General features: G+C 50.6%; 3 protein-coding genes across 7 annotated transcripts; 1 reads left to right on the plus strand and 2 right to left on the minus strand.

The window, feature by feature from the left end:
* The first annotated feature begins 2,063 nt into the window (after positions 1-2,063).
* CACNB3 (calcium voltage-gated channel auxiliary subunit beta 3) lies at positions 2,064-15,163 on the plus strand. 4 transcript variants are annotated; one of them, XM_042992200.1, is made up of 13 exons: positions 2,064-2,105; positions 9,147-9,269; positions 9,486-9,608; positions 10,056-10,171; positions 10,399-10,463; positions 10,684-10,703; positions 10,902-10,982; positions 11,185-11,243; positions 11,414-11,523; positions 11,826-11,977; positions 12,180-12,275; positions 12,410-12,559; positions 13,018-15,163. In XM_042992200.1, exons 1-13 carry the CDS (start codon positions 2,064-2,066, stop codon positions 13,330-13,332), a joined length of 1,452 nt encoding a protein of 483 aa, XP_042848134.1. In that variant the 3' UTR covers positions 13,333-15,163. The 4 variants fall into 4 exon arrangements, 3 of the variants coding, with proteins under 3 accessions (XP_042848134.1, XP_007073024.1, XP_042848135.1); XR_006219928.1 differs by lacking the exon at positions 2,064-2,105 and adding an exon at positions 5,053-5,515 and having other exon boundaries at positions 12,410-12,746; positions 13,018-13,099; XM_007072962.2 differs by lacking the exon at positions 2,064-2,105 and adding an exon at positions 5,053-5,515.
* Positions 15,164-15,232: 69 nt separating this feature from the next.
* Positions 15,233-28,314, minus strand: DDX23 (DEAD-box helicase 23). Of its 2 annotated transcripts, XM_015540232.2 has the most exons (18): positions 28,228-28,294; positions 27,685-27,761; positions 24,587-24,795; positions 23,845-23,955; positions 22,853-22,946; positions 22,674-22,739; positions 21,729-21,867; positions 21,322-21,455; positions 21,072-21,184; positions 20,702-20,845; positions 20,375-20,600; positions 19,932-20,077; positions 19,392-19,569; positions 18,402-18,644; positions 17,832-17,983; positions 17,508-17,616; positions 16,545-16,719; positions 15,233-16,139 (listed from the first exon to the last, which is right to left on the minus strand). In XM_015540232.2, the coding sequence occupies exons 3-18, from the start codon at positions 24,793-24,795 to the stop codon at positions 15,916-15,918; spliced, it is 2,463 nt and encodes an 820-aa protein (XP_015395718.1). In that variant the 5' UTR covers positions 27,685-27,761; positions 28,228-28,294; the 3' UTR covers positions 15,233-15,915. The 2 variants fall into 2 exon arrangements, with proteins under 2 accessions (XP_015395718.1, XP_007073025.1); XM_007072963.3 differs by lacking the exon at positions 27,685-27,761 and having other exon boundaries at positions 28,228-28,314.
* A 3,773-nt stretch (positions 28,315-32,087) lies between these two features.
* Positions 32,088-39,527, minus strand: RND1 (Rho family GTPase 1). The gene is made up of 5 exons (XM_015540308.2): positions 39,319-39,527; positions 38,456-38,543; positions 35,717-35,826; positions 34,720-34,854; positions 32,088-33,182 (listed from the first exon to the last, which is right to left on the minus strand). Exons 1-5 carry the CDS (start codon positions 39,436-39,438, stop codon positions 32,937-32,939), a joined length of 699 nt encoding a protein of 232 aa, XP_015395794.1. The 5' UTR covers positions 39,439-39,527; the 3' UTR covers positions 32,088-32,936.
* Between the last annotated feature and the right edge of the window lie 28,929 nt (positions 39,528-68,456).

Genomic DNA, 68,456 nt, shown 5'->3' on the forward strand with positions numbered 1-68,456 from the left:
GGGGGGGGGGACACACGACTTTCTCCCTTCAGGTCTTATTGCCAAATGTAAAGCAAAGCTCTGCTCATCTATTAAAGCCAAAAAACAAAACCTATAAAAACCTCCATGCACATTTTAATAACACACACACAATCTCTTTATCTCCTCTGAATAGTTGAAGCTGAGTGACTTGGGGGTAGGTGGGTGGTAGGAGATCCTTGGACCCATTGGACTAGACCACAGAGGGAGGGGAGAAGGTGCCCTCCCAAAGCACTTTCCAGGTTAAGTCCAGCCTGAGGAGGAGCTAGGGGTGGAAAGAAGAGAATTGGTTCTCCCCAATTTAGCTCCCTCTGAAATGGGGACAAGTAGAGGGTCAGCTGAACAGAGAGAGAGAGAGAGAGAGAGAGAGAGAAGTCTTCCAAGATCCCCAGGGGATGGGAGGATTGGGGGAGGGGCTCCAGGACCCCTCCCCCCCCCCCCCCCCCCCGCCCCAGGGGAAGGGATGTAAAAGAAGGGCTGAGAAGGACGGTGGAGCCCCCTTGATCTTAAGGGTTCTGCTGAGGGGAAGTTAGGGACTCCTGTCACTCAGCATCAGCGTGGGTCTGTCTCGGAGAAGGGGGTCGGCCTCCCCCTCCCCTTTAGCTGCAGTCTTTGGTGTGGAGAAGAGTCCAGCCTGGGGGTGTTGGGGGTGTGGAGGGACCAATGAGAGACCGATCCGCTTACAAGGGTGCAAGAAGAGAGCTGACTGGGGCTACACCCCTGCTCCCCCCTACCCCGCCAGAACTTGGGCTTGTCCTGTTTGACGTGCCCGCCGAAGGGGGTGGAGGGGGTACTGACCCGAGCAGCAGTCCCGCGACTCTGTACTCCCAGCTGCCCAGGCCTGGCCGGATAGCTGCTGGGCTCAGCGGGGGCGCCCCTGGAGACCAACATGGAGGTAGGAGCTGGGTAGGGCCCCAGAGAAGCCAAGTGTCTCAAAGGAATCCTACGGGGTGAAGATAGAGTGCAGCCTGGAGTCCCATAGTGGGGGGTGGGGGGCGGAGGTGGGACAGCAGTTCTTGGAAAGAGGAGAAGGAGAGGGATTCGTCCTAGGCTTCGGGGGTGGGGGGTCTGGCTCTGAGCTGCGCCCCCCCCCCGCCCCCCCCCCCCCCCCGGCTCGGACCTGGACAGCGCCTCCTGCTGGGAGGGCCGGAAGGCAGCCGGTCGACAGACAGGACCCCCGGCGGGTGCCGCCACCTGGAGGGCGTGTGCGGCCACCCTGCGAGCGAGCCTAGGGGGCGCTGCAGCCGGGCGGGGAGGACCCGCGTCGTCTAGCCCTGCGCCTTCGCGGGCTGAGTTCCGCGGCGCCGGAACCCAGGAGAGAGGAGAGACCTTAGAGACTCCCGGGCGCGCTGGAGACCCAGGGTCTGGGCCGGGGACGGGTGGCTGGACGTGGCTTTCCCGGACCCCGGGGTAGGGGGGCGCCTTGCCGCGGGGGCTAGCGAGTCGCACACGAGCATTTCTCCCTTGGATCCTGTCCCCTGCTCAGGTCGGGGTGGACGACGCCGCCGGGAGCGCCGGCGCCTGGTTTCCTACGGCGCACGGAGCAGGGGCCGGGAGGGACTAGAACCTTCCGCCTAGAGCTCCGGGGTCCGGGCAGCCCCTTCTGCCTACGGCGGTGGGGGCTCCAGAGTCCCTATCTTTTCTGGGGGGCCGGGTTGAGGAGGAAGGAGGAGGCGGAGGAGGCGGAGAAGGGAGGCGAGAAGTGGGGATGGAAGGACAGTGGGAGGCACCCAGATAAACAGAGAACAGAGACCGTAGAGAGGAGGAAGAAGAGACGGAAATGGAGAGAGCAGGACTGAAAGGTGACTGGAGAGGGAGAGTGACAGAGGCGGCGAGAAAGGAAGGGAGAGGGAGGGAGAGGGAGGGAAGGAGGAGGAAAGGGGGAGGGAACCCGGAGAGAGGGACACGAGCCGGCAGCGAGCCCGGCGGGCGTGGGGCGAGGCCAGGCGTGCAGGCGGGAGCCAGTGTGCAGAGCAGCGCCCGGGTCCTGCTCCCGCCTCGGAGCCCCTGGCCCGGGGGAGGGGGAAAGACCGCTAGCCCGGTCTATGTCTTTTTCTGACTCCAGTGCAACCTTCCTGCTGAATGAGGTAAACGCGGGCCCCCTCCCCAGTGGGTGGGAGGAGAGCCCCACTCCAAGCTAGGAGGAGGGCCCTCATTTGGGGGAGACTGCAGTGATGGGGAGGGAGGAAGATCGAGGAGGTGAGGCTGAGGGTGGAAGAGGCGGGCAAGAAAGGAGGGAGCAGTCAGAGCTGGCAGCTTCTAAGCACTGGGATTGGGACGGGAGGGGAAGACTGCCTGGGGAGCCAAAAAAGGAGCTAGATGAAAGGACGGAGATAAGAGGGATTCACCAAGCTCCCCTGGTGCCCCTCTCCAGGCTCCCTGAGGGCGGCCTAGCAGCTAGAATGCTGGGGGTTTGGGCTTGGTCCATCTTAAAGACTGCTGAGGAGAAGGACTTCCCAGAGATGCTGGCTCCTGCCTCAGTTTCCCCATTCAATGCAGAGGGATTAGGATCTGCCACCTTCCTGGTGCACTTACAGGAGAAGCTGGAATGTATTCCGGAGGCTCCCAAGTACTCCCACTCCCAAACTTGGTTATTCAGGCTTCTCCCCGGTGCCCTGCTTCCATACCTTGGGTGCCAGGCAGCTACCAGCCTAACAGCTCTCTCCTACAAGGGAGGAGAGCAGAAATCCTCTTCTCCAATCCTCGAAACCGTTTTTTGTTTGTTTGTTTTGGTTTGGGTTGGGTTGGGGTTTTTTTTTGCCCTCAGCTCTCCTCTTGTGCTCACCCCTGGAAAAGACAAGAGGTTAGGGGCCACGTAGATACTGACAGGCACATGTCTTATTTCAGGACAGGAAGTTGGCATGAGAACTGGAGCAGGCAGGTGTGGGTGAGATAAGAGATGCAAGGGGGCATTGAGTAACGACTCAGAGATAAGGGAAAGAGTGCGGCTCTGAAGCTCCTGTAAGACCCAAGGGATGGGCCCAGGTATGAAAGCTTGAAACCGTCTCCTGGGGGGGTTGGTTGGCACGGCAACTCATGCTTCAGAAGCAGACTTGGACACCACTGTCCCAGATGGGGATGAAAACAACAAGGTGTGTGAGGAAGGAGTGACACTGATGGCAGGTCTGCTGTGTAACTACAATCCCCAGGACCCCCTGGTGGCGGAGAGAGTCACAAAAGGAGAGATCAGGAGAGTAGATCCAGGGATGGGAAGAGAAGCAGATGCCCCAGCAGCTGTCGTCATTGGAATTATCACCCAGGAGAGAGCGCCTTGAGAGTCTTATTCTTTCACACCTCATGGCTCCTTTCTGCCCTTCTGGAAAAAACAGAAGGAACTGAAGAGGCAGAGAATAAAAGAGGAGGAGACAAGGAGTTCTGAGGAACTAGAAAGAGGGGGCACAGAAGTGAAAAGACAGTGTCTGGGAACTGGCACTACCAGAGAATCCAACGTATAACCAATCCCCAAATGGTGCTGGACTCAGGAGAGAACTGTGAAAGCCAACGGCCTCCCCCAGCAGTGCCTGGCCAGCTTGTAGGGCTCCAACAAAGTTGTCTGCCAAATCCAGCCGCAGGAAGATGCTAAGCAGGGCTGGGCTGCACCACTCACAGGGGCAGGCAGACTAAAGATAGTCTTAAGATGAGGCCCCTTCTCTCCTTCTTTCTTGTCAGTGGAACATGAAAAATTGACATAAATGGGGAAGCCAGTGGGGTTAGGTGGACTTCTTCTCTCCCATGTGCAATGCTTCTCCCATAGATCTCGTCAAACTGGGTCAGCTTTGGTTTTCTGACTCCCCTGTAGCTCAGGAAGGTAAAGCAACGAACAGATTTCCTGATTCACCCTCCTGGGTGTGAGAAACAGGGACTGGAGAAGGAATGAGCCCAGAAAGGCTCCAAGTGTAAACCCTCTTTCTAAATCTCACATCCCCCTCTTGGTGGAGTTAGGGCAGGTAGACCATCAAAATTCAAAGGAATAATGTTGCTCAGGAGATGGAAGAAAGGAGGGAGCTCCAATGGGTGGATCTTTGGGGAAGTTTATCCAAGATAAGGGTTGCTGCTCTGTCTCTAACCTCACATCTCAGTTCTCCTTGGAAGGAAACTGGTACAGCGTGGTACTGTGGCTCCAACCAGGATCCCGGCCACCCCACCCCCATCCTTTCTCTAAGGAGGGAATCTGGCCTTACACTAGTGACTCCGGTAGTCTTGCCCTTAACCCTCCCAACCCCAGTGTGGCCGGTATCCCACCTTCTGTTCCAGCCCCGCCAATCCCCGTACCTCCACCCTCCGGTTTCTCTCCCCCTCCCTTTAGGCTCACCTAAAACAGCCCCTCCCTCCCCCAGTTCCCACGGATGCCTTGGCAATGCATGGCACAGTCCTTGGCAAGGAAGCGAGCAAGGGAACCCCCCCCCCCCCCAGTCCTGGCCAGACTAGGATGGAATCTAATCGCGCAACAGGTGTGGGGCGGTCGGACCCAAAACCCCAGTTGCATGGGTTGGGCGACGTGGCCCTTTGCTCCAGGGTCCCAGCACGGGGGGCCGGGGGGGGGGGGGGGGGGGAGGAGCCCGAGCACCTGCTGGGGTAGGGGCTACTTTCACGCATTGGCTTGGGCTCGCCAAACCCATTCCTCCCCGTACCACTGCGGGGGTTTCTTTCGGAGTCTCTGGGCCGCCAGGGCCTGGACACGCGGCCCTCTCACCTGGGGCCCCTCCCCCTTCTGCCGCCCGTCCCCAGCCCCCGCCCCGCCTCTCCGATCTCCCCCAGTCTCTCCAATTTCCTGTCTCCCCCTTTCCTCTCTCTCTGCCTCGATCCCTCCTTTCTCTGTCTCCGGCCTCTAAGCCACCTGCGCCCTCGGCTTTCACGGCTTGGGTCCCATCTCCGCGCCCCCTCCCCTCCCCCGCTCCAGCCCTTTGTTTCCCGGCGGAGTATTTCCTGGGTTGCTGAGCGTCTCTGTCTCCGCATCTCTCCTCGCCCCGCCTCCTCCCAGCCTAGATCCGCCCCGCCCGCAGTCTCTCCTCCCCTTCCTCCCCGCGGCCCCTCTGCCCCATAGGTGCTTGGGGACCCACCTTCTCCCCGGCTGCGGCCGGCCACCCTCTCCAGGCCCGGTCTCGGGCTCCCCGGGTGGCCGGCGCCCCCCGCCGCCGCCCCCGCCTGCTCCCGGGGAGGGGGTCAGGTGGGCGGGCACTATTGTTGTAGGAGCCGGCGCCAGATTCCTCAGCCGCGCTCGGGGTGGGACCGGCAGGGTTTGGGGGGGTGGGGTGGGGGGAGCGGTGATTTGAGCTCCGAGCAGCTGGTCTTCGCGGCTCGCTCTCTCCTTCGCGCTCTCTCGCTCTCCGCCGCCGCCCGCAGGGCTGCGGGGCTCGGTGGCATCTCTCGGGCGCGGCCCGCTGTCCTCGCCCCTGCCTCCGGGCTGCTCCCGCCCCCGGCGCCGCGCGCTCCCCCCAGCCCGGACTCCCCCATGTATGACGACTCCTACGTGCCCGGGTTTGAGGACTCGGAGGCGGTGAGTGCCCACGGTGAGGGTGGGGGTGGGGAAGTTGGGGTGACTCCTCTTCTCCCTTGGACCCTTCCCCCGTTCATTACTTTGAAAAACGCCTCAGTGGAGGGGCAGGGCCAGTAGGGGGGGCGCTCCTGAAAAGTGGGGAGATGAATTTCCATGCCCAAAGCTCCCCAGGACTCCAGTCCTAGACCGAGGGGTATCGGGTGTGCGCATGGCGGGGGGTAGTGTGGGGGAAAGGCTCGAGCAGGTGGCCCCGAAGCCCAGGACTAAAGGGTAGAGGGAGGAAGGGCTGGAGACTGAGGGCATAGAGGCTGTAGAGAGGGCACGCGCAGTGTCTGGAGTTCCCAAAGGAGGATTGACTGGGTCTGAACACAACAGCTACTGGAGAAGCTGAGGCTTTGGGGGAGGAGGACAATTCAGACCTATGCTTCAAGTAAAGGACGAATTTAGAGAGCCTGGGATAACAGAGAATCAGGTACCAGCCTCAAAAGGATCATAAACTTGAGGACCTCCATTATTCCCCTCTGCTGCCCATCCCTGAGCATTGCCTTATTCCCTCACCCTGCCTGCAGCACAGTTTCTCTCCCAGGCTGGAAACTAGGCACCTGGCACATGGGTGGGCCAGCTGACTGAGCCCCATCCATTCCACGCCTCCTGCTGGGGCGTCCTCAGAGCAGTGGGCTTCCTGAGCGCCTGCTCAGCATGGAGGGCCTAGAGGTGAGGCCAGAGGGGCTGAGGGCCTGGGGATGGAGAGGAAGCTCTTTGCTCAGAGAACCAGGCAACTGATAAATATTTAATTCTCCTCTTTGCTTTTATCTCCTGACCCACTGAGACAAATCAGCTCATTAGGCAGTGATTCCCGGAGCTCAGAGCAGGGAGAGTGCCTGGAAAGATGGGGCAAAGATGGGCAGCAGCTTCTCTGTCCCTTCTCCGAAACACGCTGCATGAAGGTCTCCTTAGGAGAGGACCACTAGATGGCTTGGAAGGGGTCCCCGGTAGGTGCGGAGGGCAGAGCACTCTGGTCAAAAGGGGAGTATTTGGGTTTTCTCCCATCTCTTGCTGCCAGGCCCATGATACATGAGTTCTAGGGCTCAGGATAGGCAGCTCTCAGTCCTTTTCTGGGACTGGGCTCCTGCTGGGCCCAGTTCCCCATTGGGCCTCTGGGGCTAATTACATTGCAGCTAGAGCAGATGATTTTCAAGGCTCTGGTGGACACCTCTTTCTGACAGTTGAAGGGACAGCTGGCATGGCCCAGGGTGCCAAGGTGAGCTTGAGAATGAACCTCTCGGAGGGGCTGAGGGCCCTAGAAGGTTCTTCCCGTCCCTGGCAAGAAGGCAAGGGCTGTTGCAAGGTGAAGACTGACATGTGGATGTGTTGGGGGCAGCCTGCTACCCCCTTGCTGGCTCCCCACCCCTCTCTGGTTCCTGGATCACCCTCCCCCCGCTTCCCTTTCTCTTGCCTGGCTCCTTGCTCTCCCTGAGGCCCCCTCTGAAGCAGTAGGAGGGAGATCAGGCTCTAAATAAATCCACCGGCTCATCTCCCTCCTCTTCTTCCCCCGTGCCAGGCAAGAGTGGAGCTGCAGCCTGCCCACACACTCACCAGGCAAGGGGGGCACCACCAGGGCACTGTGCCAACTCCTGGCAGCTCCAAAGTACTGGGCCTCTGGCTGTTTTGGCATAACAGGGGGTGGGGGAGGCAAGACCCCAGAGCACCCTTGGCAGGGCAGCCCTGGCCTCCCAAGTGATACCAGGGCACGAAGGATGCACCCATCCTTGGGTCCTGCTCTGAGGACTTGGGAATAATGGAGAGGGGGTTCCGTCGTGAGCACAACTCCTTAAACATTTAGGGGAAGATCCTATGATTCCCATTCTGAGGTGAGAGGCCAGGTGACCCAGATGTTCCAGGCGGGGACATTAAGATTACTAAATTAGGCCGAGAGCCTGTGGAACAAAGGTCAGAATCCTCTTCCTGCACAGGCCTGGACATCTAGAAGGCATCTGATACCTACTCATCAAAGTGAGTTGTCATCCCACCTTGCCTCTTGCCTCCTTTCCCATTGGTGCCTGCTCGCATTAGACAGCTGTCTCCTGTGCCTAAGACCCCTGAAAGGAGGTCCCCCCCACTCTGTTGACAGCACAAAGGTTCTTCCCGAGGCTCAGCCGCTCTTTCTCCTGCTGCCAAGCCAGCCTTATTTTGTTCTCAAGAGAGATGGGGAACAGCAGGCAGACTCTACTCCTCTGTAAAATGAAAGACTTTTTCCCTTTGTGCTCTCTTCATGCCTTCCATCTACCACAGACATTGTGTTTCCTTAGGCTCAAGGCTCCGGGCTGATATCAAGCTGACCAGCCCTCTTGCCGATGCTGGGGCTGGGGCCGAGGGGCAGGGTGGTACGTGAGTTTGTCTTCCCCACTGAGACTCTGGCTTCTGCTGCCTTCTGTAAGTGCTCATGCACAGTGAGCTTGAAGGAATGTTCCTCAGCCTGAGAACATTCTAAAACCTACACGCACACACACTCCCACATGGACCCCTTAGCCAGACTCCTACCTTATCTGTGCCACCTGCACTTCAGAACTGATGGAAATACCGCTTCAAGCCTCTGATCATAAAGAGTGGAGACTGAGACAGAAAACAAAAGATTCCCTTTCCCCTAGTCTGACAGGGAAACACAGACATCCTGACGTCTATCCTCCTGTCCTAAGGTCAGCTTTCCTTCCTCACTTGCGTGTCTCCCTCTTGGTGACCTCTACAACCCTCCAAACGTACCCCCTTCCTATTCGCAGGACTCAGAGACTCTCCCGGCTCTGGTTACTAGAGACCCTGTCCCTACATCCCCAGGGTCCTCGGCTGGGTTGCCTGGCACTGACAGCGCCTTCCTTCAGGGCTGATATCCCCTTGGGGAAGGGCTGGGGAGATACAGGCCAGATGGTGTGGCTGAGCCTCACTGGGGCCCAGGGACACAGCTTTGTGTTGCCTTCTCAGTCTGTCTTGTTTGCTGCCCACACCTGGCCAGTTGCCCCAGCAGGTGTAAGGGGAAAGAAAGTGGGGGTGGGGAGAGAGGAAGTGACTTCCAGGAGTTGGCAGCACCGTGTCTTCCTCTTCACCCTGGAAGGGTAGGCACCTGGGGAGAGGAGATCGAAGGGGGTAGATGGCTCTGTCCTGACACCCAGGAGAGAGTGCCACGCCAACCAGTGTCTCTTGACTGTTCCCAGCTGACTGTACTGCTGCCACGCATTTTAAAGGGATAAGGCCCAGGATGCTTTGCAGGCTGATATGAACAAGAGGGCTGGGTCTCCTAGATCCAGAATCATCTCCAATATATCATCTGCAGTACGTTTCCCTTCACTCTGCCCCAGAGGCCAGGGTAGAGGAGAGGAAAGGGAGGAAGGAGGAAAGTGAAGGCTCTGTTCAGAGCCGCAGTATTAATGGGCTTGTGGGGAGGGGCCCCAATCTTAGCACGTATGGATTGGGCTGGCTTTCCTGCAGCCCCAGAGGCACTGGGGCCCTTCTCAGGGAGATGAGAGGGACCACCGGGGTCCAGCACGGACATGGACAGGCTGGGGTCAGTGGAGCCTCTGCTGTAGGGTTTAGAGGATGCCTGTAGTGCCCAGCGGTCACAACCTCTCCCCCATGCCAGGGTTCAGCCGACTCCTATACCAGCCGCCCATCTCTGGACTCAGACGTCTCCCTGGAGGAGGACCGGGAGAGTGCCCGGCGGGAAGTGGAGAGCCAGGCTCAGCAGCAGCTTGAAAGGGCCAAGGTATCAACTTGGGCTGGCAGGCTAGGCTGGGCTGGGTGGAAACTTGTGCTGGGTCCTAAGTCCCCAGGGGTCAGTGGGCAGGATGCTCATGAGTGTGAAAGAGTGTGTGTGTCATGGGCGTCCTGTTGGGGCCTCCGCCCTCTACTGATGGGGCATTGAAACTAAAAGGGGTGCTGTGAGGCTCCCCTCATTTGCACTGATGGCCAAATTCCCTAGCACAAACCTGTGGCATTTGCTGTGAGGACCAATGTCAGCTACTGTGGCGTACTGGACGAGGAGTGCCCAGTCCAGGGCTCTGGAGTCAACTTTGAGGCCAAAGATTTTCTGCATATTAAAGAGGTGACCAACCCCAACCCCCAAAGAGGAGCCACCTAATCCCCCTGCTCGTGCCCTAGCTCCCCTGCCTCCTACTTCAGTCTTAGTCTATAAACAGGTCCCCAGACTCCTCAGCTCTTATCCAGAACACATACCCATACGCCCCTCATATCTACAACCCAGTCCCCAGGGCCTCCATCCTTCTGAGACCTGGCTTGGGCCTCAGTCTCCATATGTGTAAAGTGAGCAGTTAGATGAGTTGCCTCTTAGGTTACCTGTGACATCGGTGATGCCTTGCACTGAAATCTTGGGTGGCTCAAACCTGGCTGCCCTTCCCTCTGGCACCTTCTCCTGCCCTCCTCCTTTTGTGCTGCCTTCCTCAGACCGCTCTCTGAATGCCTCCTTGGCTCCTTCACATTGAAGAGCCAGGACTGAGGCCTGGGCGCCTCCTCTCACCGCCCCTTCCCCCAGAAGTACAGCAATGACTGGTGGATCGGGAGGCTAGTGAAAGAGGGTGGGGACATTGCCTTCATCCCCAGCCCCCAGCGCCTGGAGAGCATCCGGCTCAAGCAGGAGCAGAAGGCCAGGTGAGAGCAGGGTTTGTGACTCAATAAACGTACCCCCAGACACATGTACTTTACCCGCAGCACACATTAACACCGCACAAATATGAAAGCCAACACGCATTAATACACCTGTCACACACGTGCGCCTCCCTCGCTAGTTAAGATGTAAGGAAATGTATACGACAGTGAAATAATGTGTAGAAAATGCATTCACACAGAAGCTTATTGACCTCCCTTTCTGCTCTCAGGAGATCTGGGAACCCCTCCAGCCTGAGTGACATTGGCAACCGACGCTCCCCTCCGCCATCTCTAGGTAGCCTCCCCCCAACCCACCCATCTTGGGTAGGTGGGTAACTAAGACACAGGGAGAAAGGGAGCTTGTTCCCAGGTGAGCTGTGTGGGAGGGGGTTGGTGGAGGGACCAAAAGAGCTCGGAGAAACCCAGTGTCTCCCTTGGGGAAGGGAATAAATACCATGCCCCCAGGGCTTTTCCCCCTTCACCAACTTTAATCTTTTATTTCCTTTTCCAAAAAGCCAAGCAGAAGCAAAAGCAGGTGAGTCAAGGAAGGGACCTGGGCTGGGGGGGCTCATGGCTTATGGCTGTGGGACAGGTTTCTGGGCAGTCCTTATTGGAAGGGCAAGAGAACAGAGAGAGGGAGGGAGCCCAGAACTTCTGGATCTGCTCTGCACCAGTCAGGCATAGGGCAGGCGACAGGGCCATGGCTTTGCCTGACCTCGGGTCCATTCTGCAGGCAGAACATGTTCCCCCATATGATGTGGTGCCCTCCATGCGGCCTGTGGTGTTGGTGGGACCCTCTCTGAAAGGTTATGAGGTGAGAGAAGGCCCCTAACCCCAAAGGGTTGCCTCTACCCAGCCTGCCGTGGGAAGACCACAGGGACAGTGGGAGGGGTGTTCTGCCCCCACCAGGTCTGTGTGTGGAGGGGGCGGGCTCCAGGGCCATGCCTAGGGAAGCTGCCCCTGCGCAAGAGGGCCCCAGTCAATCCCATGCCTTTCCCCTCACCCCTGCCACCCAGGTCACGGACATGATGCAGAAGGCTCTGTTCGACTTCCTCAAACATAGATTTGATGGCAGGTAAGTTGTTCTGGCCTCAGGTGGCATGAGAACCAGGGGGAAGATCATTATCTCCTTCCAGGTGCCTGTAGCAAGGTCTTTTCTAAAGAGAAACTCAGCGGGAACTGGGTAAGGAGAAGCCTAAGGCTTGGAATTTAGAGGTGGGCTGTGATTCTCCACCGCCACCCCAGGATCTCCATCACCCGCGTCACAGCTGACCTCTCACTGGCAAAGCGATCTGTGCTCAACAATCCTGGCAAGAGGACCATCATTGAGCGTTCCTCCGCCCGCTCCAGCATTGGTGAGAAGTCCCGGTCTCCTGCTTCTCCACCCACTCAAGCCTTAGTGAGACCCTTTCTCCTACCTCTCCCTTCCCCGGCACCTGCAGTCTTGCCCAGCTTCTCTACCCGCCCCAGGACTGGCAAGAACCGCCCCAGTCTCCCCGGTTCCCCGTTTCACTGCCTGCCTGCACCTTGATGAATATACCCTCTCCCTCCAATTCCTTCCCGTCCACCACCGCGGAGCGCTCCCACGGCCCCACGGGACTAAGAAGTAGGTGGAGCCCCGCGGTGAGCGTCATGGCCCACTTGCCCCCTCCCGCAGCGGAAGTACAGAGTGAGATCGAGCGCATATTCGAGCTGGCAAAATCGCTGCAGCTGGTAGTGCTGGATGCCGACACCATCAACCACCCGGCACAGCTGGCCAAGACCTCCTTGGCCCCCATCATCGTTTTTGTCAAAGTATCCTCACCAAAGGTACCTCACCGCCGATGGAGGAGGCCCACGGGGCTGCCCTCCCAGAACGCGGTACACCTCTGCCTGATCCCTGCCCGAGGGCTCCTGAGTTCCCTTTTCCTGCTGCCCCCTTCCGAATCATCCTCACCTGCTGCTGATGCTGTAGCACAAGTGGGGGACACGCCGGGTTCTCTCTAGGCCCAGCCCTGCCCTTCCTCCTCAGGTCCTCCAGCGTCTCATCCGCTCCCGGGGGAAGTCACAGATGAAGCACCTGACTGTACAGATGATGGCATATGACAAGCTGGTTCAGTGCCCACCAGTGAGTGCCTGGGTCAGCTACTCCTGTGCCCACTCTAGCTTTTCCAGGGCAGGGGAGTGAGGGAGACGGGGGGGCGGGGTGGGGGGCTGCTACCAAGAGGCAGCCAACATTCCCCCTTTCCCTCTCTTCCCCAGGAGTCATTTGATGTGATTCTGGATGAGAACCAGCTGGAGGATGCGTGTGAGCACCTGGCTGAATACCTAGAGGTTTACTGGAGGGCCACCCACCACCCGGCCCCCGGCCCTGGACTTTTGGGCCCTCCCAGTGCCATCCCCGGACTTCAGGTACCCGTTTGCAGTGGGCACAGGTGCTCAGGCTGAACCCGCCAAAGTACTGCCTGCTCCTGGCCCAGGCGATTGTCCTTGGCCTCCAGCTTGAAGGCCAAAGGATCGGAGAACTCAGCTGTGCTATACAGAGCCAGGGCAGATGGGGGAAGGAACTTCCTGATGAGAGAGGGAATAAATCAGTGAGGTGGGTAATCAGAGGTTACTTTTCTGGGTTCAAAAGAAACACTCTCTTTACCTTAGTCTGTCTTGACAGCAGAGCCTGAATTTTGCAGGAGTCAAAAGCTCCCGTTTTCCATGTCTCACGTGGAAGATGCCTCTCCCTCCCTCCTTGCACTGTTTCCTGTATCCAGGAACTGAGAGTCGAGGGGGCAGAACGGCTCCCACCCAGTTAGAGGTGGGAGGGAGGCCAAGGCGAGGTCTGCCCTGCCTACTTAGAGCTGTCCTGTTGCCCCCAGAACCAGCAGCTGCTGGGGGAGCGCGGCGAGGAGCACTCGCCGCTGGAGCGGGACAGCTTGATGCCCTCAGACGAGGCCAGCGAGAGCTCCCGCCAAGCCTGGACAGGGTCTTCGCAGCGTAGCTCCCGCCACCTGGAGGAGGACTATGCGGACGCCTACCAGGACCTGTACCAGCCTCACCGCCAACACACCTCGGGGCTGCCTAGTGCTAACGGGCACGACCCCCAAGACCGGCTCCTAGCCCAGGACTCGGAGCACAACCACAATGACCGGAACTGGCAGCGCAACCGGCCCTGGCCCAAGGACAGCTACTGACAGCCTCCTGCCGCCCTACCCTGGCAGGCACAGGCACAGCTGGCTGGGGTGCCCACTCCAGGCAGGTTGGAGTTAGACTGGCGTTAGGCTGGCACTAGGCTCAGCCCCCACAACCCCCTGCCCGGCCCCAGCTCCAGGGCTGCCTGTGGTCCCAAGGTTCTGGGAGAAGCAGGGAGCCAGCCCCCTTACCTCCTGGGCACAGTGACCCCCGTAGGCTCCCATTCCAGGTACTAGCTGCGTGTGCTGCACCCCCGGCACCTTCCTCTCCTGCACAAGAAGCTGCCCCACCGGCAGTGCCCTCAGGCCAGGATCCCCTTAGCAGGGGCCTTCCCACCAGACTCAGGGAAGGGATGCCCCCTCAGAGTGACAAGAGGGTGGGTGTGGGCAGCATGGCATGAGGAAGAAACGAGGCCCCTGAGCAGGCCCAAGTCCCGACAGTCGAGGCACTCAGGGGTTGTGCTTGGGGTCCGAGGTCCTCCACTCGCCTCACTGCCACACAGCAGAAGTGAGACAATCAGAGCCCGACAGGGTGGCACTCCCGTCCATCAGCTGGAGTGGGGCATCCAGACACAAGGCTGGAGCAGCAGGCAGGCTAGGCCGGGGCCAGAGGCCTCACAGCCGAAGCTCCTGCAGGGAAGGGTTCTCCTCGCCTGTCGGGAAAGCTTCTCAACATGTGACGGGACCAGAGACCAGGAACACGGTCACCCCGAACGGCAGACAGGAGCCAACCTGGACTGGGGGGTTGGGAAGGGAGAGTGTGTATAGCAGAGGATGTATGGAACAGCTACAGGGGCCTCCTCGCCCCGCTCATTTTTTGCTCTTGCCTCCTGTCATTTCTGTTCTTGGCCCTCATGCCTCCTGGGGAACGTGGCCCCGACTTTATTCACTGATTCATAGCTGCTGCTTGTTAAGTTAGGGTTAGGTGGGGAGAGATAGGACACAGTGGACAGCCCCCAGCAGCCCTGTCTACCCGACTACCCTTGCCTTATGGCTCTAACGTGTGACCTACAGAGCATGTTCCACAAGACCCCCACCTCACTGTCATCTCTAATAAATACCATGCACAGTCCTTCAGGCTCCTGTTCTGTGTCCGCCGGTTCAGGTGGCCAGGTTCCTCACGGCGCAGGCCAAGTCTAGAAGAGAGAAGTATCCCGGCCTCCTTTCTCTCACAAAGGACCCGCTGAGTGGGAAGGGCACAAGGACAGAGCTGCGGGAAAGACTGCACTCCCGGGCAGCCCCCTCATGCCCAGGTACCAGGAGGAAAACATTCAGCAGCACAGAAGGGACCTATTCCGGGAGGTGAGGAAGAAAAGGCTTAGTCACAGCCTTACACCGTCCCTGCCTCGGGTCGAAAAGACCCAAGAGTATTTGTAATTTGAACTCCAGGCGCTTGCCCAGCTCTGCAGCCCTCTCCCCACAGCCTTCCTCCGTGGGCCCCAGCTCATCGCTCTTTAATGCCCCTAGTTCCCGTCTCCACCCCTCTCGTGAGCAGCGGGCTCAGCCACCAGGGAGCCACCAGCAAAGCTGCTGAAGACTGAGTGCCATCCAGCCGCTGGCACACCACAACAGGCCACAACTGGGCCCCACCTGCCGGTGTGGCACAACTGCTCTCCATTGTCACCCTTGTGCAAAGCTCCCCAGAGGGCGTGCGGGCAGGCAGGACTACAAGTTAAGGGAGGCTACAGCAGGCAGCAAGATGCACTCCGACCCTGCGGCCCTTCCATCTCCCCTCAACTGGCCGCCTGTAGATTCAGGCTCTCAGCTGAGGCCCCAGGAGCGTCTCTGGATGCGATTTTCTTTCATCTCCCAAGTCAGCCCACCGCGCCCAATGCCGTCCTCCTATCTCCCGTGGCAGCAGGGAAAACCCAGGAGATGCTTGTAGCTGGAATCAGACACAGCCTTCATCTTCATGTGTTTATTCTCAGAACATACAAACTCATCTTCTCAGAGAATAAAAAACAGAAATTTCACTCAGTGACTTCAAGATGGACACAGCCAGCTCACCCTGTCCCCACAGCTACTAAAAAAATTCCCTGGGTGAGGGATGCCCAGAGTGCACAGCACCCCTTGGCACAGGGGCCGTGCACAGCTCTAAACAAGGCTCTCAACTGGTTTTATAATCCAAAAGGGCAAACGGCTGTCAAAATGACAGAGTCCAAGGTCCATAATCCTCACAGTGCCAGATCCCCTGGGGTCACCTAGGGCAATGACACTGCTGCAGCTTCTGCAGTCAAGTCGGAGCCGAAGAGGTACCGTCGTGGCGGCCAGGTTTTTGTTCAGTCTGTGAGGCAGTGCCAACCGGCTGCCCCCACGACTGGCAAGAGCTGATGGCCCAGTGCAATCCCAAAGCCCTCCAGAGGGGCAGAGCCAGGCCAGAATCTGTGTCCTTTGTTCTCCCTGCCGCCTACAGCAGTTTCCTCTCCTTCTGCAGCCCCACGCTCGGGCCTTCAGACCTGAGGGTTTGGGCCGAGGAGTCTGATTGTTTCCTAAGGCCCCATAAGAGTGAGGACCTGGAAAGAGACGTAAGGATCCCGAAGAAAAGGCTTCAGAACATGCCCTTAAACTGACGGCAAGAGTGCCGTGTCAGGCAAAGATGGTCTCTTCCCGGCGCTTCTTGGTGAGGATGGTGCCTGGCTTGTGCTGGGCATCTGGGTGGTTGGCTAGCTCTGGGGGGCAGGAGGACACCGGACTCTCCAGGATGGCTTGCTTCAGCTCATAGAACACAGCGGAGTCCTCTTTGGTGAGGAAGGTGATGGCCACACCGCTCTTGCCAGCTCGTCCCGTGCGACCAATGCGGTGGATGTAATCTGGGGAAGGAGAGGAGTGCCAATGAGGGTACCGGGCCTCACTTGTAAAGGCGCCCCCCCACCCCAACACACCTCCGAGGGCAGTCAATACCCCGCCGCCCCCCCCCCCCGCCCCCCCGCCCCACGCGGCCTGACCCCTGCGGCGCCCACAGTGCCCTCTCCACCACTAAGGATGGGGATCAACCTGCCACACCCAGACTGAAAGCGGCCCACACTCCGGAGACAGAGCTGTCCCGGGTGCTGGGACAAAACCCATGGGAGATAAAAAGCAGAGCTCTTCCCACCGGGACAAGCAATCCCAGACTTGGAGCTGTGAGGAATGGCAGCAAGAGCCTCCGGCTTCGAGTGGAATGAGACAAGGAGGCCCCCTTTACCTGGATGGAAGCTGCTTCCACCCGCACTTACCTTCAATGTTTTTGGCCATATCATAGTTGACAACCATAGACACATCTTGGATGTCGATACCACGACCCGCCACATCTGTAGCCACCAAAATATCCTTGGCCCCAGCCTTGAGGTTGGACAGTGCAAACTCTCGCTGCTCCTGGCCTTTTCCACCATGCAGCGTGCAAGCATTGTACTGTTGGAACAACGGCAAGGTGAGAAGAGAGCAGTGGGGTCATGGAAAGACACAGAAGGGAGTGGAGACCGTGAGGGAGGGCTGCAGAGCAGCAGGGCAGACGCGGAAGGAGGAGGGGGAGAGAACAAGTGCTACTGGAAGCAAGCAGAGAACAGGTGAGCTGGAGAAAGGGACGGGAGAGAACAGGGTGTGGTGTGGCAGGGGCAGACAGAGTGAGGTCAAAGGTAAAGCCCAGGGGTGAGAGGGGAAAGAGAGTAAAAATAAAGTGATAGTAATAACGGTAAAGCGACTGGGGGGCAGGTGGCGCGGAGCCAGATAGACGGGAAGTCATCAAAGAGAGAATGAGGCTGAGATGAGAGCGGCAAGCAGGGACCAAGACATTTAAGGACGCTTGAAACACCAGTAGCAGGAGTAAAGGACACCAATCCCCCATGTCCCTCGTGATGCACCACCCACTTTCCCATACATCTATAAACACAAAGAACTCTGATCTACTATTCTACAGCCTCCCGTCCGGCCAGGATGCGTGTCTCAAAACCTGTCCCTGGCCCGGCCCCCTTGGAGGAAGACCCAAGGCAGCTCTGGCTGCCCTTGCAGGACTAGACAGGGGATCACACAACAGACCCAGTTCCCTCATCCCTGTCACACCACCCTTTTCCCTCCGGCCCTGACTTGAACCCTAGGTTAAAGAATGGGACAGGACTGAAAGGAGGAGCCTCAGAGGGGCCCTCTATTTTCAGAAAGTCCCACCAAAGAGAGCGGACTTGGCTCTCTCTCGCCAGACGTACCCCCATCTTCTCCAGAGATTTGGCCAAAACATCGCAGCCCTTCTTCTGGTTGACAAAAATGATAATGGGTGGATCAAAGCCTTGTTCCAAGATCGCCAGCAGCTTTTTCCTGGGGAGAAGAGGTAGAGGAGAAAAATGAGAGGCAGACCTTTGAGACGCACACTCTGATCTACCAACACCAATTCCAGGACCTTCGATCCCATGGCGTCCCGAACAAGCAAACCGCAGCTCTTTAGAACAGCAGAACATTCACCCTCCATCATCCCTCATACAGAAAAAAGCGCCTTCTCCATCATGTTTTGCCAGGCCCAGCCGCCCCCATACCTCTTTTCTGACTCTGACATGAGGAAGACCTTCTGTTCCACACGTTCATGAGGCTTGCCTGCAGAGCCAATGTACACCACAGCGGGTCGCCGCAGATAGCTCCGGGCCAGACGCTCCACCGCTGGGGGCATGGTGGCCGTGAACATGACTGTCTGTGAAAACAGGAAGCTCAGCCCTGGGCCCAGGCAGGCACCGCCATATCCTCCATCACCACAGGAAGTGTAGCCTGGGCTAAAGAACCTAAAACGAGCCGTGGAGTAGGCTTTAACAGCCACTGCCATAGGAAATCGTGTCCTTTGCTTTCCCACTTCTTTCCTCACTACCTGCTCACCAAGGTATTTTCCATCTTATGATGACACGAAGGGCTGAGAGCATTTGCTGGCACCCATAGTGGGGAGTAGCATGATGCCTTGGAACCATTTTCGAGGGCAAAGCCAATAATGGCTCCGCTGCCAGGACTGTCAGAGGACATGCTGGTAAATGTACCGTGGGCCCCCCCCAGGGCAAGATGGGCCTCAGAGCAGGTTTGGCAACTTGCCCCCTTTTCCCGGCTTAGGGAAGCGGCCTTACTTGGCGGTACTTATGTTTTCCTGACTCAAAGTTGGCCAACATCTTCTCAGGGTCCTCAGCTTCATCCGTGTCCGGCTTCTGGTTGCTGACAGGCATGTGCTCCAGGATCTTCTGGACATCTGGCTCAAAGCCCATGTCAATCATCCTATCTGCCTCATCCAGAACCACATAGGTACAGCGGCTCAGCACAAGGTAACGGTTCTCCAGCACATCAATCAGACGTCCTGGGGTAGCTATCACAATCTGGAGGGCACAGTGGAAACATATGCAGCCGCAGCACGTACCCCTTTCTTCTCCCTCCTGTGAACTATCCACCCGCTCAGACAACAGACCTCCAATGCTAAGGAACTTGGACCCCAACCTGCAGTTATGACTGCCGGCAAAGGTTCCTAAGAACCGGCACAGAATCGCTTGTTGCCACCTTGGATTTTTTTAAGGAGTGAACAGGGTCTCTGAGTAAGGCTCAGGAGTTAAACAGAAGAGGCAAAATCAGAAGGAGCTTTCTTAGATGGAAGAGAGACTAAGGGAAACCATGGAGAGAATTATACAAAGGGATTATGCCAGAAAGTTGCAAAAGACTCAATTCCTCCATCAAATTTCTTATCGAAAGCTCTCTTCCTCTACCTTGAGGAGCCAATACGTGAAGTCACTGACATGGTCTGGCAGAGTGAGTGACAACAAAGGCTGTGTGTGGTATGAATCTCAGCTCTGCTCATTGCCAGCTGTGACTTTGGGCAAGTTACTGACCTGAGCCTCAGCTTCACCTGCACAATGGAGGTCCACCACCTCTCTCTCTCATTTGGTTGTTGGTAAAATTAATGATGCGCACAGTACGATACCTGGTTCTTAAGTTCTCGACAAGTAACAGCACATATATATAAACCAGTCCTTTTCTTCACTTTACTGTACGTCTATGGCAGAAACCAGAAACACGGCCCCCAAACTGAGAACCCTCAAACAGTGGGCTGGCTGCCCGCTAGGTGAACGAACCTCACAGCCCATGCGCAGCCTGAAGCCCTGGTCCTCTCTGGAGATGCCGCCAATGACAGCCACAGTGCGGATGCCCAGTGGCTTCCCAAACTTGATGGTCTCTTCCTCAATCTGCTGAGCCAACTCACGAGTGGGGGCCAGGATGATGGCATAAGGGCCTTGGTCTGACTCTTCGATCCTGTGGTAAACGGGGCATCCCACAGTTCCGTGAGCTTTCGTTCTTATCCAACCACAAACAGGAGCAAGACAAAGTCACTCTTAAGGGCAGCTATGGAGATGGGGAGGGTGGTGGGAAAAGGATGCAAAGATCTCATTTAAAAATCAGAGACTCCAGGGCAGCCAAGTTCTTCAGGGAGTGGTCCTTACCAACAAAATCATACACCTCTTTGATACCATGATCCAATTATTCCCTAGTATCTGACCCAGACTAAAGAAGGGGGCTTCTGACTGTAGACTTAAAAAGAAAACCAAACGCTCAGTTGCCACTGTGACCTTTCCCACCCAGCCAAACCCACCCCAACTGGGACCTGCCGACCCCACCTGTCAATTTTGGGGAGAGTGGTGATCCAGACGAGCAATGGGATGAGGAAGGCTGCTGTCTTGCCACTGCCGGTCTCAGCCACACCAATGATGTCACGATTCTGTAGCCCAATGGGAATTGCTTGACGCTGGATAGGTGTTGGTTCCTGCAGTGACCCAGAGACAATAATGGGTACAGATGGAGTCCGGCTACCCAAGCCACTGCTGACAGAGTGGGCACATGGGCCAGCACAAGAGGAGGACAGCAGTTCACAGTGAGGAAACACAGTCACCAAAGGCCAATACTTCCACCAGAAAGTGAGAGCATCACCTTAGTGCTCCCTGGCAGAAGAGGAACAAAACAGAGGAACAAAGGAACAAAGCTCTCTGTTCCCAAATTAAGTGTGTATCCCCTAGAACATGGGAACACATCAGGTCTTCTGGGCCAAGCTGTCCCTCCTTACCTTGTACCCACACTTATCGATGACCTCCAAGATGTGTGGCGGCAGAGAAGAGTCTTTCCAGGACCGGATGGGATTGGGGATCTTGCCGCCTTTGGTGGTGATGCTGTAGTCCTCTCGGAAGATCCGCCAGTCCCGGTCCGTCATCTCATCTAACTTCTTCTGGGACCAGTGCCGATCATCCCAGCGCTGCTTGGCTTCCTTCTTACGGAGCTTGCGGAGTCTGGCCCTGGAGCGGGACGTGAGGAACAAGTGGGATCAGTATCCTTCCTCCAGCTCCTTTCTGTAGGTTCTGGGCTCTGCCCAACCACCCCCAGCCCTGCCACTCACTCCTCCTGTTCCTTTTCTTCCAGTGTCCGCCTCTTCTCCATCAGGTCTCCGTAGAAACGTGACTGCTCTCGTTTCTGCTGCTTCAGGTCAATGCCTGCAATGAAGCCTCGCCCCAACAACTGCACCTGGTGCCGTTCCTTGTATCTGAGGTGGAGACAGGGGTTTGTTATAGCAGCAGGAGGGAAGGGCGGACTACTGACATGAACCAATATGTACACCTTCGTAACTGGGGTCTCTCCTCACCCAGAGAGCTGGCTGACTATGCGCTTACCGATTTCCCCACCCCAGAATCTTACTGCTCTTTCTGTAGCACCAGTTCTTTCCAGGAACTGCCTTAAAAGACCTAGCACACAGGCCTGAAGCCACTCACAGGGGGTTGTAGTCGATGGACGTGTCCTCCGATGCGTCCCACTCAAAGACAAACTTGCGGTCATTGAGATGCCTTGTTCGGCGCCGCTTCTTGATACCACCCAGATAACGCTCCTGCCCAGGGACGGAATGCAAAGCCCATGAAGCTCCAGGCCCACCCAGATCTCACATGCAGAGATCGGAATGGCCAAATAACTAAATCTCATTCTTGTGTGTGGCGGGGGAAATGAGCACAGAACCAAGGCCTGCACCTTAATGGCATGCAGTTCCTTGCTCTTATCCTTCTCTTCCCGGATCTTCTGTCGCCCTTCCTCATCCTCATTTCCATTGGTCTCCCGCTCCATCCTCTCCCTGCGTTCCCGACGTTCCCGTTCCTGAGGGTCTTCTGCAGACCAAGGAAAGCAAAGCTGCAGAAGAACTCAGTGCAAGACAAAGAGGGCACGGACAGGATCTGGACGACAGACATCAAATGAGAAGGGGGAGATTTGCAACACAAGGGAAATGGAGACGTAACCCAGAGATATGCTCATCAACTCCCCCAGCCCTCCCTCTTCCAAACTCCAGAGCAAACAGGTTTCTGGCTCTCCTGAGTGACACTACAATTCCAACCCATCCTCTCCTGCTCCTTCTAAGGGCTACACAGGGGAGGAAAACGAACCCAACATTTTCCTGCCCAAGTCTTGGAACTGTTTCCTTTTCTTGCGCTCTTCTTCGAGCATCCTCTGTCGCTCCTCCACCTCCTGCTGTCGTCGCTTTAGGGCTTCAGCCTCTCGTTCCGCTTTGGAGAGGAACTTGGGCTACAAAATAGATTGGAACTGTAAACAAAGGATCTAGGAGCAGGGTATGATCACATCATTGATAAGGAGACAGCAGACGACCCAACAATATTTGCTCAGGCATTACACCTCTTCAGGAAAATACAGATAGGTCTAGGATCCCGCTATGGCCCGAACTATGTCCCCCTCAAAATTTATATGTCGAAGCCCTAACTCCCAGTACCTCAGAATATGACTGTATTTGGATAGAACCTTTAAAGAGGTGATTAAGGTAGGGGCGCCTGGGTGGCTCAGTCAGTTAAGCGTCCGACTTCGGCTCAGGTCATGATCTTGCGGTTTGTGGGTTCGAGCTCTGGGTCAGGCTCTATGCTGACAGATCAGAGCCTGGAGCCTGCTTCCGATTCTGTGTCTCCCTCTCTCTCTGCCCCTCCCCTGCTTATGCTCTGTCTCTCAATAATAAATAAACATTAAAAAATTTTTTATAATAAATAAATAAATAAATAAATAAATAAATAAAAGAGGTGATAAGGTAAAATGAAGTTCTTTGAGTGGACCCTAAACCATTCCTCTCTTGTAAGAGAAAACCTGGGCACAGAGAGACACCAGGGGCATGTCCACACAGAGGGAAGATCATGTGAGGACAGAGAAGACATCCACCCACGAGCCAAGGAGAGAGGCCTCAGAAGAAAACCACCCTACTGACACCTTGATCCCAGCTTCTAGCCTCAAGAACTGTGACAAAATTAATTTCTGTTGTTTATGTCGCTCAGCCTGCAACGTTCTATTATAGCAGCCTGGCCAGCTAACACAGACCCTCGAGTTCTCACCTTAGCCTCAGCTTCTTCCTCAGCCTTCTTCTTGGCCAGAAGTTCCTCCAGGGATAATGGCTGAGCCTAAAGATAAAAAAAATAGGACTTCAGTCCATAAAGGCTCTCTCCCTTTGAAGATTTATAACGTAGAACTTGAACTGAAGAGGAAGATGAGAGAAATCCTTCCTCTCCTTTACCTTAGGTTTCTTATCACCATGTTCATCGTCTTCATCCTTCTTAGAGTCTCTGTCTTTCCGAGATTTAAAATCTTTTCCTCGGCCAGGAGATAAACTTTAAGGAAAAGAAACGGGAAAGATCCATATCGCTATCTTGCCCTCATCCAGGCTGAGCCACAGAGAGGATAGAAGCTTTCCCATGACTCAACAAGACTGGCTTATGGCCATCCATCACGCCCTGAAGCTCCCTTTGCAGGCCTGGTCACTCTGCCTGCTCTGAAACCTAATGATGGGCCTGTCTTGGCCCCATTCTACCTGAATCTCCCTTTCCAAGACTAATCTCTTCTCACAAGATTGCCTTCACTACTGAGGGCAAAAATCTCTCTTCCAAATAGCAGGTGCGCATCAGAAAAAAAGAATCCTGCTTCATTTATAATACACAATGAATTTCGTCGACAAGGTCCCCCACCATCCACCCTTTCCGGGTACTGTTCTGTGTGTTCCCTCCCCATGCTTCCTTCCTACCTGTGCAGAGATTCTTTCCCCACAACTATTACAAGCCCAATCTACAAGAGGTCTCAAACACCCCCACCCCCGTATTTGCTATGGGAATTGTGTTCTTTGCCCTGAATCCTAACCTGCATACTCAGAGCCTAATAAAAACTTTGCATACAGAGTTTCCAGAGGAAAGAGGTCAAGATACTGGGGCATTAAGCTATCCCAACAAATACACGTTGTTTATCTTGGGTGGACACCTGAATGGTCCAATGGAACTAAGGGACTGTTTTGTAGGCTGGTAACCCTCTCCAACTAATTTCTAACTTTTAAGAACAAACTGACCCTCAAACTGTTGCAGCTTCAGTAACTGGCTATAGTTTCTAAGGATACGTGCTTTCTAAAAATGACAGCTCTGCAGTAACTACCACAACAACTGACTTCCCTATGGGCCTGCGCCAGCTCAGAGGCAGAGAGGAAGGCTTTCTCCTAAGGCCCGCTCCCATTCCCTCAGGTACCTGGATCGTTTACGGTCCTTGTCCCGTCGGTGCCCATCCTTATCCCGGTCTCGGTCCTTCTTATTCCGATCACGCTCCTTATCCCGTTCTCGTTCTTTGTGCCTTCGCTCTCTAAAGACGGCAAATTTAAGAAATCGTGTGAGATTTCCAGAGTATCCAGGTTCACTGCAGTCATAAGAAGGTTCTCATGATCTTTTTTTTTTTTTTTTTAATGTTTATTTACTTATTTTTGAGAGAGAGCAAGCAGAAGAGGAGGAGGGGCAGAGTGAAAGACACAATCTGAAGCAGGCTCCAAGCTGTCAGCAGAGCCCAATGCGGGGCTTGAACCCACGAACCATGAGATCATGACCTGAGCCAAAGTCAAATGCTTGACCGACTGAGCCACCCAGGTGTCCCTCTTACGCTCTTTTCTCCACAAAGCAGCATCTTTATAAATTGGGGAATGTGTCTCTAGGAGAAGCTATGAGGGAATTCTAAGAAAGTCGTCTAGATCTGAGTTGTACTGCTAAGCATTAATGGAATGATAGGCCGTAGTCTATGTGAACAGAGAAACTATCTTCCTCGATCACTTGGACCTTCATCCTACAAGTTCCCTCTTAACTTTTAAGAGCTGCTGGGTCACTAGGTGTAGAGAAATATGTGAAAGACTAGTGGCCTAATAGTGCAGGCATCAGAGGAACCAAGAATGAAGAAGTGTGAAATGTACTCTCCCTTCCCATATAGACATACAAAGTTACTTTACCGTTCTGTAGACTTGGAACGGGACCGGGAGCGAGAACGGCTACCTCCTCGACGCCTATCCCTTGAACGATGCCGCTTCCTGTCTTTGGATGGGGAAGACTTCCGGTCCCGGTCTCTATCCCGTTCTCTGTCAGGAGTCCGAGATCGCTTTCTTTCCTCCTTGGAAGGTGATGCATCACGGTCCTTTTTGTCAGCCAGCTCTCCTGCCATCTGTCATGGATAAGAGAAATCCTTATTATGTGCTATGTACTACTCTAAACCGTTTATATAATCACAAAACCCTATGAGGTAGATATACTGGAATGCCTACTTTATAGATGAGAGAATGGAAGCTCAGGTATATAAAGTAACTTGCCTGAGGACACACAGGTGGTAGGTGACAGAGTGCCAGGCACTCTGGCTCCAGAGACCCATTCTTATTTGTTATACTATACCATCCCTCTGTGATCCCTTTTTGTATACATATACGTTCACTTCTAAAAGTATATAACGGATGTATCTTATTTTTATAATTAGACTGTAAGAGTATGAAAAGAAATGTTAGCGAATGCATAGTATACTAGCTACCTCTAGAAACATCCTGTATTGCTTATCTTAGCAGTCTGCCAGCCCACTGGGATCAGTCAACGCATAAATGGCTAAGGGAGGTAAGTTCCCTTGAGCTCATAAAGAAAACTCAAAAGAGGAAAAAGAGTTACCTTTGAGATTTGGGATTACAATCTTAAATTGTAAGTGGAGAAAAGAGAACTTAAATTTAAATGGAGAACTTAAATTTAAATGGAGAAACAAACTCACTTTCACTCAGATTAAAAGAAATGTACTTCTCATTATACAATGGGAAAAACTTTGGTAAAGGGTACACAGAACCTCTATGTATTTTTTTTTTTTTTTGCAACTTACTGTGAATCTATAATTATTTCAGAAAAGAAAGACAGGTACCAAAAAATAAAGGTCACAGACTGCTGACTGACATTCCCTACTCAGATTCTCAGAGAGCCTTGACCGCTACCCAGTCCTATGAAAGGTTTGAGCAGGAATTTGTTCCATTCCCCTCCTGCCTGGGGGGACACTGAACACCATGTCACACTGTCAACTGTCCTTCTAACTACAAAATCCACTTCAGCCAGGAGCTAAAATGACAGTAAGTCTGAATCCACCTCTACCCCATCACTATCATCATCATCCATTCCTAACACTCAGGATACATTTCTCAGAACTTATTTTACCCCCAATGGTTCCGTTGGAATATCAGTGCCCCAGACTTTCACGTACAATCTCCCTTCCATGTAATTTCCTGCCATATACCTTTAAGAAAGGAGGATGTGTAAAGAAAAGAAAAATGAACAAGTAGCACTCTCATCTTACCTCACAATTGTCTGAGAAATGACTAAATGTTCTATATCAGTACATAATGCAATTATACTTATGTCTCTTCTACTCCGAACCCTAAGAAAACAACCCAGAAGAGAGGTATCTTCTCTGAACATCACTCATTCTCTCAGCAAATATTCACTAAGCACCAGAAACTGTTCTACCTGCTAGAGATATAGCAGTAAACAAAACAAAGTCTCTGATCTCATAACACTGAAATTCCAATGAAGCGCATAATGGGCAGAATAAGAGAATTTCAAATAGTAATGAGAAGTAATAGAATAAAACAGGGTGGAAATGATGGGGAGAGGTAGGAACAAGTGAGAGAGGGCTCAGGAAAGAGTGTTTTAGGTAACATGTAAGCTGAGACTTGAATGATGGGAAAGAGAGAGACTGCAAAGATCAGGGAAAAGATCTTATGGGGTAGAAAGTTCAACAAGTACTAAGGCATTGGGGTAAGAACTAGCGCAGCATATTTGCCAATTAAAAACAGACTTGTGTGGCTGAGTGACAGTGACCCAGGGGAAAGACTGATTTAAGGTGAGTTCAGAGAGATAGGCTGGAGTCAGACCATGGAAATGTGTTTTGGGCCCAGGTAAAGGAACCTGGATTTCAACCTAACAACAACAGGAACCTTAAAGGGTGTTAAACAGAGAGTGATGTGATCTAATTTTACATTTTTAAAGAATTTGGTGACTTGAAAGAAAATAATAGGGAGGCAAGAGTAGAAACAGAACCAGCAGTCTAGGCAACAGATGACAGTCGCTTGTTCTAGGAAAGTGGCAATGGAGATGGAAAGTAGTGAGCTTCAGGATATACTTGGAGGCAAAGCAGACAGGACTTACTGATGAAGGGAGAAAGGAAAAGAGGAGACACAAAGATAGCTCCTAAATTTATGGTGTGACTGACCTAATGGTTCACGATGCCATTAGTGACCAGCAGTGACTGGGGAAGGAAGAGATTTAAGAGAAAATCAAAAGTTTCATTTTGAAAATGCAATTCTGGAACTCAGAAGAACCTGGAGACAAAAATTTGAGTCATCACTGTATACATGGCTTTTAAAGCTATGGGACACTAAATAGTATTACCTAAATAGGCACTATAGTTAAAGAAAGAAATAAAAGAGAACCAGGATTGAGCTCTGGAACACTGTAACATTTAGAGGTCAGGCAAAGGAGCCAGAGAAGAAGACTGGAAAAAAGCAACAGCATTAAGAAAGAGGAAAAAAAGTTAAGGATGACATCACAGAAGCCAAAAGTGTGTTTCACGGAGGGAGTGATGAACTGTGCCGGTGGAAAAAGGCTAGGAGATAGAGTGACCCTTGTGTTTGGAAAAATGGAGATGATTGGTGACCTTGACAAGAGCTGTTCTGATGGCAAGGAGGAAGTAGAAGCCTGAGTGGAGTGAGTTTAGAAGAGAATAAGAAGTGAGGATAAGGAAACAATATAGACAACTTTTATTACAGGTTCTACTTATCACAATGGCCAGATAACCAGGCCCACCCTACTCATCGCTTCTCAACAGCCTTCCTTGCAAACCTCCAGGTCTTTGAGTTCCTCAGTTCTTGTAGGGTAGGGGCAGATTTTCTTTTTCATCCAATTAAGTATTTATCAAGTATCTACTATATGCAAAGCACCATGCTAGACTCCGTATTGAATTACAAAAGGAAATTAGGAAGATCCTGTCCAAAAAAAGGTTACAGAACAATAGAGGGTATGTGGCACTTACCAAGATGAAGGCTCAGATGAAGTATTATAGGAATTCAAAGAAGTTTCCTTTCATTTGCAAAGAAGATTTGGAAAGATCTGTAGAGGAAGTGGCTCTTGAGCATTTAAGTATAGGTAGAATTTGAAGATGTGTAATTGAGGGTGCGGAAAAGTCATTCCTAGCAAAAGAAATAATACAGGAGGCGCAGAGGCGGGAAAGCATGACTGGTTCTGGGAGAAAAGCCAGAGTTCCAGTTTGGCTGGAGCAAGGCTTACTCAAAACATGAAGGAATAAAGTCGGATGGAGGGTATCACAGGTGCTATGCTCATGGGCAAAGGTCTGGCCCGTAAGATCGTCCAGGGACCTGGCCTGTGTCTCCAGGAGTCAACACTCCGCCCTGGGGCCCGCGCCCCTTCACTCCAGCCCGCCAGAGCTCTCTGGGCTCATGCCCCTACCCTGAGGCATTCTTCCCCGCCTCGTCCCGGGGACAGGGGCCATCGCCGTGCCCCCACTCTTGCCCTCTCTGCAAGCTCCTGGGAACCGCCTCCATCGTTCGGGACTCACCACTCTGAGTCTGAACCGCCCAACGCGGCCTCAACGTCGCCGAACAGTCGCCATCTTTCCCGTTTCCTGGTCGCCGAGATGCATCCGCGGCCGCGCGGCATGCTGGGAAGGTGAGTTCCTGGTACCTGGCGGCGCGGGCAGACATTAAAAGCCTGGGAACTACTAATCCCACAACGCACCGCGCGAAGGCCAACCCCGGCCGCGGGGTCTGCTGGGCAATGTGGTTCGCCAAACATCTGAGTTTGTGGGAGAGTTTTCCGTGGGTTTGCTTCCAGTAAAAGGTTCTCTCGCCACGCAGTCTTCCTGGAATATGTTGGTTTTACTAAACTATCGTGGCTTACGACGAAGGAATTTAAGGGCTTCCTTAGATATCAATAACGCTTAATTATCACAAGCAACTGCAGTAGCAAATACTGGACCGTTTGTGGAAAAGCGTTTTTACAAAAAAAATAAAAATCTGTGAGATAGATTAGCCCAACTTTACAGGCAGACAAACTAAAGGTTAGGTTACAGGAGTAGCCTAGTATTTCAGATTGAGGGTAGGACAATTCATTGTGTGGGACTATCCGGAATTTAGAAGGACATTTTAGCAACCTTGTCCGGGCAGCACAATACCCAGTTGTTGTGGCAACTCAAAATGAGTCCATACTTGGATTACAGAGCCCTCCCGGAAGGATAGTATTGCCTGGGCTATGGCATCTGTTTTCTCAACATTCTTAATAGGACCCTGGCTTCCTCCTTTTCTTGCCCTTTAGAATCTGGCCAGCGGGGCTAGCTTCACATTTTTGCTTCTTTCTTCCACCTAGCGCCCCCACCCCCGCCCTGACTCAGATCCACAGAGTTTTCTTTACCCCAAATTGTATGTTTACTTCGTTTCTCTTTGCTCTTGTGGTTCTTAATTCACCAGCCCCACTTTTCCCCCACCCCCAAAAGAAACCCCAAACCTTGCCACTTATATAGAGGATGGTTTAGATAGGTATCAGTGTCTAATGACCTCTTCCTTCCCACTTTCCCATCATCAGCCTTTTGGTTTCAGTACCACGTGGCTGTAGGTCTGGCTTTTCCCTCCGAATGTATGTTCAGTTCTCTTCAAACAGAGCCTCAGGATAGACTCAAACAATTCTAAAACCTGAACATCACCCACAGTGGCTCAAAGTAACCCTGGAAGAAAAGCGTTTCTGCTCTTAGAACTCTGCAGCTTTGCACTTAACCACTTTTACCCTAAAGAAAGATCCGAAGGGAAAGGCGGTCTGAGATCTAGTAGATGTAATGCATGCAGTGAACACTGGAGGGCTCTCCACTCCCAGAATGGAACTTAAACTAACAGACCAAAGGTGTAGACTTTTAAGAGCAGCAGCTACTAGTGTTTACTGAGAATATTTCAATAGAGTGCCCAGCTCTGTGCTGGTCACTTAACTTGTATTACTTATTTTACTTATTTCTCATAACAGTATGAGGCGGGTATTACCATCATTTTACTGATTAATTATGCCTTCAATGGCAACACAGTTAAAAGAATGAACACAGCGTTCAACTCCAGGTTCATTTAACTTCAGAATCCATGGTCTTCCCCTAATTTCTAGGCTACTGCTCTTCTTTAAAGATGAGTAAATTGAGACCCAGAAAGATGATGAAGTTTGTTCAAGTTCATAGTGCCAGAGTTCCCCTAGTGCTTGTGCACAACTTTCTCATGACACATGTAAGACATTGCACTTAGGGGTGTGCCTGGGTGGCTCAGTTGGTTAAGTGTCTGGAGTCTTCATTTCGTCACAGGTCGTGATCTCACAGTTCATAAGATCGAGCCCCATGTTGGACTCTGTATTGACAGCGCAGAACCTGCTTGGGATTCTCTCTCTCCCTCTCTCTCTCTCAAAATAAATAAATAAACATTAAAAAAAAAAAGACATTCGCTTAAAGGATACTCATATGCTTTGTCCTGCCCTGCTAGTTCTTTCACAAACATGTATCTTTGGAGATAGGGACAGAGGGACTACGTTGTAGTAAGGACCACAGGTAGAGTCTCCTATTTAGGTACAACATGGCTAGCAATAAGGAGCCCATGGGATTATAGTTGACATTGAGACCCAGTTTGAATACTGACTCCATTACATACTAGCCGTATGGTCTTGTGCAAGTTATATAACACTCTGACTTTTCTATTTCCTCGTTTACAAAATAGGGATCATGATATTTCTTGCCTCAAAGGATAGGATAGCAGTTAAAAAAAAAAAAGTGCATGTTCTGGAGTCTGGCTGCCTGGATTTGTTTCCAGATTCTATTGCTTTCTAGCTGTGTGACCTTGGGCACGTTAACTAACTTCTCTGAACTCAGTTTCCTTGTCTGTAAAATGAGGTAGATAATATCCCATAGGGTTGGCACAGGAATAAGTAACATAGAAAGAACTCATAAGTGGGCGCCTGGGTGGCTAAGTCGGTTAAGCGACTGACTTTGGCTCAGAGCTTGGAGCCTGCTTCGGTTTCTGTGTCTCCCACTCTCTGCCCCTCCCCGCCCTCAAAAATAAATAAACATTAAAAAAAAAAAAAAAAGAGCTCATAAGTGCCCCTGACCCATAGTAAACATTTAACAAATGTTAGCTATTATCATTTATCAGGTTAAATGTGATAATGCAGGTAAGCTCTCAGCACAGTCCTGAGTACATAGTAAGTACTCAATACATAGTTACTTCTTATTTCCAGCACACTATGAAACTTGGAAAAACGTGTCTGAGAGGGATGTTAAGGCTCCTGAGCTGTCGACAGGCAAATGGAACCGGGAGGTGAAGAAAGCAGAAGACATTACCTCTCCTTGAACTAGGAGACCACAACCCCAGGAACCTCCCCTCAACCTGGGCTTCAGTCTGTCCCACCTTCTGCAGGGGTTGGAATTTCAGCAGCTTGGATCCTCTACTGATGATTTCACCAAACCTTGTCTTTGTTCTCTAGACTTTCTAGGGCAATGGTTCTCAACCAGGAGTGATTTTGCCTCAAGGGCCACTTAGCAATATCTGGAGACACTTTTGGTTGTGAAAACTAAGTGGGGGAGGGTGGGGCAGGAGGTGGGGGAGGGCAAGGTCCTACTGCCTTCTAGCAGGTGGAGGCCAGGGATGCTGCTAAACATCCTTCGATGCATGAGACAGGCCCCAGCATCAAAGTATTATCTAGTCTAAAATGTCATTAGTTCCAGGGCACCTGGGTGGCTGTCAGTTGAGCATCTGACTTCAGCTCAGGTCGTGATCTCACGATTCGGCGGTTCGAGCCCTGCATCAGGCTCTGTGCTGACAGCTCAGAGCCTGGAGCCTGTTTTGATTCTCTCTCTCTCTCTCTCTCTCTCTTTCTCTCTCTCTCTTTCTCCCCCTCCCCCGCTCATGCCCTGTCTCTCAAAAATGAATAAATGTTAAAAAAAAATTTAAATGTCATTAGTTCTAGGGTGCCTGGGTGGCTCAGTCAGTTAAACGTCTGACTCTTGGTTTCAGCTCAGGTCATGAACTCACGGTTTGTGGGTTCGAGCCCTGCATCGGGCTCTGCACTAATGGCATGGAGATTGGAATTCTCTCTCCCTCTCTCTGCACCTCCCTGCTCTCTCTCTCTCAAAATAAACATTAAAAAAAAAAAAGTGTCATTAGTTCCAAGGTGGAGAAACCCTGCCCTAGGGCTAAGGAGATCTTCATAAGCTTATTGGACTTGGGTAAGGTTTGGGTCAGGTAGTGTTTTGGGGGGAAAGGAGATCCTTGTTGGAAATGCCAGGGAACAGCGGAGCCAGTCACTCTGCAACCACAGAAAGGGCCGCAGGATAACTCCTTCCTCGGTATCAAAGACCAAACAAAGGGGAACAGAGAAAGAAACAAAGAAAACGGAGCCAGCTTCTTTATATGTGTTATATTTTTCATTAATAAATAGGTTTTCTTCTTTAAACACAGAACATATAACAGATTGAAACACTCCCCCCTCCCCCCAATTCCAAAGACAAGAGTCTATAAAACAAATGCCAGCTGTACTGCCCTAAGGGCAGAAAAAGTCTGGTGACCCCCACCCAGCCCTGCCCCCTGCAGCACCACCACCCCCACACTGCAAGAGAAGGGGGTCTGGGGCTTCTCCCCTGGACCCTGGGGACTTAGGTGAGAAGCATATGAATGTATGATGTCACCTCTCCATGAGGCATGGGCTATGCAAAGATGAGGTTTCCTTCTCATTGGCTCTGACCAGCTCCTGCCCTTCTCATTTCAGTTATGAAGCACCTGGGCTCAGCTCCCAAGGGAGCTGCCTCTTGGCTTCCCCGCTCCACTCCTCTGCGGCCTCCTCAGAGGGGACGGGAAGGGCTCAGGGACCCCTCCCATCCCCTGGCCCGCATGGAAGCGCTGTGGAAGAGGCATGATGCTGAAGGTGAGGCTCCTATAGGCCCCCAAGCTCATGAGGCCAGCATGCCCCCCACACCCCCACACCTTTCCTTCCTCTGGAGCAGGGGACACTGGGGCAGCCGCCCCCACCACAACCTAGTGCCTGGCTTGGGGTGTGATGGTTCTTTCTCAGTGTCAGGTCCTCAAGCCGGGCCTGGCTCTTTCCTCGTCCCATTCCTGTCTCCTTCCAAGCCCTCACCGTGGCTGTCTGAAAAACTCGTGTCCAGTGTCCTAAATTGTCCCGTCCTCCCTCTCCCCGTGCCTCTGCAACCCAAGGGAGGAAGTGGGAGGTTGCCTCCCCTCTCCAACCCCCACTTCACATAATGGAACAGCTTTTGGCCTTTTCCTTCTTGAAGGTAGAAGAGATGAGTTCGGAACGACTGGGGAGGTGAAGCAGTCGCTTGGAGAGGCTTCGGACAGGGCTCTTGGGGGGCACTGGGCTGGGCTTGTTCAGACACACCATGGACGCTGTCCGGAAGATGCTGTGGATACTCTTTTCTGAGGTAAAAGCCGAGCCTTCCAGGTAGATTTCTGCACCCAGCTGCTTGGCTATTGCACAGCCCTGCAGAGGGGGTGAGGTCATGAATGCAATCGTCCAAAATGGCTCTGAAACCCTGCCTTCTGTGCTTAGTGGTACTCCCCAGGGCTACTCCGGATGGGACCCAACAGCCAGTCTCCCATCACCACCCTCTGCTGATTATTTTCCACAGGTACCTGTAACACTTTTAAAACCATATGGATACCAGACCAAGTAAATCTTGCGGTAGCGCCTAGGCATTGATATGTTTTTTTAAATATATATATATTTTTTAACGTTTTATTTATTTTTGAGACAGGGAGAGACAGAGCATGAACAGGGGAGGGTCAGAGAGAGGGAGACACAGAATCTGAAACAGGCTCCAGGCTCTGAGCCGTCAGCACAGAGCCCGACGCGGGGCTCGAACTCACGGACCTCGAGATCATGACCTGAGCCGAAGTCGGCCGCTTAACCGACTGAGCCACCCAGGCATCCCGGCATTGATATTTTTAAGAGCTCCCCAGATGATTCTAATGTGAACCACTGGTTTGAAAGAAATGGTCCTGTGTTCCCAAGTGCAAAAGAAATTATCCAGGGGCGACTGGGCGGCTCAGTCAGTTAAGTCTCCGACTCTTGATCTTTGCTCAGGTCATGATTTCATGGCTCATGAGATCAAGCCCTGTTTCAGGCTCTGTGCAGAGCCTGCTTGCGATTCTCTCTCTCTCTCTCTCTCTCTCTCTCTCCCTCCCTCTGTCCCTACTCTCCTCTCTCTCTCTCTCTCTCAAAATAAATAAAATAAACTTAGAAAAGAAAATATCCAGGAATATCATTAAAAACGCAATTTCTTCTTTTTTAAGATTTTTTTTTTTAAGTAATCTCTACACCCAACGTGGGGCTTGAACCCACAACCTTGAGATCAAGAGGCGCGTGCTGGGGTGCCTGGGTGGCTCAGTCGGTTAAGCGTCCGACTTCCACTCAGGTCATGATCTCGCAGTTTGTGAGTTCGAGCCCCGTGTCGCGCTCTGTGCTGACAGCTCGGAGCCTGGCGCCTGCTTCGGATTCTGTGTCTCCTTCTTCCTCTGCCCCTCCCCCACTTGTGCTCTGTCTCCCTCTGTCTATCAAAAATAAATAAAATACAAAAAAAAAAAAAAAAAAAAGTCAAATGCTCCACTGACCGAGCCAGGCAGGTGCTCCCAAAACACAGTTTCTGTATCTTTCTCCCAGAGTGACTCTATAGGTATGTCGTCTGGAATTCTAACAGGCACCTCTAGTGATTCTAATGTAGGTGGTCAACAAAAAAAAAATCTGAGAAATACTAGTACACACAGGAATGACTCATCTGCCAACCTATAGCATAAATCGGGGTAAGTAGTTACCTGCCACCTCTATTTAGGTGACTGATCTGCTGATTACAGATGGCCCCCCAGGATACCAATCTCCCTTGCCGCAGAGAGAGTTTGAGCAAGGGCTATATTTCAAGTCCTTCGCCTATAGCTTTCTCCACCCCACCTTTAACACATGCATGCTCATAGACACACAAACACACACACACACACACACACACACACACACACACACACACCTGCTCGTAGGAGATAGGTGCCTGTTTCTGGTGGGACAGCTCCATCAGTGTGCTCAGGTCTGTTCGCAGGTCTGTCTTGCAGCCAATAAGCAAAACGCGGGTGCTAGGACAATAGTCCAGGATTTCTGTCCTCCACTGAAGAGCCATGTAAGAAGGGAAGGGGGAAGGAGGAAGGAAGAGTCAGTGGCTAACCTGCAGAAACCCAGTTGGCAACATCACACACACCATCCAGCTTATCGGCAGCCCAGCCCTCCCTGAGTCACAGCATCACCAATGCACTAATTACATCATCTTCCTGTGAGGCCTTTGGGGCCACAGGAGTGCTGACCCAAGAGCCTGTCCCCTCATTCAACAGCCCGGTTCACAGGGGCAGAATCTCCTCCCACTTTCTGCCAAGCATCTGGGGCCTGGATCTGGCCCCTCAACCCAGTCAAAGAGCTTCACGAGACCAGAAAGCCAGGAGGGATCGGGAGGAAACCAACCAGTCTCTTCCCAAGAAAAGGAAATAATCCCAAAGTATCCTGGGAAGTAGTCCCACAGGGTATTCTGAGACGCTTCAGTATGGGCAGACTCTGCCACCCAAACCAGGTGTTTCCTACCAGCATTTCTGCTCACACCTGCCTGCCTTGCCCAGTCCCACTGGGCCTGGGATCAAGGTCTATAGACACTGCCTCCAAAAGACCCCACCTCCAACCCTCAAACCCTATCACTGAAAGGTTCTGACTCTCAGTCCTTCACCTCCTGAGTCTTTAATACCACCCTCCCTTGCTGGGCCCTTGGCAGAGCAGTATAGGATATGGCAAAGCCAGGAGGCAGAGTGGGGAGAGATCTGGGTTCCAGTCCCAGAGCTGTAGCAAATGGTTATGGTTTCGGGAAAATCTCTTCCTTTCCTGGCCTCAGTTTCTTCCTGCTCCAGAAGAGGGGATTGGACAATGAGGTCCCCAAGATTCTTTCTTGTTCTCAAGCTGAGTTAGAGATTGCAGTTATCCAGACTTACCTTCTTGAGTGCACTATCCACTGTCTCCGGTCGGCTGATATCAAAGCATAGTAATACTGCATCTGAGTCGCTATAGCAGAGTGGACGGACGTTGTCATAGTAGGGAGATCCTGGTATGGAGGAGAAAGAGCTGATGGTGACATTTCCCCTTCCCTACAGGCTTAGGCCCAGAGAGACCCGGGAATACCATTCTTGGCCCTTAGGTTAGTTGGCCCCACCCATCTCCCAGGGGAACATGCTACAGCCTGGAAGCTTGGGACCTGACCACCTGCCAGAAAGCAGTACAAAAAAAAATCATTTCCTTAGCCCTGAAAAGGGGAAAGGGGGAAATAAAAGGGAGGAGGGGTGGGTAGAATAGAATTTGGATCTCCTACAGGGCGCTTAATTTAAGGTCTACCATTTTTCTGAATCCCAGAGGAGGATACTCCCACCCCTGCAGAGACCAGGGCTTGTGTAAGGTCTCTTTTTTAGAGTCTGCCTGCTGCCCTACGTCTGCTCCTTGCTTCTGCTCCAGGGTCTCCCCAAAGGAAAAACAAACCTGCCTGTTACATAACTGGCTGCCCTGCTTCTTTGCCATGGGGTCAGAACTCTAGGAGGCTGGCAGGAGAGGAAGAATATCATGAATTCATTGCCCTACTCCTCCCTGCAAAAAGCTGCAGCCCCTATCCCCCAAGATCTCAGGGAGGCAGTTTCAAAGATAGTAGCACCAAAGGCTAGGGATTTAGAGGCTCGAGGAAGGGTCCTTCACTGGGAGGGCAGCAGGCATTGCAGACCCAGGTGGTCCAGTATGGGAGAATGCTAGGGGCTCAGCCTGCCCCCCTCCACCCTGGGGAAGGAACAGTAGCAGATTTGGAACTCAGACAATCCGTGCTCAGAATAGCAAGCAGCCCCTCTCCCTGCACCACAATCGCCATGGAAACTGGGGGGAATCCAAGCTGGGGTAGGGGGTTGGTCGTTTAAAAAAAAAAAAAAAAAGAGTAAAGAGGAGTTGCAATAACTGTGGCCCTTCAGCAATCTGCCCCCATCCCTGGTCTGAGGTGGGGTCTTAGCACCGCAGCACCGAGCAAAGGGAGCACTGCAGCAGTGGGGAAGGGGGAGGGGAGGGGAGGAGGCCTCCATTCTGGCTCCAGGCAACCCCCCTCCCCTAAAACCAGCAAGTGAGTAACGGGAACAGGTTCGACCCTGGCCCCTCGGTTAGGAGGGCCCATCCCACACACCCCTACCGCTTCCTCCTTCTTTGTGGGCACCTAATTTGAAGAAAGGAGTTTGAGGATGACTGATAGCCTGCATCCTTTCTGAAATTGGAGGGTGGGCATGTGACACAGGGAACTGACACCACTTTGCTGACTTGCCATTATCCGGACTGGGATTCAAGAGCTGCATTCCACCGGGGGGGGGGGGGGGAGCATTTGGGGGCATTGGTAGTAAAAAGAGATGAGCCGCAGTGAAATTCTGTGAAGACTGAGAGGTGGACAGGGGACAGCAGACGAAATCCCATATATCACGTAGCCAAGCTGCATTCTAGTCGGATCCAGCCAGCATAGCACAGTCCACGATAACCAGAACCCTGCCTCCCAACCCCTGGTGCTGCAACGGAGGAAAGCATACCAGGTGGAGGAATTTTTGTCTTGCTCTGTTTTGGGGAGGGGGGGAGGCATGAGGAGATCTCATTTTCTGTTTACCCGTCCCCTACCCCCAATCTTTTCAGACCTCAAAACTGGATCATGGGAACAACAGCTCTTTGAGGAGTAGGATGGCATATTTATTATATGTAACAGGAAAGCCCTAGTGGCTTACACAGTTCCTCTTTAAACTCAGCCTGAATATCCATTTTTAGAGAGTGGATTTTATTTTCTTTCTGTTATTCCTGGCTTTTAGTCCTTAATTAGGACTCTGAGCCCAGTCTATTAAAAAAGAATTGGGGTAAAGGAGATAATGAGCAGAGATCAGAATCAAAGCAAAGGACAGCCTAGGACCGAGGGGTTAGGGTTGGGAGGCTGAAAAATATTGTTTTCTATATTCCAGAAAGACTGGGCATCTTCTACCTCAGCCCAGTATGGGGGCGGGGGCGGGGGGGGGGGGGACTGTCACAGCCACCCCTCCTCCCTGCCACTATCTACAACCTGACCGTGCCCCATATTAAAGCCATCTCCCCCACCCTCCAAAACATCGATGATGCATCGCTTCATCCCTGAGCCGCAGCAGTATGACAAGTGGAACGGAGCTGCGGCAGGCGGACAGCAGTGACCCAAGATGGAATGCAGGAGAGAAAACTGAGTCAGGAGCAATATTCCCCCAAAGCAGGCTTGTCTCCCGGCCTCAACCACCACTGCCTCCAGCAGCACTGACTCCTGTCTCTCATTTGGCTTTGCTCTGGGGCAGTAAAGGCAGTGGGGGCGGGGGGGGGGGGTGGTCGGTGGGGGGTAGGGGTAGAGAACAGGGAGTGGAAATGGAGAAGCCCTATCTGACAACACCCCAGGTGTAGTCAAGGTTCATTCGTCTCGCCATCCCGGCCCTCTGAAGGAAGGAGCTAGACCCAGAGAAGTGGCTTCTGGGGCTCATCCACTCTGCACCCCTGGACCAGCCAACCAAGCAATCTTCAGGTCCCCTTCTGTCAGTTTCCTGGCCAGTATCATACATACTCCTTCTCCCCACCAAAGAGGGAAACAATTTCCTAAGAGAGCAGCTGTAGCAGACCAGTGGAGGTGGGAAGGGGGCATTTAGGGTTGGCAGTCTTACCTGAGGTGTCCCAGAGACTGAGCTCCACCCTCTGTTCCTCTGTCTCCAAGCAGGCTGTGTAATTCTCAAACACGGTGGGCACATATGTCTGTGAAAAGAGAGGAACCAGTCACACCCTGGGTGCCCCTACCCTCATAAGCCTCTGATCAGTGCTGGCTACACAAGAAGCCACTCACCCTAGTGAGACACTAAAGTGGCAGGGGATAAGGGGCGGGGAGGGGGGATACCTGGGGCAGGAGGGACCACATGGGTCCGGAAGGAGAGGAGCGTAGAGGCACAGGCACTTTGCTCCATGGAAGAAAGAAAGCTGAATGATTTCCAGCCAGGGACAAGCCCCCCATATCCCACATGGTCAGGGAGGCAGACACACAGATTTCTCACAGCTCCAGACTTGTCTGTCTCCCAATTTCAGAGACACAAGCCAATTCGAGCTCTGTATCTTCTCCCACAAGCCCCTCGGACCAGCAGGGCAGCCGAAGCCCGCCTGCGGACATGCTCGCAGAACCTTTGAGGATGGGATGAGGAGACCGGCAGGTATTACGTCAAGGAGAAACCCCAGACTCTGAAATGCCTCCAGTTCCCTCTCCCGAGCGAGCCGACTCCAGGTCGAAGGGAGGTAGGAAGGCATCTGATCGGGGCCTGTGGGTGAAGAGGTGAGGAGGGGCCAGCCAGCGCGGCGGCAGAAGTGGAACAGGTCTCAGGGGAAGCTAAGGCAGCGCGGTCCTCCGGCCGGGCGCCTGAGGATGGGGCAGGCTGGGGTGGCGTAAGCGGCGGGCGGCTAGCTCCCCCGGGCAGGTGGGAGCCTGGCCGCGGGGAAGACAGGCGGGCAAGGAGAAACGCTGGCCAGCAGGCGGGCAGCTCACCTCGGGATAGCAGTCCTTCGCTAACACCTGTAACATCGCTGTCTTCCCGCACTGCACATCCCCCACCAGAACCAGCTTACATCTGGCCACGACTGGCTGGGGGGGCCGTCTCTCCTTCATGACCGTAGCCTCCGCGGGACTTGGACTCCGATTCAGAGAGGAGAGGGTTGCGCCAGGGGCCTCTCAGCACAAAAACCTGGCCGGCTTCCTCGCCGCTCTCCGAATGGAAACGAGGCCGGCACAGCCACCTTATATCTCCCAGGCTGGGCCAATCGCAAGAGGAGGCGGGCTCTGTCAAGGCCAATCCCTGAGGTGGGATCCCCTCCAGCAGCCAATGGTGGGGAAATCTGAGTCAGTGCCCTCTTCTTCCCTTCCCTTTCCCTTAAAGCTGCACCGTTGCTTCCTCTGCAAGGGGATTCCCACGCTGTTTGCATTTGTATTAGGAAGGGGGAGGGGACGTGAAGCAAAATTAATGGTCTTGAGTGTCCATCAATTAGTGTCAAAAGCAAACTGGCCATGAAGGCAGAAAATGAGGTCAGGCTGGCATTGTCCCAAGAGAAAAGCAGGATCTGCCCCAACTATAGACAGGTGGCACCCGGGGTAGGGGGTGGGACGGTGGCCCCCCAGATCTCTGATCTCTTTGTTCCATCTAATCCCCGTCCAAACCACTTCTGGCTTCCTCTCCCAGAGGCTCCTGCTATACTTCTTTATCAGCTCCTGCTGTACCCCTTTCAATGCCCAAGTCTAGAATCACCTTCAAATAAATAAATAGATAGATAGATAGATAGATAGGTCTTCTTGCATCATCTGGAAAAAAACCACACAGTTCCTGACCCAGAGATGGACAGAGAGAAAGGAATGAGGGAGTCTGGCAAGTGGGGATGAGAAAGAGGAGACTAAAGCAAACAAAGTCTCTGTTGGGGCAGATAACCTCTCACCCCATGCCAGGCAGGAGCTGCTTAAGGGTGTTTGTTCTGCCGCCTGGGTTCAGCTTCCTGGATGAATCAGGCACAGGTCCAGTTCTAGGTTGACACTTACTAATGCCGACATGCTGTGTGTCACCTGGTTAAAGTTCAGACTGGAAGACTGGGCCTGGGACTTTGGATCAGCAGGCTGGAGGGCAACCCAAGGTTGTGATGAGCTAATGACTGCCTCTGGGCCCTGCCCCTCGCTAGACAGGACCATGGGGTATGCACAGCTCAAACTGCCCACTGATCATTCAGGAACCAAGATGGCCTAAAGAAGACCTTCTGGGGATCAGGGTTTGGAGCAAAGCTGATCTTGGGCAAAAATGAGGGCACCCCAGAGTTTATCTTTAGGTCTCTTACCCTTGTCAAGCTCAGCACCTCTGGAGCATGCCTGGATCTTGTTCTGTCTGAGCTTTACCTTCATTGGTGCCCAACCCAGGATTATTTTCCCTGTTCTAAAGGATGTTTAAAAACACTTCCCAGACCCAAAGGGACAGATTTCTAAGAGCGAAATCCCCAGTGCTCACTATAGACAGGGGATGGATGGTATTTTGAGAAGGCAGCCTACCCAGTGTGCCCCTCATCAAATCCTGTGCCATCCAGGCCCAAATTATTTGCTGAGGGCTCTGGGGCTAAGGCCTGCACTGTCCTCTACCCATCTCCTAGGGCTCCCCCTTCCAGGGGCCAAGGATCACCTAAAGGAATCTCCAGAGTAGTAAGAGTTACCTAGGTGCCACCATAGCCTCCTCTCCCAGGCACTCTGGAATTTTTTCCCTGAGACCTCATCTTCAGCCCTCAGATAATCCGTCTGTAGAGTGTGTCCTCTTCTTGCCCTTTTCGGCCACCTGACAGCTTCTCTGAACTGCTCACAAGTACGGTTTGGGAGAGTTCCAGGAACAGCTGTAAGATCCCAGACTGCCTCAACCTGGAGTCCTTTCCTTCAACCTGACCTTTTCTTCCTCTTCCCCACCGTCAGGCTCATCTGGACTCAGCTCTGGAGGCCTCTGTGGGGTTCCTATACATCCTCTTAACCCTTAACTTGGTTCCCTCCAATGGTAGTCCCAAAGGCTTTAGCCCTCTCTCTCCATGTTCTCTACCAGCCTCCCCGCTATATACCCTCTCCACCAGCCACTCCAAAGAGCCTTTCAGTGTAAGTAAAAACTGTTCCTGCCATGCAAACAGCTTTCTCTGGCTTCTAACAAGATTGCTATTCTTGAGCTCCTCTGAGAGAGAAACTCCGGGAGCTGGCGCTAACACTGATTCTTCCCTGGGTGACTGACTGCATGTCAGGGTAGGGCAGCGGAAAGCCTGAGCTGTGAGACCAAGCAGCCACCATTGTGGTGGATTCTCAAGATGTGTATGAAGATATTTTGTGGGTCACTTGGTTATGAGCTGTGGTGGGAAAAGTGACATGTGTGTGTGTGTGTGTTAGGTCAGAAGGCAGCGTGGCAACATGAACAGAGGATGGAGCCAAAGTTCAGCAGGTCTGGGTTTTGGACCCTGCTCTGCCCTTAACAAGCTGTTAGGACATTTGCGTAAGTCACTTCCTCTCTGGGCCCCTGTTTCTTTAAATGTAACGTGAGTGATTTGGACTGGAGAAAGGGTCTTTAGTCTTTCTTCCTTCCTTCCTTCCTTCCTTCCTTCCTTCCTTCCTTCCTCCTTCCTTCCTTTCCTTCCTTCCTTCCTTCATCTCTTTCTTTCTTTCTTTCTTCTTTCTTTCTTTCTTTCCAGCAGTTAGATTCCTTCCCCTAAGTTTGTTTAAACCTCTTCCGAGTGTCTTCATGTAAAAATCCATAGCCAGAGTAATAAACTTACAAGGTGGTTCTTTCCTATCAAGACCAGAAAATTTTAAAACAAGGTTACACTTGAAAACCTTATCCTAACGTGGAAGAAGCCAGGTGCAAAAGACCACATATTGTCTGATTCCATTTGTGTGAAATGTCCAGAATAGATGGACCAAAGAAACAGAAAATAGGTGAGCAGCTGCCTGGGGCTGTCAGGACTGGGGGAATGGGGAGTGACTGCTAATGGATACAAGGTGGTGATGGGGATGATGGGGGGGTAATACAAGGAGGAGATTGGGGATGGTGGGCGTTGATATGAGGTGGTGATGGGGGTGATGGGGGGTGACATGAGGGGTGATGGGGGTGATGGAGATAATATGAGTAGGTGATTGAGGGTGATATGAGGTGGTGACAGGGGGGTGACAAGGTGATTGGGGGTGATATGAAGTAGTGATGGGGGTGATGGGGATGATAGGGGGTGATATGAGGTGGTGATGGGGGGTGATTGAGGGGGTGATGGGGGGTGATGAGTGATACCAGGTGGTGATGGGAGGTGATGGGAGTTGATACGAGGTGGTGATTGGGGGTGATGAAAAGCTTCTAAATTTGATTGGGTGATAGTTGTACAATTCTGCGAATATACTAAAAACCACTGAATTATACGGTTTAAATTGGTGACTTGTATGGTGTTTGAATTATATCTTGATACATCTGTGACTTGAAAAAATAAGGTTATAATTCCAAATCTTATTTATGTAGTCTCCTTTGACTTTTTTTTAAAGCTTTTTTGTGAGTGTGGAAATATTCAAACATGTAAAAAGGGAGAAAGAATAATACAACAAGCCCCTATGCGTCTGTCACTAAACTTCAATAATTATCAACATAATCTTATTTATCTATGCCCTCCATCCACTTCTCCCACTACAATTTCTATACTGGATGATTTCCAAACACATGATATCATGTCATTTAAAAAAATTTTTTTTTACATTTATTTATTTTTGAGAAACAGTGAGACAAAGCGTGAGCGGGGGAGGGGCAGAGAGAGAAGGAGACACAGAATCTGAAGCAGGCTCCAGGCCCTGAGCAAGCGGTCAGCACAGAGCCTGATGTGGGGCTCGAACCCACGAACTGTGAGATCATGACGTGAGCCAAAGTCGGACGCTCAACCGACTGAGCCACCCAGGCGCCCCGACATCATATCATTTAATCCATAGATTTTTTCAGTACTCATCTCTAAAAGGAGTTTGGTTTTTGTTTTTAAAGATTTTGTTTTGGGGGCACCTGGGTGGCTTAGTCCATTAAGCATCTGACTTCAGCTCAGATCATGATCTCACAGTTCATGGGCTCGAGCCCCATGTCGGGCTCTGTGCTGACAGCTTGGAGCCTGAAGCCTGTTTCAGATTCTGTGTCTCCCTCTCTCTCTCTCTGCCCCTCCCCTGCTCATGCTCACTTTCTCTCTCTCTCTCTCTCTCTCTCTCTCTCTCAAAAATAAATAAAATATTTAAAAAATTTTTAAGATTGTATTTAAAGGAATCTCTATACCCAACATGGGGCTTGAATCCACAACCCCAAGATCAAGAGTTGCATGCTTCACTGACAAGCCAGCCAGGTGCCCCAGGAGTTTGTTAACATAACCATAATATCATTATCACAACTAAAAATAAATAAATAACTCCTTAATATCATCAAATATCCAGTCAGTGTTAATATTTTCCCAACTATGTAATACATCGATTTAATCTAAAGCAAGGTCCACATGTTGGACTTGGTTGATATGGCTCTTAAATGTCTTTTATTTCATAGGTTCTACCTCCCTTTTTTTTCTTGAAGTTCATTTGTTGAAGAAACCAAGTTGTGTATTCTATACTGTCTTCCATATTTTGGATTTTGCTGATTGCATCTCCATGGTGTTGTTTACATGTAGTAAGCTTCTTTACAAATTAAATCTCACCCGGAATCCCAAACGCAAAAAAAGATGAAAAACCAAACTGCTCTGGTTGAATCAGAATGAGGGACTTGGAGCGGGGCCTGGGTGGCTCAGTCGGTTAAGCGTCCGGCTTCGGTTCAGGTCATGATCTCACAGTTTGTGGGTTCAAGGCCCACATCAGGCTCTGTGCTGGCAGCTCGGAGCCTGGAGCCAGCTTCAGATTGTGTTTCCCTCTCTGCCCCTCCCCTGCTTGTGCTCTGTCTCTGTCTCTCTCACACAAATAAACATTATAAAAAAAAAAAAAAAGAATGAGGGACTTGGAATGGGGCTCAGTCAAGTACCTCCCCTCCTGGGGTACTTCTAAGGAACAAAATACAGGGGACACAGTTTCAAAACCACTAGCCCATGGGGCATCTGGGTGGCTCAATCAGTTGGGGTCTGACTCTTGGTTTTGGCTCAGGTCATGATCTCACGGCTCATGGGTTCAAGCCCCGTGTCAGGCTCTGCACTGACAGAGCCTACTTGGGATTTTCTCTCTCTCGCTCTCAAAATAAATAAACAAACAAACAGACAGACAAACTTTTAATAAAATAAAAAATAAAAATCACTATCCTGTATAGTGTGTGTGTGTGTGTGTGTGTGTGTGTGTATACCACATGTTCAAAGCTCAGGACTGTCTTATCTTTTTTTGGCTCTGATTACTCTGATAAATTCCTTATCTGGGACAGTGACATAATACACAAAGATGTTCCGGGTGATGGCAAATTCAAATTCACTCTGATTCTTACCAGAGGGTATCCAGGCTGTCTTTTTCTGCCCTAGGGATCCTTACAAAGAGCTCCCAGGAACCTGCCACTGGCATCCCCAAGGAGTCTGTAGGACGAGGCCCTTTCTCCCCATCCCTTAACAGGACTCAGGCACCCCGTTCCTTGGTCTAAAGCCACAGTTTCTCATGATCTCAAGGATCTCTGGCCCCAAGCACTTGGGAACTCCTGACCTTTTAACAGGGCATTTTAGCTGGAGCAGCCCCTGGAGTCCTAACCAAGTTTTTAAGACTCAGTGCTTGCCTTCAGAGAACCTACAGCTCTGAGGGGAAACAAGGCAAGAGCCCTCTAGCTCATTAAAACTGAGTGCAATAGGAGGGCTGAGGAGGGAGGGATCAGATCTGGTTATGTGACCTGGAAGGTGATAGAAGAGGGTTTCAATTGTGATGTAAGATTAGTGAGGGAAGAATGCAGATGCAGGAAAATGGTAAGCATGCCCAAGGACTGAAGGATCAACCCAATTCACTGGAAGGGTGACTCAGGGTCGGGGGTGGGACATTTTGCCTTGAGGATAATTAGGAAAGGAAATCTGGTACTAAAATATCATAAAATGCACTTACAACCCCAAATATAGTGGTCTGTAGTTTAAACATTACATAAAGCACACCTACATGTTGTCCTTGATTGTCAACGCCCTCCAGCCAAAGACCACCAACAGTGACAGCTGAGCAAAACTGGATGTAGGGATTCATTGCAACAAGGAGAACATAGCACCATGAAATGGAATGGTGGGCATCCAGAAAAAGGACATTAGAAAGGACTTAGGATTTGGACTTACATTTGCTGATTTAAGGAGAGGTCAAGGAAGTGGGGGTTTGCTCTGTTGTCAGAAAGCTGGGGAATTCTGTGATTGGGAAACTTCATAAATCTTGTTAGGAGGTAGGAGGAAGCAGCTGGGTGAACAGTGTGATTGGTGAAGAAACAGCAGCCACTCCCACTAGCCGGGATAGGGGGTGTTTGGTCATATTTGTGGCTTGGACACGTTCTTGTTTTTGTCTGCGTTCCGATGTGACTACAGTGAAGTCTTGTTCTTACTCCTTCACGGTCACAGAGTGGCCTGGCTTGATGTTGGTGTTCTGTGATATTGTTTATGTTCCCCAGGAGGAAACCAAAGCCTCACTGTGAGTGCCAGGCCCATTCCTGGGGCTTTTCTCCTGCTGGTGCTCTTCTCCACCCCTCTTCCTGGGAGCTGGGTGTTGCTTCATGAGTCTGGTGAGAGATTAGAAGGAGAAACAAGAGGAAAGAGGAGAATTTCCCAAGAAAACCTCCTGGAGGATGTAGCACTGAGCTATGATGTAAAACAAGAACAGGAGGCTGAGAGGGGGCCAGAGTACAGGGAATGTTCTGGCAGGATGAGATGGCTTGGAAGCGAGAGATGGAGGCCTGGACAGAGGACCAGTGAATGCATGCCTATGTGTGTGTGAGTAAAGATGTACACAGGAGGAGGGGCCTGGGTGGCTCAGTCGGTTAAGTGACCCACTTCGGCTCAGGTCATGAACTCACGGTTCCGTGAGTTCGAGCCCCGCATCGGGCTCTGTGCTGACCGCTCAGGGCCTGGAGCCTGCTTCAGATTCTGTGTCTCCCTCTCTCTCTGCCCCTCCCCAGCTCCCACTCTCTCTCTCTCTCTCTCTCTCTCAAAAATAAATAAAATATTTAAAAAAAAAGATGTACATAGGAGGAGAAAAGACACATGCACACATATACACCCAGAGCTACATGAGCTGGACTGAGAATTAGGAGGGAAGTACGGGAATGGCTGAGGAATGGGCGGGAGGCGAAACAGGGAAAGAAGCCCGTGTTCTGTCCTGTTCGGGCCGAGCTGGAGGAACAGAAGAGCAGAAGGCAGTCAGAGGAAGTTCAGCGCAGCCACACAGGGAGCAGGCACTGGAGTCGGGAGACTGGTGAGGCCACAGCTGGCTTCCCCTGCCACCACCAGGGCTTGGTCAGGACCAAGATGGCCACTTGCTGGGTGAGTAGTAGGGAGGCCTCATGCTAAGGAGGGGTCAGAAGGGAGGGAAACACCTCAGCAACATGGGAGTGAGCTGGACAACGATGTGGACCCTCCGCCAGACCTACCCCCAAGTGCAGTCACTTGCTCCCCCTGCCGTGTAGCAATTCCCCCGCCCTCCTCTGCCCTCTCTAGCTCTGGTCTGACAGCGTGGAGCCTGCTTGGGATTCTCTCTCCCTCTCTCTCTGCCCCCTCCCCATCTCCCTCTCTGTCTCTGTGTCTCTCTCTCTGTGTCTCTCTGTCTCTCTCTCAAAAATAAATAAGCTTAAATTTTTTTTTTTTTAATAAATAGATGGCTAGAATAAAAACAAAACCAAGAAACTACATAGATCCTGTCCATCCTCCATTTAAGTCTTCGGAGGGGGTCAGGCCCACTTTGAATAAAATCCCAGTTCTCATCCCGGCGTCTGGAGCCACACATGACCGGCTGCCCTTGCCCCCGGCTGACCTCATCTCCTCGGGTCTTACTCTCTCCCACTCTGCTCCAGCCACACTGAACTTGTTTTGATTCCTTCAGTAATAGCTTTCCAACTTTCTGTCCACAAGTCACAGTCAGAAATGACATGTGAATCACACGCTAAAATGTATACACACTCACACTTTATATACATATACATTTACTTATATATACACATAGGCAGTGCACAGACACGTTTACGTCTATGTTGATGTTAAAGTTTCCCGAAGCATCTTCTTTCAATGAGTGCGAGCAAATTCGGGGCCTTTCACTGCTCTCCCTCTGGCAGGAATGCCCTTCTCCTTGACTGTCCCGGCTGGCACCTTTCGTGTCGGGTTTAGTGTCATCTATCCAGAGAGGTCACTCAGGCTACAGTGGCCACCCACTCATTCTCTTTCATGTTCTCTGGCATTTGTCACTGTGCTATTTTTCTGGTTTATGTTTTTTGCTGCCTGATTTTGTTGTTGATTATCTTTCTCCTCCACTCTGCTAAGGTGGACCCTGTGGGGGCAGAACCAGAGTATGGTTCCCTGCTGTTTTCCCAGGGCCTAGAACAGTGGCAGGGGCACAAAAGGGGGTCAGTACCTGTTTGTGGACCTAAAGGAAGGAATGACCCTACCCAAGACTCTTTCTCCCTTTGAGCCCCGCAGTGTCGTCATCAACAAAATTCAAACTTGGACTTGCTCTCTGAGAGCCCTTTCGGCTGTATCTAGAGTCAGTTTTCAAGGACACATCAGGGGATGCACTCCAGACAGCCAGAGTCCAGCAGCAGGCAGGACAGAGTCAGGTGGTTACCTGTTTACCCACAATCCTGTGTACCGCTGAGGACGGGGCCTTGCTTCTAGGCTGGTGAAAGCCAAGGGTATAAACCCAGGCGCGGAGCAAATAATGAAAAGGCAGAACCGGGGGCAGCCAGACCTAATGAAAACAGCCATGTTGGCTGCTTTCTGTAGGCTATGTTGCACCAGTATGGTCCCTTTCAGTCCTCAGTCCTCTGAGGGTACAGAGCATCGTTAGCATTTTGGCTCAGGAGGCAGCCAGGCCAGATTCAAAACCTGACTCCAACACTTCCAGAGGCAGCAAAAGTTGAGAGTGCAGACACGGCTGGCCGGAGTCTGAGTCCTGACCCTCGTAATCACTAGGGGTGTGACCTTGGATGGGTTCCTCAACCTCTCACTGAGCTTTCTTTAGTAACACAAGACATCACTTGTCTTACCTCGAGTTCTTTCCAGCCCTTCCAAGGGGCTGTGAATCTTAAGCAAACCGGGAGCCCCCACTCATTCTGCCATCCCCCTAACCCCAAGGCGGTGCCGGCCTCCAGGGGCACAGCCTATGAGTTGAAAGCCTTGCCTCTCTGCACTCAGGAGGCCGAGGGCTGCGTCCAGGGCATGGCATACACTAACTCGTGACCTTGGACCAGCCGTGACCTCTGTGAACCTCAGCTTCCTCAGCAAGGACTTTGGATTTCCTGAGCCAGAGGCTTCATCCACAGCTAGGACATTCCTCTGCTGACCAGCCTCAGTCTCTCTGACACAACACTTGCTCTGTCCTGAGGGAGAGTGAAAAGAGGTGCCACCAAGAGCCCTGCACGCAGTTCTTAGGAAATCTATCCTTCCCTCTTCCGGTTCTCTGCGGATTGGGTAAGTCCTTTTCTCTACCGCCCTGGGGCATATTCTCAGCCCTTCCCACATCTCTCCCCGCCTCCGCCTCCGGGATCACCTGTGTCTCCTGACACTGGCAGTGCCCAGTCCTGCTCCAGGACTCTGGCTGCTGTGTGAACCGAACTGAGGGAAACAGGGCTGTGAAACAGCCCCGCGTCCTGGGGGGGGGGACCCTCAGGTCTGAGGAGTAACGGCTCCAGCACTGAGGCCTTTGCTGCTGCCGGGCACGGAGCTCAGGGCTCCCCTCATCGCAGTATTGCACTGAAATCTCTCCCCAGCTGCAGTCGGTAAACACTGCTTTATTGATGATGAGGCCGAAACATAAGTGTTGGGGTCCCTGGTTCCTCGGACTCCCCGGTCCCTCCTTTGGATCTGGATGCTATCACAACGGAACAAGCCAAGAGCTGCCTGGATAGAGTTGCCTCTTCTGAAGAGAGGGAAAAAATATGCCACAGTGGGGGAATTTTCCAAGAGGGAAACAAGATAAAAATATAACAAGGATAAAAGACCCAGAGACACGTACAGTTCAGAATTGTGTTACAATCTGCATTTATCCCTAAAGGGATGGGAGAGGCAGTGTGGGGCAAGATGGGTGGGGTAAGTCTGGGAATTTTCAACAGAAGGTAAGGATGTATGGGGAGAGCAGAGCTGAAGACCCGTCACAGGGGAAAGAAGTGCCCCCACCCTCCTGTCTGTGAGGAACCAAACAATCAGAAAGGTGCTAGTGTGTGAATTGTGTTTATTTTCTCCTAAGTCTAAAAATACTGCGAAAAGGAAACACACACATACACACACACACACACACACACACACACAGTAACCTAACCAGAAATGGGGAAAAGTGGTCACAGGCCACAGCTGAGAAACCGGAGGCAGGAATTTCAGGAATTGGGATCTCAGTGACCAGAGCATGGAAATTCCACCTCATGACGAGGCTCTTGAAAGCTGCCAGCTTCCGATCAGAGTCCGGGAGCACTTTCCAGCAGCCTGGGTGGGGCTGAGAGGGAAGGGGGGGGGGAATGCCTCCCACTGAGAGGGCAGAGTGATGTTATAAGATGTAAGTGTAGAGCGGATAAGCTTCAGGATCTTCCATTTCACCCTCTCTCATAGTAACAGAAACGATCACAACCACCCCTTACTAAGTTCTCACCAGACATCAACAATCTTGTGAAGTATTATCATCCCCCTTTACAGATGAGGACTGGGAGGCCCAGGGAGGTGAAGGAATTTGCCTAAGGTCTCACAGCCGGCAAATGGCAGAGGAGCCAGGGACCGTTTTGAGATCACAGATCCCTTTTGTGGCTCGGATGAAAACTGTGTACCCAGTACCCAAGAGAACGCTTGTAATGAACTTTTATATACAACATTTGACATTCCTTTTCAGGGAGTTCAAGGAGTCCGGAACCCATTCCACGGTAAAGCAATTGGACAGCAGGGCCAGTGTGGAAGTCTCACCCACCCCAGTAAACAAAGCAACAGTCAGTGTATATGGGTGAGGGTGCCTACCACCCCTCAAAACCCCTGCTATCCTGGGACCTGGGGTTTGCCCTCACTGGTTTGAGAGGTCTCCCCAGCCGGCTCTGGCGTGGGGTGGGGATGGGCCTGGCAGGTGGGAGGGGGCGGGCTGGGAAAGCTATAATGGGCTCAGCCCCGAAGCCAGAATTGTGCTGTACTGGAGGAAAATGCTTCTTCCTCACCCCCTCAGGGTATCCTTTTCGGGTAGAGATTTGGAACTGCCTGGACTAGAAGAGATGAAGGCCTCCTCCCTTAATTAAATGCCCAGGGGTTGCTATGGAAACCAGAGCTTCCAAACCCTGGCCAGACAATGGGGAGAGGAGCTGCCTCCAGCCTAGACAAGTGAAGCTTTAGGGGCCTCTTTGGGGACAAGAATGGGGGCTAGGGGGTGAGAAAAAGGGGGTGCCAGCCAGGAGCTCAGTCTCTCCCTTCCCTGGAACTGTGGGAAGGGGCCTCTCAGAACCAAGGGGTCTGCCTGAGACAAGGAGGGGCAGTGCTCCTGGAAAGGGAAGGGAGTGGGGGTGGGGTAGCAGGAGCCCCGCACTGCCCAGAACTGAACACCTCCTTTGTTCCCAGAGGAGAAAGCCAGCCAAGTTGGTAAACAAAAGGAAGAGGCCAGAGGGCAGACAGCTAAGCGATAAGGCCTGGAACTGCAGAAAGCTGAGTAATGGAGCCTGACAGAGGGAGGGTAATCTTGAGTCCCACTGACTGGTAGAAGGTTTGCACACATTGTCATACTGACACACACAGTCAGCAGAGCCTCACAGGACCCACACGGACACACACTCTACAGAAACAGTGTGTGCTGAAGCACTGTCTTTGGCCGCGCTCGGAGCCCCTACCCTTTTGTCCCCCTAACTCCCCTCTGGAGCCCCCTTTTCGAAGCCATCCTTTGGAATGTCTCTTTAGGACCATCTTCACCTTAATCAGCTTGGGCTCCCGCTTGCGGGGACAGGGGCATGTTGGCTTCAGGGATGTTAGCCTTGTTCCCTCAGTGGAAGGGAAAAAAAAAAAAAACCCGTTTTGCAAACCTTACAATACCCACCACTCCTCAGCATTCATGTGCCAGGCACTGTACTGAACGCAACAATCTCTCTTTAAAAGCCCCCTCCAATTCTGTCAGGGAAAAACTATGGTCTTCCTTACAGAGAGGAACCTGAGGGGAAGTTAGATAAAGTCAGCAGGTCTCACAACCATGAAGTGCAGAGCTGAGACTGAAACCCAGGTTTGCTGACTGAAGCCTGTGTGCCTTACCACTTTCCCCATCTTTGCTCCAAAAACCTCTTGGAAACTTCTCCGAGCAAGCCCACTCTGTTCTCATCCCTTCACTCTCCCACTCGGTGTTACCTAAATACTTCTAGAAGCAGTGCCCAATTTGTAAGCTGGTTATCTAAAGGGTTTATATATAACTTGCCTGTTTGGAACCCAAACACATTTTTCCCAGAGAAAAGGTATTAAATGGGTCCAGAAAGACCATTTGACCCAGAACGGAGCTGACAATGGTACATCTAGTTCAGGACTAGCCCGGGGCCCCAGCCATCACTAATAACATTGTTTCCTGGAGAAAGACATCCCCAGTTAACCGTTGGTGAGAAAGAAACTGTGGTGAGAAAGAAACTGCTCTCTTTTCTCACTTTCTCCTCCCTGTCCTCCCTTATCCTGCTGGACATTATGCCAGTTGGGGGTGGCTGGGGAGGATGATAATAATTCATAAATCAGGCTACATTCTGTGTGCTGACCAAAGGGGGTGTTTCTTGAGAAAAGGGACCAGGGTAGAGAAGGGCTAAGAAACCAAGCCTTCCAAAACTGTAAGAACTGTTTAGGTGACACAGACAAGGATTGAGGGCAGAGGTGGTGAGCATGCTGGCTCTCTGCAGCTGTTTAAAAGACTATCTTGGGGCGCCTGGGTTGATTAGGCGTCCGACTTCAGCCTAAGTCATGATCTCACCAGTCCCGAGTTCGAGCCCCGCATCGGGCTCTGTGCTGATAGCTCAGAGCTTAAAGTCTGCTTCAGATTCAGAGTCTCCCTCTCTCTCTCTCTGCTCCTCCCCATTCACATTCTGTCTCTTTCTCTCAAAAATAAATAAACACTAAAACAAAAAAAGACTATCTTGATTACATGTAGTTCCAGAGGGCCAAACTAGGACCAAGAAGTAACAGGGAGTCCAATTTTTCTTTGATATTAAATCTCTTCAAAAGTGGAATGGGCCTCTCGATGAAATAGTGAATTCTCTGTCACTGGGAGTACCCAAGGAGAAGGTAGATGATCACCTATTGGGCATACGGTAGAGGGAAAGAAGCATTGGACAAGTAGATCTCTGAGAGCCTTCTAAACTCATAAACTCATTAAACAAAATGTTATGGAGTATGTTTATGCCCAGCACTAGGTGAGGAACAAGGTTTACAGTGGAGAATAAGATGGGGTCCTCGCCCTCAAGGAGCTTGCAGTCTAATGGGAGAGACAGGCATTAAACAGACAATCGAGTCTGTAATTTCAAATTATGATGTAGGTGATCAAAGAAAAGAATAGGATACTACTATAAGAGAATAACAGAAGAAATCTAATTCAGATATTGAAGGTCAGAGGGCCTCTCTGAAGAACCCACACTGAGGCTGAGATCTGAAGGATGAGCGGAGGTCAGCTTAGGAAAAGGGAGGGGTGGGTGTTTGTGTGTGCACGTCGGAGAAGTGTTCAGGGCAGAGGCAACAGCAAGTGAGAAGGCCCTGTGGCAGGAAAGAACAGTGGGGACAAAATTGTGAATGAGGGGAGAACGGGAAGAGATGAAGTTGACAAGGGAGGCAGGGGCTAGATCTCATAGACTACGGTAGGAGCTGCCATCTCACCCAGTCCCTTGACCTTGTCTCTTATCTGGTGCCCCTCCGTCTCCAGTCCTGGACCCCTATGATTTGGTTTCTGGCAGCTCTCCCCAGCTGCAGAGCCTCACCATTCCCCATAGCGCCTCCCACTGCCCTGGGCCCTCCCACGTAGTGGGTGCTTCTAGTACTTTCTCAGTGTCCCAGGAGCTGCAATGGTGGAATTCTCATCTGTCTCATGTGGGAGGCTCAGATTCAATGCTTCACCCTTGCAACTGCCTTTCCTTTCACGAGGCAGCATAGTTTAGCGATAAAGAGCATAGACCCTGGAGCCAGCCTGGCTGGGTTCAGATGGTGTCTCTGTCACGTCCCTGATCTTGCCCAGTTACTTAACTGCCTCAGTTTCTCCATGTGTGAAATGAGGATGATGGTCATGCCTATCTCCTAGGAATGTTATGAGTTAATATTTATTGAGTGTTTAGGACAGTGCCTGGCATGTAGTAAGTACAATATGAGTGTTTGTTAAATAAAATAAATCACTGGCAATAAATCATTGCAACACCAGCTTCCCTGTCTCATCCTATGCTCTCCCAGTTCCCCACCCCTAGGCCTCCAGCCAGGGGCCAAGCCTACTTCTCTCTCTCCTCCTCTGCTTTTCTGGCCATGGTTGCCTCTGGCCACAACTCTGTACTTTAAAAAGTAGGCAGAGCTGAGTTTATTGCAACCCAGCCCTGGTCACCCAAAGAATAAAAGGTCCTAATGGTAGGCTGCAGTCAAATCAAGGTACACTCGTGACACCTCCCCGCCTTTCCCCATCCAGCTGTTTTCAGAAGTTGAGGGTGTTCTGAGAACACTGAATATATCACTGAGAGGCGCCTGGGTGGCTCATTTGGTTAAGCATCTGACTCTTGATCTCAGCTCAGGTCTTGATCTCAGGGTGGTGAGTTTAAGCCCCACATTGGGCCGTGCTGGGAATAAAGCCTGTGTGTGTGTGTGTGTGTGTGTGTGTGTATCACTGAGCCCCATTTATTTCCTGGGCCCTGGGCCTGATCTCCAAGACTGAGTTTAAAGCTTCTCCCACCTGCTCCCCTATGACCCTATGCTCAATCCAGGCTCATTCCCTGCCAGCTTTCTTTATCTGTGTCCTTGAGGGCAGCAACTGTCTCCCTGTTCTCTGTTGCATCCCAGGCCCTACCTAAACTGGCACTTATCCTTCCAGCCTCATTTCTTTTTGGTCCCCTTCCTGGCATCTCTGAGCCAGCCACACAGGCCCGCTGTCAGCTTCTCAGGATTGCTGTTTTCCCACCAGGGCCTTTCCATGTGCTCTTCTCCCAGCCCCAAGTCTTCTCCCTCAGGTCTTTGCCTGGCCGGCTCCTACTACTTCTTCAGGTCTCAGTTTATCCATCACTTCCTCCAGGAAGCCCTCTGTAAGGCCCCTGGTCTAGGCCAGTGGGTCTCCCAGCACCGGGATTTCCCTGCTGTATTTTAACCATCTCTTTACTTATCTGTATTTCCCATTAGATGTCAAACTCAGGCAGGGCAGAGATCATGTTTCTCTAGTTTGCTATTGGATCTTCAGTGCCCAGCACAGGGCCCATAATAGACAGAGTTTACGCCCTGGGGCCCATGGATGAGCTTCCAGGGGTTCACAGGGCTCCCCAAATCATATGAAAATGTTTATAGATTTGTAGTGCATTCTTCCTGGGAGAGAGTCTGTATTTTTTATCATAATCTCACAGGATGTGTAACAACCCCTCCCGCCTGCGCCCCCCCTCCCCCAAAAGGTTAAGAACTTTTTAGGCATCAGTAAACGCTAGTTTTTGGTTGGATTCATCCATCCATGAATATAGTTGTTGATGCTCAATGAACAGTTATTGAATAGATGACTATGACTCTTCCTCAGGGTTAGGATGTTTTTAATATTTTCAACGGATCGAGTAAAACGTCCGAAGAAACCTTTGCCAGTTCAGCCCCTAGCTCTGCGGCCTTAAATACCCCTCCCCCAGTGGGGCCCACAGCTTAAGACCAAAGCTTCAGCCCCTCCCAGAACCCCTGCCAGAACCGATCTCCAGTCCCGAAATCCACCTACTGCGCCTTTGCAGCCTGTCAACTGAAAATAATCCTGGTAAGAGCAGGGGTGGCGGAGCAGGAGTCCCGCAGAAGCTTTGAATGTGGGAGACTCTGCCCCCTGCTGGCTGCCTTGCTTTCCTTCAGCGCGCGCTCCAAGAATGAGGTCAGAGCAAGGAAGAGAGGGCCAGGTGAGTCAGGGGGCCTGGGCAGGGGGCGCCGCCCCCCACCCCCGACCTTCTCCCCGCCACCCCCCCCCCCAACCCCCGCGATGGGCAGTCCTTCCTGTCAAGATTAGGCTTCATTTTCAATCAAGTCAAGGGCGGTAGCTTCTGCTTTGGGGCCCCCACTGCTTCCCTTCCCAAGGGTCCTATCTTCTCCCAAATTAGAAGTTTAGGGAGGGCCGGGGGCGCAGTGGGGGTGGATGTTCCTCTGGAGCTCAAGGGAGGTCCAATCACTCAGACTTGGCTTTCTCATGGATCCATCTCTTTTCCCGGAGCCTGGCTACTGCCGACACCTTTGGATCCTGAGCCAATTCTCTGCATCGCCTGCCTACACTTGGCTGGTGGTGTACCAGCCTCCCCACATCACCATGGAAACAGGAGCCTCTGCGTCCATCCCGGAGCTCATTTGTGAAGCTATGGGAAGAATGTGGATGCTGGGGTTGTGCTGGGGGTGCTGCTTAGGAAGGCCAAAGAGATAGCGTTCACAGAAATTGTGGAGAGAAGGAGAGACCTTGAGACACGAGGGTGGGGGAGGGATTGCTTTGTAAGGGTTATTGGAATAACTTGTACCTTGTGAAGACAGGTGCCTTCCTTGACAGGCCATAACTGCAGTTCTCTCCTGGATCACTGGTCAGTCCAAACTGACCAACCCCTCCCTCCCCACAGATGGCCCTTTGTAGCGCGGTAAACTTGAGGGACTTACTTGACCCCCCAAGCACCACTCTTCTCATCTGTAAATGTAAAATAAAAATAACAGCAGCACTTACTTAACAGGGGTCTTGCAAGAATCCGATGAGGGGACGCATATACAACACACAAAACAGTGCTCAGCACATGGTGAGTACTCAAAAATATTGTTATTGTTGTACATGCTAGCATTGCACATGTATCGGAACTTGTCATTTGTGTCTCTCTAGCTAAACTGGCAGCCCTTCAGTAATAATACCCTAATACTTTATAGTTTGCAAAGTGCTTTTACACACATTCGCTCAGTTGTCCCACCTCAGTCCTGAAAAATAGAGATTAGCCTCCCCACTTGGCAGACAAAGATGCAGATTCAGAGTTTAAGCTTGTCTAAAGGCTCAGCTCTAACCTGATGCTAAAACTCAGGGTTCTGTAAAGCCTGAGCGCTCTGCCCTATTCATTCATCTCCCTTCTGTGTGCCTCTGTGCCCAGCACTGCGCCACGGAAAGTCAGTATCTCATTGTTCAGTGACATCGATCCTGGAGCAGGAGTCTCAGGGAAGAGCTAATCCTGAAGTGTAGGCATTGAGTTTGACCATGAAGGAAGCAGAAAAGTCTCGATTGAATCTGTAATTTAAAACATTCCCACGGAAGGGGAGTGACTGCTAATGGTTTGGGGTTCTTTTGGGGCTGGTGAAAATGTTCCAAAATTGATTGTGGTGATGATTGCACAACTCTGTGAATGTACCAAAAACCATTGAATCGCACACTTTGAAGTAGTGGAATTGTACGGCATGTGAATTACATCTCAATAAAGCCCATATTTTTAAAATTCCCACAAATCAACGGGGCACCTGGGTGGCTCAGTTGGTTAAGCGTCCAACTTCGGCTCAGGTCATGATCTCGCGGTCTGTGGGTTCGAGCCCCGTGTCAGGCTCTGTGCTGACAGCTCAGAGCCTGGAGCCTGTTTCAGATTCTATGCCTCCCTCTTCCTCTGACCCTCCCCTGTTCATGCTCTCTCTCTGTCTCAAAAATAAATAAATGTTAAAAAAAATTTTTTTTAATAAAATAAAATAAAATAAAATAAAATAAAATAAAATAAAATTCCTACAAATCAAATACCAGGCCCAGAGGTGGCCCCAAGGAAGTCCACCACATATTTAAGGAAAAAATAATGCCAATTGAATACAAATTCCTCCAAATAATAGAGAGAAAGGCTACTTCCTCCAACTCATTTTATAAGGCAAGCATAACCTTGATACCAAAACTGATAAAGACATTTTAAGAAAGGGAAATTAGATTCATGATCACAGATGCAAAGTTCTAGAAGCAAAGTCTAGACTATAAACAAATACTATCTAGCCATTTACAAAAAGGATGATTTATCATGATGTTCACCTCAGCAAAAGATTAAGTTATTTTAACATCTGAAAAGCAGTGTAGTTCACTGTATGCTCCAAACATTGAGAAAAATGAAATAATTTTGTCCACATATATGGACACTCGATTTGTGACAAAGGAGACAGTGCAGAGCAATAGAGGCAGAAAAGTGTTGGGTAAAATTCAACATCCATTCATGATTTAAAACAGTCAAATCTAGGGGCACTCAGTCAGTTAAGCATCTGACTCTTGGTTTCGGCTCAGGTCAGTTCATGAGATGGAGCCCCGGGAAGGGCTTTGCACTGACAGCACAGGGCCTGCTTGGGATTCTCTCTCTCACCCTCTCTCTGCTCCTCCCCTGTGCATGTATGTGCCTACACATGCACACACAATCTCTCTCTCTCTCAAAATAAATAAACTTAAAAAAAATAAAACAGTCAAATCTAATAAACTAAGGAATTAGTGAAAACTTTCTTAATTTGATACAGAATAACTTCAAAATCCCCATGACTAAACATCACACACACTTAGCAGTGAAATGCTGAAACTTTTCCCTTTGAGATCAACAACAAAATGCTCCCTATTATTTTTCTATTCAATTTTGTTTAACATTGTCCTGGAGGTCTTAACTAATGCAGGAGGGGGGGAAAGAAAGGAACAAAGGATTCAAGGAAAAGAAGAAATAAACTTGTCATTATTCACAAATGATCTAATTGTGATACAGAAAATCGAGAGAAATCTGTAAATAAATTATAAGAATTAAGAGGGCAGTTAAGCAATATTGCAGAATACAAGATCAATTTTCAAAAATAAATGTTTCATATAAATCAATATGTCAGCAAAAAGCAGAAAAAGTAAGTTATAAAATATACCATTCACATTTGAATAAAAAATATCAAATATCTAAGAATAATTCTAACAAAATTTGTTGAAGACCTCTAATAGGAAACCTATATAATAATATTAAGGGAGATTAGGGGCACTTGAGTGGCTCAGTCAGTTAAACATCTGACTCTTGATTTCAGCTCAGGTCATGATCTCAAGGTTGTGGGATCAAGCCCTGCATTGGGCTCTGTGCTGACAGTACAGAGCGTGCTTGGGATTCTCTCTCTCTCCCTCTCTTTCTGCCCGTCCCCTGTTTGCACACGAATGAACACGTGTGCACACACACTCTCTCTCTCTCAAAAATAAATGAATAAACTTCAAAAAATTTTTTTAATCTTTATTTATTTTTGAGAGAGAGAGACAGAGTGAGAGCAGGGGAGGAACAGAGAGAGAGGGAGACACAGAATCCGAAGCAGGCTCCAGGCTCCAAGCTGTCAGCACAGAGCCTGACACAGGGCTCGAACTCACGAGCCGTGAGATCATGACCTGAGCTGAAGTCGGACACTTAACCTACTGAGCCACCCAGGTGCCGCTGAATAAACTTTTTAAAAAGAGAGAAATTAAAGAAGACCTAAATAAATAGAGAGATGTACCATGAACATGGGTTGGAAGACAGTATTATAAAATGGCAATTCTCCCCCAACTTATCTAGAGATTCACTGCAATCCCCCATAAAATCCCAACAGGGTTTTTTAAGAACGGAAGTTAACAAGCTGATTTATACATTTATAGAGAGATTCAAAGGGCCAAGAATAACCGAGACACTCTTCAAGAAGAAGAAGATGTGAGTCTTTGGTCTAGCATATATAAAGACTTATAATAAAGCTATAAGGATTAAGACAATGTGATATTGGTACAAGAACAGAGAAACTGGCCAACAAAATAGAATAAATAACTGAAACACAAACCCACATGTATATGTACCTTTGGTTTATGACAAAGGGGATAGTGGATAGTGGTGAGGAAATATCCCCAAGGCTTATATAACATTACAATATACAAAAATCAACTTGGGGTGGCTGGCTGGCTCAGTCGGTGGAGCATAGGACTCTTGATTTCAGGGTTGTGAGTTTGAAGCCCATGTTGGACATAGAGATTACTCAAAAATAAAATCTTAAAATTTTTTTAATTAAAAAAATCAACTTCAGGTGAATTATAGATATAAATGTAAAAGCCAGAACAATAAAGCCTTTAGAAAATAACGCAGGAAACTATTCTCATGATGTTAGAATAGGCAAAGACATCTTAAACAGTATACAAAAGGAAACAGTAAGCCTACAGAAGAAGACTGACACATTTGCCTACACTAAATTTTTAAAATATTCCATGGGTTATACAAGCAAAACATAATTAAAAGGCGAAAAGGAAAAGGGTTAATAATATAGTATGTGAATTAAATTAAAAAAATTTTTTTTAACGTTTATTTATTTTTGAGACAGAGAGAGACAGAGCATGAACAGGGGAGGGGCAGAGAGAGAGGGAGACACAGAATCGGAAGCAGGCTCCAGGCTCTGAGCCATCAGCCCAGAGCCCGACACGGGGCTTGAACTCGCGGACCATGAGATCGTGACCTGAGCTGAAGTCGGACGCTTAACCGACTGAGCCACCCAGGTGCCCCAATATGTGAATTAAATTTTATAAAAAAGAAAAGAAAGTGCATTGAGAGATGTATAGAACTGTTGAATCACTATATTGTACACCCAAAACGATTATATAACACGGTATGTTAATTACATTTAAATGAAAAAAAAAAAAAAGGAAAAGAAAGTGAAAAGTTAAGCCGCAAAGTAGGAGAACAAATCTGGAACACATAGACTGACAAGCGACCTACACTCAGCCCATAAAATGAAGTATCACAAATCAATAAGACAAAGACATAAAACCTAACAGAAAAATGAGCAAGAAATTCAACTAGATACACCACAAAATAGGAAGCCCAAATGGCAAATAAACCTTGGAGAGGGTGTTTGACTTCATTAATCATCAAGAAAATACACACCCACTGACAACACTCAAAGTAAAAAGTCTGAAAATATCAAGTGGTGGGGAGGACGTGAAGCCACAAGGGTTCTCATACACTGCGGGTAGGGGTGTGAACTAACACAGACGCTTTGGAGAACAGCTCAGTTCTATTCTGATAAAGTTTAAGATTTGCATAGTCTGGGGGCGCCTGGGCGGCTCAGTTGGTTGAGTGACCAACTTCAACTCAGGTCATGATCTCGCAGTTCGTGAGTTCGAGCCCCGTGTCGGGCTCTGTGCTGACAGCTCAGAGCCTGGAGCCTGCTTCCCATTCTGTGTCTCCTCCTCTCTCTGCCCCTCCCCTGCTCATGCTCTGTGTGTCTCTCTCTCTCAATAATAAATACACGTTAAAAAAATAAAATAAAAAAAAAACATTGCATAGTCTGTGAACTGGTACTTGTACACACCCATAGAAATACATGCACACGTGCCCCCGAGGAACAAGTACGAGAATTTTCACTGCCCCATTTTTCCTGATAGTGCTAAACTGGAAACAATGGAAATGTCCACTGACAGAATAGAAGTAATATACAAGTAATACAAGCTTATTGATTTTATTTATATACATTTCAATAAAAGGCAATACCAGGGGTGCCTGGGTGGCTCAGTCGGTTGAGTGTCCGACTTCAGCTCAGGTCATGATCTCACAGTTCGTGAGTTCAAGCCCTGTGTCGGGCTCTGTGCTGACAGCTCAGAGCCTGGAGCCTGCTTCGGATTCTGTGTCTCCCTCTCTCTCTGCCCCTCCCCCGCTCGCATTCTGTCTCTCTCTCTCAAAAATAAATAAACATTTAAAAAAAATTTTCTTAAAAAGGCAATACCAAACTGCAGTTTGTTGACCACAGATCTTGGGACTTCTCAGCCTCCATAATCATGTGAGTCAATTTCCTATAACAAATCTATCTATCTATCTATCATCTGTCTATCTATCTATCTAATCAATCTCTCTCTTATTGGTTCTGATTCTCTGGAGAACCCTGACTAATACAGATTTTGGTCAGTACTGGGAGTGGTTCTAGATAAACAAAACTTTAAAGTTTATTTATTTATATTGGGAGGGAGAGAGAGATAGAGGAAGGGGCAGAGAGAGAGAGAGAATCCCAAGGAAGTTCCACACCGTCAGCATAGAGCCTGACTTGGGCCTCGAACCCATGAACTGTGATATCATGACCTGTGCCAAAAATCAAGAATTGGATATTTAACTGACTGAGCCACCCAGGTGCTCCTAGATAAACAGAACTTTAAAACTGAGGGCTGGGGCGCCTGGGTGGCTCAGTCGGTTAAGCGGCCGACTTCGGCTCAGGTCACGATCTCATGGTCCGCGAGTTCGAGCCCCGTGTCGGGCTCTGGGCTGATGGCTCGGAGCCTGGAGCCTGCTTCCGATTCTGTGTCTCCCACTCTCTCTGACCCTCCCCCGTTCATGCTCTGTCTCTCTCTGTCTCAAAAATAAATAAACGTTAAAAAAAAATTAAAAAAAAAAAAACTGAGGGACGCCTGGGTGACTCAGTCGGTTAAGCGTCCGACTTTGCCTCAGATCATGATCTCACAGATGGTGAGTCCAAGCCCCACGTTGGGCTCTGTGCTGACAGCTCAGAGTCTGGAGCCTGCTTTGGATTCTGTGTCTCCATCCCTCTCTGCCCCTCCCCCACTCATGCTCTGTCTCTATCTCTCTCTCTCTCTCTCTCAAAAAAAAAAAAAAAAAAGATGAGTTTTCTGGTGGACACCTGGGTGGTTCAGTCAGTTAAGCAAGCACCCAATTCTTGATTTCCGCTCAGGTCAGCTTGGGATTCTCTCTCTCCTATTCTCTCTGCCCCTACCACTCTGTCTCTCTGTCTCCCTCTCTCTCAAAATAAATAAATAAACTTTTTTTTTTTTAAAGATGAGTTTTCTGAATTGGTTCTGGGGTTTCTGGAACTGACTCTATAATCTGATTAGATATAAAGACACTAATAATTCTATTTCCAGTAGTAGAGAGAGCACTGGTTGTCCATGGCATGATCTGGCGACAGAGGTATGCAAAATATCACCATTGGATATTCCTATTTATTTATTTATTTTTTGAGAGAGAGTCCTGTGCAAGCAGGGAAAGGGCAGAGAAAGAAGGAGAGAGAGAGTCCCAAGCAGGCTCTGTGCTGTTAGCACAGAGCCCCGTTGAGGGCTTGATCTTACGACTGTGAGATCATGACCTGAGCCAAAGTCAGATGCTTAACGACAGAGCCACTCAGGCGCCCCCACCTTGGCTGTTCTTTTTTTTTCTTTAATGTTTATTTTACTTTTGAGAGACAGAGAGCGAGTGCAAATGGGAGAGGGGCAGAGAGAGGGAGACACAGAATCAGAAGCAGGCTCCAGGCTCTGAGCTATCAGCACAGAACCCGACGCGGGGCTCGAACTCAAGAACTGTGAGATCATGACCTGAGCCAAAGTTGGACGCTTAACCAACTGAGCCAGCCAGGCGCCCCTGGATATTCTTCATCAACCACTTATAAGAAGCAAGGACGTGGGTGATTGTGTATATGCTACTCTAACATTTTTGGCAAATTAACAAGAACAATGAAATTAGCTTCTTATTCCTATTGTTACTGTATGAAATGAGGAAAGAAAAGGAAGAGTTTAGAGATTCAAATTCTAAACTCAAGTGCCACATAAATGACCTCAAAGGTACTTATGTGTGTCCTCAAAGAGACCTATGTCTTCCAGCTGCCAGGTGGACATTGCTGAAATAGTAATGGCCTCCCGTGAGGTAGTGGCCATGCAAGACAAGGTCTATCCTCCTCAGGACCCACACCCACAACCCCTCTCTGTTTTAGATTTATAACTAGACTCAAGTCCCAGCAGGCCCCTAAAGGTGAGGTACAAAGCGTGACCTATGAGGAGGTATATTATACTCCGAAAGAACTACTTGGCTGTTCTAACTTACGCTGACAGAAATTTAGAGAACATGTGTGAAATGGATAGTAAGGGCGTGGGATGATGATGGAAGGAACATAAAATCTGACTTAGCTGAACTTGTTGATATGAGCTCATTAAGCACAGATTCTGCTGCTTTTTTTTTTTTTTTAAAGTAGGCTTCATGCTCCGTGCAGGGCCCAATGAACTCACCACCCTGAGATCAAGACCTGAGCTAAGATCAAGAGTAGGACACTTAACCAACTGAGCCATTCAGGCGCCCCTCAGCTTCGGCATTTAATGTTGCACCCTAGCGAGTTAGGATTTTAACAGTGTGATCCCTTGCCTGAAACATGGACCGAAAGGTGACCCACACTGAGCAAGTTGGAAATGCCAGATCTGCCTTGGTTTAAGGTAGAGGAAGGGATTCAAAGGGTTAGGGGAACTGGGATGTCATTTAAGATCTACTCACACACACTGGGAGGTTTCGGATGGAAAACAAAAAACAAAAAAACAAAAACCAACCTGTGAGGAGAGCTTTGTGATTGTTCTTCTCTGTCTGTAAGACCAGACCTTACAGAGGGCACTGCAGTCTCTGAATTGGTAAAACTAAATGCAAAGGGAGTAATTGGATCCTGGGGTGGCAGGAACCAGGTGGTTGCACTCAACCACCCAAAAGCAAGGTGGGAGTAGTTACCATAATGAACAGCAGAGTCAAACCAGAAATTAGAACAGTCTGACTCGGGGTGCTTTGCTGGCTCAGTTGGAAAAGCATGTAAATCTTGATGTCAGGATTGTGAGTTCAAACCCCATGTTGGGTGTAGAGATTACTAAATAATTTAATAGGGCCGCCTGGCTGGCTCAGTTGGTAAAGCATGCGACTTTTGGTCTTGGGGTTGTGTACGGACTACTTGAAAATAAAATCAATCGGGACCTGGGTGGCTCAGTCAGTTAAGCACCTGACTTGAGCTCAGGTTATGATTCCACGGTTCATGAGTTTGAGCCCTGCATCGGGTGAGCTCAAGGCCTACTCTGGGTGAGCTTGAGCCCCAGTTCTCTCTCTCTGCCTCTCATGGGATACTCTCTCTCTGCCCCTTGCTCACTTGTGCTCTCTCTCAAAAAACAAAAAATAAGTAAAATCAAATCAATCAACTTAAAAAAAAAAAACCCACAACAGTCTGACTTACAAAAAATTATGGCATTGGCCAGCCGATCGTGGTGAGATATAAGAGAGATAGATAAGAAGCCTAATAAATTCTCATATAAACAGAAAAGTTCTAGGTCAAGAGAACAAAATTCTAAAAACAGAATTTTTAGAAATAGAATAGAATTTTTTCTGAATCATAAAAATAGACCTTCCAGACTTGAGCCAGTTTACAGACCGGTACCCCCGGAATGAAGGGGAAGGTGGATCCTCCCTCAAGAAGAGTACACTGCCCAAGATGCATACTGTTAATCTTTCTCCTAGCCTTCCCTCCCCAAACCAATGGCCTTTTATCAGGGTAACTGTGCACTGGGGGAAAGGAAGCCATCAGGGACTACTGGCCACTGGCTGTGAACTGAAACTAATTCCGGGAGACCCAAAATGTCACTGTGGCCCACCAGTCGGAGTAGGAGCTTATGGAGGTCAGGTAATCACGGAGAATCTCACCGTGGGCCAGTGGGCCCTTGAACCCGTCTTATGGCTAATTTCCCAGTTCTGGTTACATAACTGGAATAGATGCACCCGGCGGCTGTCGGAATCCCCACACTGGTTCCCTGACCTAGGAGTGGAGGGATAGACCAAGTGGAAGTGACTACACCTGCCTCTTCCTAGGAAAATCATAAACTAAAAGCAATCCCTGGAGGGATTGCAGAAATTAGTGCCATCAAGGACTTGAAAGATGCAGGGGTGGTGATTCCTACCACATTCCTACCACATTCAACTCATCCATTTGGTTTGTGCAGAAGACAAATGGATCTTGGAGAAGGACAGTGCATTATCACAAGCTTAACCGGGTGGTGACTCCTATTGCAGCTGCTGTGCCAGATGTGGTTTCATTGCTTGAACAAATTAACATGTCCTCTGGTACCTGGTGTGCAGCTGTTGATCTGGCAAATGCGTTTTTCTCCATCCTTATCATTAAGGACCACGAGAAGTCATTTGCTTTCAGTCGGCAAGGCCAGCAATGCGCCTTCTCTGTCTTACCTCTGGGGTATATCAACTCTCCAGCCCTGTATCATAATTTACTTCACAGAATCTTGATCACCTTTTGTTGGAAAAGACAATCTCATGCCGGCGGTCTTTCCACCCCTGTTTGGCCACATAAGAATGGATCTTGGGCCAGAATCTCTTTCTTTTTTTAAATGTTTGTTTATTTATTTTGAGAGAAAGAGAAATAGAGAGTGAGCAGGGGAGGGGCAGAGAGAGAGGGAGGCAGAGGAGCCCCACGTGGGGCTCCAACTCATGAACTGTGAGATCATAACCTGAGCTGAAATCAACAGTTGGATGTTTGGGGCACCTGGGTGGCTCAGCCGGTTGAGCGTCCAACTTTGGCTCAAGTCATGATCTTATGGTTCATGAGTTCGAGCCCCGCATCAGGCTCTCTGCTGTCAGTGCAGAGCCTGCTTCAGATCCTCTGTCCCCCTCTCTCTGCCCTTCTCCCTCTTGCTCTTTCTTCCTCAAAAATAAAGAAACGTTGAAAAAAGAGAGAGAGTTGGATGCTTAACTGACTGAGACACCCAGGCGCCCCTGGGACATTCCTTACTAAGAGATAAAGAGCCCACACAGCCTGTACTGGGCTTATCACCTTGTGTGAAAATATCTTTGCATGTTTCATGCTCAGTGTGTACTCCTTTGGTCTGCTTAAGTGTGAGCATCGATAGCTCTCAGGCATGCCCCTGGCTATTTCAGGCTCCATGGGTGAGGGGGAGATGTCCTTCTACTGTGCACCAGAGGGGTGCACGTCGGTCAATTGCCCTGCATGGGCTGCCAGGAGGCACCTGCTGGCCATGGGGGACCAATGCCCCATAAAGCTGAATGAAGCTGATCTTGTTCTATCTCTTCTCTGTGCAAATAAAGCGTTGTTTCATCCAGTGCTTGACTGCATTGTGTCTTCCTGGTTGACTCTGACACCCAGATGCAGTGGGCAGAAGTGTTTGGATTTCTGCCAGTTGACTGCACTATGACGATCTTTGCTATCCTCCGTGTAGCTGGAGCCTTCCCTTAACACTGGTAACAAGTGCATGAGGTTCTGCTTAACAACTGTCCCTTCCGCAAGATAGCACACGCTTGTCTTTTACATTGGGGACATTATGCAGATTGGTTCTAGTGAGCAAGAAATAGCAATTACTGTAGACTTAATGGTGAGACATTGGTATGTCAGAGGGTGGTAAATGCATCCGACCAAAGTTCACGGTCCTGCTAGCTCAGTGAGATTTTTGGGGGTCTAATGGTGCAGGGCATGTTGAGCTAGCCCTTTGAGGTGAAGGGTAGCTTATTGCATCTGGCCCCTTCTATAATTAAAAAGAGGCACAACATCTTCCTGGGCCTCTTTGAATTTTGGAGGCAACATATTCCCCATTTGGTTGTATTATTCTGGCCCATTTACCAAGTGACCTGAAAAGCTGCTGATTTTGAATGGGGCCCAGAACAGGAGAGGGCTGTGCCCCAGCCAGCCTGCCGTGCAAGCCGCTCTGCCACTTGTGTCACGTGATCTAGTAGATTTCAGGTGCTTGAAGTGGCAGCGTCAGGCAAGGATGCTGTTCAAAGACTTTGTCAGACCCCTCTAGGTGAACTGCGGCACAGGCCCTCAGGATTTTGGAGCAAAGCCTTGCCATCCTCCACAGATAACTACTCTTCTTTTTCAAAACAGCTCTTGGCTTGCTGCTGGGCCTCCGTAGGGACTGAGCGCTTAACAAAGGACCAAGTTACTTTGCGACCTGAGCTGTCCATCATGAACCGGGTGTTGTCTGACCTACCAAGCCATGATGTTGGGCAAGCAAAACAGCATTCCATCAGCACGTGAAATTGGAATAGACGAGACTGGGTCCAAACAGGCCCTGGTGTCATAAGTGAGTCACGTGAAGAAGTGGCCCAAATGCCATGGTTCCCCACTACCTTTTCTCTTCCCTCAGGTGCAGTTCCCTCTGATCACTTGACAGAGGCAGAAAAAACTCAGGCCTGGTTTCTAGATGATTCTGCACATATGCAGGCACCACCCAAAAGTGAACAGCTACAGTAGAACAGCCACTTTCAGGGCCATCCCTGAAGGACAATGGTGAAGGGAAGTCCCCCCAGTGGGCAGAACTTTGAGCAGTGTACCTGGTTGTTCACTTTGCCTGGAAGGAGAAATGGCCAAATGTGTGATTAGACACTGATACACAGGCTATGGCCAAGGTTTAGCTGGATTGTCAGGGACTTGGAAGACACACGACTGGAAAATTGGTGACAAGGAAATTTGAGAAGGTATGTGGATAGACTTCTCTAAATGGGCAAAAAAAAACCCAAAATAAAACAAAACAAAACAAAAACCCGAAAAACACAAAAACAAAAAACCCCATGAAGATATTGTGTCTCATGTGAATGATTACCAAGGGCAACCTCAGCAGAAGAAGATTTTAGTAATTAAGTGGATAGGATGATGCCTACTGTGGATACCAGTAAGCGTTTTTTCCCAGCCACTCCTGTCATCACCCAATAGGCTCATGAACAAAGTGGGCTCATGAACACGGTGGCAAGGATGGAAGTTATGCATAGGCTCGGCAACATGGACTTTCACGCACTAAGGCCAACCTGGCTATGGCAATCTCCTAGTGCTCAATCTGCCAGCAGCAAAGACCAGCACTGGGCCTCTGACATAGTATCATTCCCTTGGCTGAATGGGTTGATTACACTGGACCACTTCCGTCATGGAGGGGGCAGTGTTCTGTTCTTACTGGAATATTTACTCTGGATACAGATTTGCTTTCTCTGCATGCAATGTTTCTTACCAAAACTATCATTCATAGGCCTACAGACTGCCTTATCCACTGTCATGGTATTCCCACCACAGCAT

The sequence above is a fragment of the Panthera tigris genome, chromosome B4 (genome assembly GCF_018350195.1).
Source record: "Panthera tigris isolate Pti1 chromosome B4, P.tigris_Pti1_mat1.1, whole genome shotgun sequence".
Classification (NCBI taxonomy): Eukaryota; Metazoa; Chordata; class Mammalia; order Carnivora; family Felidae; genus Panthera; species Panthera tigris.

Bases quoted from the DNA above. Each gene is read 5' to 3' on its own strand.
- CACNB3 (XM_007072962.2), top strand. From the start codon at position 5,471: ATGTATGACGACTCCTACGTGCCCGGGTTTGAGGACTCGGAGGCG. The intron at 9,270-9,485 runs GTATCAACTTGG...CAAATTCCCTAG, and splicing joins AGCAGCTTGAAAGGGCCAAG to CACAAACCTGTGGCATTTGC. The intron at 11,244-11,413 runs GTAAGTTGTTCT...CCGCCACCCCAG, and splicing joins AAACATAGATTTGATGGCAG to GATCTCCATCACCCGCGTCA.
- DDX23 (XM_007072963.3), bottom strand. From the start codon at position 24,795: ATGGCAGGAGAGCTGGCTGACAAAAAGGACCGTGATGCATCACCTTCC. The intron at 21,185-21,321 runs GTGCAGGCCTTG...GTCCCTGGGCAG, and splicing joins AGGAACTGCATGCCATTAAG to GAGCGTTATCTGGGTGGTAT. The intron at 20,078-20,374 runs GTAAGGAGGGAC...GGGTCACTGCAG, and splicing joins TCGATAAGTGTGGGTACAAG to GAACCAACACCTATCCAGCG.
- RND1 (XM_015540308.2), bottom strand. From the start codon at position 39,438: ATGAAGGAGAGACGGCCCCCCCAGCCAGTCGTGGCCAGATGTAAGCTG. The intron at 38,544-39,318 runs GTGAGCTGCCCG...CTCTTTTCACAG, and splicing joins CGAAGGACTGCTATCCCGAG to ACATATGTGCCCACCGTGTT. The intron at 35,827-38,455 runs GTAAGACTGCCA...CCTCCATACCAG, and splicing joins CAGTCTCTGGGACACCTCAG to GATCTCCCTACTATGACAAC.